At 34.4% G+C, this 72089-nt stretch overlaps 1 protein-coding gene across 8 annotated transcripts; it reads right to left on the reverse strand.

The window, feature by feature from the left end:
- Positions 1 to 35837: 35837 nt before the first annotated feature.
- Positions 35838 to 44025, reverse strand: LOC110632600 (uncharacterized). Of its 8 annotated transcripts, none has more exons than XM_021780874.2 (14): positions 43805 to 44025; positions 43386 to 43496; positions 43096 to 43226; positions 42765 to 42803; positions 42509 to 42601; positions 42283 to 42399; positions 40872 to 40967; positions 39410 to 39523; positions 38768 to 38821; positions 38033 to 38080; positions 37471 to 37621; positions 36892 to 37057; positions 36593 to 36662; positions 35838 to 36268 (listed from the first exon to the last, which is right to left on the reverse strand). In XM_021780874.2, the coding sequence occupies exons 2-14, from the start codon at positions 43438 to 43440 to the stop codon at positions 36011 to 36013; spliced, it is 1392 nt and encodes a 463-aa protein (XP_021636566.2). In that variant the 5' UTR covers positions 43441 to 43496; positions 43805 to 44025; the 3' UTR covers positions 35838 to 36010. The 8 variants fall into 8 exon arrangements, with proteins under 8 accessions (XP_021636566.2, XP_021636565.2, XP_058006030.1 ...); XM_021780873.2 differs by having other exon boundaries at positions 43359 to 43496; XM_058150047.1 differs by lacking the exon at positions 43805 to 44025 and adding an exon at positions 43606 to 43745.
- Positions 44026 to 72089: the final 28064 nt, after the last annotated feature.

Below are 72089 nucleotides of genomic sequence, written 5' to 3' on the forward strand. Positions count from 1 at the left end.
AACCTCTTTTTCTACTGAAAATACACAAGTAGAATGTCTCAATATTCATCTTAACTATTGTCAAAAACTCATTTCATAAATGTCAAATGCCTCCCTAAGTTAGATTGGCAAATTTCAAAGAGTTTGAAAGTTTGGATAGTTTGGTTTCCAAATCTTTGAACCAAATTTTTACCTAGTTCCAATCATAATTTAGTGAAGTATTCTTCATAAAAATTGTTCCTCTAGGTCTTAAATTTATTTTCTTTTAGAATCACCAAATTTAAAGCTGTGTAGCTCAATTTATGACCAAAATAGTAGTTACTGTTTACATGGGCATATTCTGGCAGATTTGGTGACTTAACTTTGCCCAGCAATTTGATTGAGTTAAGTTCATAATTTGGCCTTAGTTCCTCATATGAAATGTTCTACTATGTTTTGGATTTCCATCGGTTCAAAAATCACCTAAATTGGAGTATTCTAGAGAGAGTTATGACAATCTAAAGTTTGCTGTTTATGTGATTCAAATTCTGCAGATTTAGGTTCTGGCAGATTCATTGACTTAACTTTGCTCAGAAATTTGATTGAGTTAAGTCCACAATTTGGCCTAAAGTTCTTCATATGAAATGTTCTAATGTGTTTTAGGTTTTCATCGGTTTAAGAATCACCAAAATTGAAGTTTTCTAGAGAGAGTTATGACCTTGCAAAATTTACTGTTCATATGGTCATTCTGCTAGTGTCCAGATTCTGACAGATTTATTGACCCAATTTTGCTCAGTAATTTGATCGAGTTAAGTTTATAATTTGTGTAACACCCCTATTGGTATAGCCTGGTATATTTCACTGTTTCGGTGACCGGTGTCGATCCGGACAATTAATGGGATTAGGGCCACACTTAAGACAATAAGAGAAGCCATAAAAACAAATAATTAGTAATGTTCAATTAGTTAACTATAAATAAGAAAAACAGAACATAAGAGGTTAAACGAGCCGAGAGTCACAGCGATGAGTGACCTCCTCGGGAACGATTGTGAAGTCGTTTTAAACTCAAATTTCGAATCGTAAAAAGTGACGCTGCGGTCCTTAAGACCCTTATGAACACAGTGGAAAAGAGAAAATCACAAAAAAGAACTGTTAAGTCAGTCAAATAATTAGGTTAGGGAACCGAAAGAAATATGGAATTATTTGCAAACCGGATGAACCGGCGAGGGGCAATTTGGTCAATTGACCCCGAGAGCTGACTCCTGACCTAACTGTCCAATAAAATCGGAGAAATAAAAATTTTTGAATCAAGGATTAGATTAAAGAACTAATGAAAAATTTAAGAAAATTGAAAAAGAAAAGAAAAAGGTTTATTGCATCATGTGGATGACATCATTGTGATGTCAAAAATCAATTTTAATTTCCCAACTTTTTTTGACCAAGTCAAATACATAAAATTTCACTTAAAGTACTTAAAAAATTAGAAGAAAAAGTCATTTCTTCTTCCCTAAAAAAATTCAGCTGGCTCCCATTCCTTTCTCTTTCTTTTTTCTTTTCAATTTCCTCCATTAATGGTCATTTAAGCTTCTTAAACCCTATTATTTCTTCACAAATTTCATACTCACCAAAGTAAGGTCTTGCTCTTTGGCTTTGATAGAGAGATTTGAAATAAGAAGGATAAAAAAGAAGTGAAGATTTGGAATTACAAATTCTTCTCAACAAGTAAGTCCCTCTTTCTAACTTAATTTGAGTAAAATGCATAGAAGTGAGCTTGAATAAGTAGCAAATTACATAGAAACTCAAGAAATCACTCATGTATGAAGCTTTATGAAAGTTTGCCAGCATGAAATTAATTAGGGTTTGATAGAAATTGTTAGAATTAAAGAGGTACTCATGCTTGATTGAGTAAGTAAGTGAGACTTACACACTTAGAATTCATGAATTGAGGAAATTGAGGAATTAGGGTTCTTGACCCTTAGGGTTTTGGGAGAAAATTTAAGAAATTAGTAAATGATGACTTTGGTCTATGGTGAGATGAAAAATGGTCAATAATGACCAAAAGAGATGTGTGGAAATTGTGAGAAGGAAAGTCAAATTCGTTGGGCAATTGGTCATGCTGCTGGCAGCATGACCAAACCCACTTTGAGGGACCAAAACTCAAATTTTACAAGTCCAATTGATATGCCACCAATTGGAGATGAAAATAGACATAAAAGAGCACAATTTTTATTAAGGAACCATGCCCAAAAACTGACCAAAACTAGGTGAACCAATTGACCAAAGTGAAATGAGAGCAGGCTGCCACTGCACCAAACTGACCAAATGAACAGTAACTGTTCATTTGGTCATAACTCGAGCTAGGAAGGTCAAATTGACCTGAAATTTTACCAGCAATTAGATAAGACATAGATCTAAAACTGTCATGAAGAACACCACCCCAAATTATGCCATTAACCCATTCAAATTATTGAGCAAAGTTGAGTTACCAAACCTGCAACTCTGCAGAATTTCCATTGAGCAGTAATGTTTGAAGGCTTATAACTCTCTCTACAAAACTCCGATTTAGGCGATTCTTGAACCGATGGAAACCTAAGACATAGTAGAACATTTCATATGAAGAATGTTAGACCAAATTATGAACTTAACTTAATCAAATTACTGACTAAAGTTGGATCAAAATCTGCCAGAACCCAAATCTCAGCATAAACAGTGCACGTGAACAGTAATTTTATTTTGGCCATAACTTGAGCTACAAAACTCCGATTGAGGTGATCCAAAAATGAGAATACACTTAAGACAATAAGGAACATTTTCTATGAAGGAAGTTTTGTCAAATTCCAACAGTAGATTGACCAATGGAAAGTGCAACTAAGTGCACCAAAACCGAAAATTGGCAATTTTGCCAAAATGACCTAAGCTTTGAGAAAATGACCAAAACCAACAAGTTTAATGACCAAAATATGGTATGTGGGTGAAGTTGGAGTTCTCATACCTATTAAGCCTTAGAAAGTCAACTATTTGACTTGAATAGTGCAGTAAATAGTAACCCGAAACACAAAATTTAAAGAACGTCGAATTTAGCACGTTAGAGCTAAGTAATTGTGAAGCTAAATTTATTTTGGATTTATGTTAAGTTCTAGTACTGAAACATTATAAAATTGTGTGTTTCAGTTGAAAAGAATACCGGGAAGGAACCCGAGGAACCGAGTCGAGGCCAAGAGGCGACTCGTTTGAGGTTTGTGCACAACGTATACTTTTTAATAATCATCTTTTGCATACTGTTTTGAATAATGTGAAATATTGGATTATGGCATTCTTATGATGTTTGATCTAATTTTTGAAATTTATTATGTATATTTGAAATGACAATGTTTAGCAAATTGTTAAGATAAGTTTTGAAACTACAGTATCATGACCACATATTTGAACACCTCACTAGCACGACTAGTGGGGGTAATTAGTTTCGAATTTTGATTCCTTCTCTGGAGAAGTGTTGAGGTGTGCCAGTAGAAGAGGATGTGAATGGATATCCATATATTTGAGCTAGCTAGCCTTGTGATGTGATTTCTCTTTAGCCTCTGGCTATTGAGATTCTATTTGTTTCAAATGGCATGATCTAACTGTGGGTTTTATGAAATGTGTTTTGATACTTTGAAATGAACCTGGTTTGCATTAAAATCTCATAATTTATGTTTTTATGTTTAATGCTCATGTTTAGTCAAATTTTTAAATAAATGTGATTTAAGTTTTGCATGAAGATTATTTTAGTATGTTTTGCACCACTGAGTCCTAGTACTCAGCGATAGCTTCTATTGCTGTCGCAGATACAGAGACTAGAGGAGCAGCAGATCGAGTCACGAGGATTGAGGATCGCTTACGCTGAAGCTATCGGGTATAATTTATACCCTGATCGTAAATATTTATTTTGATGTATGTAATGCACAGAAATGTATGGACATGTGAAGATGGGTTTTGAGCAGCTTGTACAAAATCTGTATAAAATTTGTAATAAACTTTAGTTTGGATTTTCTTAATGTAAATTTTTGTATGATGTATACATAAATTGTTTATCTTTAAAGAAATATGAATGTATGAAATTGATTGACTGTACCTTGAGGACTATTGAATTTTGAGCTTGAGAAATTTATTGAAATGATTGTGAAATTGATTGAGTTTGATTGTGAAATCGAAGCAGCTGTTGAGAAAAATTTTTAGAAGTGCTTTTTACAGGTATTTGAAGAACGGTTTTCTCAAAATATAGAGGAAACTCTGTCAAAATTTTTATAGAATTTGCGGAAAACTAAATGGACCAAAATTATTAACTAGTTTTAATTTTAACTAAATGTTTTAAGTACTTACTAGAAAATGCTCACCACTTGTCAAAAATAAGAAAATTGTTTTAAAATCCCTTGTAGGGTACCTAATGAGTTATCGGTAGGTGAAGTTCGGTAGTTCATTAGGTATTCTATGGGATCATGTTATGCCTTACAAAGGGGTAAGGTGTGACATGTTTTTGTGGTATCAGAGCAAATTTTTGAAGTATGTTTTAATATATAAATTTGTGTCTTTCTTGTTAAGTACAACTGCTCAATGTCCATAATTGTTACATACAGTGCATTACATCATGAATATGAACTAACGGAGGGAAATCTCCTTGTGTTACTTGTTTAGGAGATACCCTAACTTCAGCCTGAAATGGAAGAAGGGGATCGCTCAGTTGAGCAGTCTGTTGAAGCTGAGGCACAAGGGGAAGCCCCAGCTTTACCGAATGTTAGTGGGTCAGCAGCACCAGCCCCACAAATGCCGCAGTTCCCTGCCCAGTTTGCACAGCAGATGGCTACGATGTTTCAACAAATGGCTGGGGGTATGCCTGCTAAAGCTCCACCTCAGACACCTGTGGCACAACCACTGCCTCCAGCCAGACAATATGATAAATTACTGAAGTATGGGGCTGCAGAATTTAAGGGTACAGTGGACCCTTTAAAGGCAGAGCAATGGCTTGAAAGAATGGACAGAGTGTTTAAGAAATTGCACTGCCCAGATAAGCTGAAATTTGAATACTCTGTGTCGCTACTGCAAGGGGATGCGTATGACTAGTGGAAGACCATCCCCCACAGCTTGGCTGAACCACTAGTGATGACCTGGGATGACTTCATCAGAGAGTTCAGGCAGAAATACATCCCAGACGCATATGTTGATTAGAAGTTGCAAGAATTTTTGAGTTTGAAACAAGGAAATCGATCAGTGGCAGAGTATGAGAGGGAGTTCTCTCGCCTGAGTCACTATGCGGGGAGTCTCCTTACTACCAGCAAGGCAAGGTGTAAGAGATTTGAAATGGGTTTGAAGCCCAGTATACGGATGCAAGTTGTAGGATTTCGACACAGCAACTTCTCAGAGCTTATGTCTCAAGCACTTGAACTGGAGAGAATTGAATCAGAAGCAACCCCAAGGAAAGAAAAATCAGAAAAAGCTGAGAAATCAAAAAAAGACAAGGGGGAAAAATCAGTTGAACAGAGTTCTGGTGCTACCTCTGGAAAGAGAAAGAAGTTTAGTGGACCCAGCAGGGGTCGGGGTGGAAGATTTAGTAGAGGCAGATTTTCCGGACAGAGACCCCCTAGGTCTGGTCAGCAGTCAAGCAGGGGTTCACATTCTGCCCGCCCCTATGAGACTTGTGGCAAGATTCATGGGGGGGAGTGTTATTAGGCCACTGGAGCCTGCTTTAACTGCGGAGGCAAGGGCCATATGGCTAAAGATTGTACTAGTGCTCCGAGATATGGTCCAGCTCCTACTACTGTCGAGGGATCTATTCAGAGTCCTGCTCCCAGAGGTTCACAGTCATTTGGCAGAGGAAGAGGCAGAGGTAGAGGTACTACTTCAGGCAGTCAGGGTACAATTAGTCAATCAGCACAAGGAAGTGCTTCAGCCAGAGTCTACACAATGAGACAGCGAGAAGAGGCTGAGACTTCTGATGTGGTAGCTAGTACATTCTCTATCTCTGATCAAGAAGCATTTGTATTGTTTGATTCGGGTTCAACCCATTCATATGTTAGTGCTAGCATAGTCAGTTTACTTGCTGTTCCATGTGTGCAAATTGGTTTTGAAGTGCTAGTAACTAGTCCATTAGGACAAGAGGTCCGGGTCAACAGAATTTATAGAGACTGTCCTTTGCTGATCCAAGGACATGTTTTCCTGTCAGACTTGATTGAAATGCCCTTCAGAGAGTATGATATCATCTTGGGCATGGATTGGTTAGCCAGGCATCATGCAATGATTGATCAGAGATCAAGATACCACTTTTGGTCTCCCTCTGTACTGTGATGTGGTAATACATGGGGAGAGGCATTTACTACCATCAAACATCATTTCGGCTGCATTAGCCAGAAGAATGATCAGAAAATGGTGTGAAGCATATTTGGCACATGTGATAGACACCCAAGTGGGGAGTCCAGCACTAAGGGACATCCCTACTGTATGTGATTTTCCGGATGTATTTCCTGATGAATTGCCAGGATTACCTCCAGAACGAGAGGTGCAGTTTGAAATTGATGTTATGCCTGGTGTGGACCAAATCTCCATAACGCCATATAGAATGGCACCTGCAGAATTAAAAGAGTTGAAAGTACAGTTACAAGAATTGCTTGACAAGGGCTTTATCCGCCCTAGTGTGTCACCTTGGGGAGCGCCGGTATTGTTTGTAAAGAAGAAGGATGGCACTCTCCGGTTATGCATTGACTATCGGCAGTTGAATAAGGTGACAATAAAGAACAGATACCCATTGCCCCGTATTGATGACTTGTTTGATCAGTTGAGGGGTGCAGCTGTGTTCTCTAAAATTGACTTGAGATCAGGTTATTATCAGCTGAAAGTACAAAAGCAGAGTATTCCTAAAACTGCCTTCAGAACCCGCTATGTCCATTATGAATTCCTAGTCATGCCATTCGGGTTAACTAATGCTCCGGCTGCTTTTATGGATCTGATGAACACTATCTTCAGACCATACCTCGACCAGTTTGTTGTGGTATTCATAGATGATATATTGGTTTATTCGAGGAATGCATAAGAGCATGATAGACATCTGCGGATTGTACTGCAGACTTTGAGAGAGAAACAGCTATATGCCAAATTGTCGAAGTGTGAATTTTGGCTGAAGGAAATATCTTTCTTGGGGCATGTAGTGTCAGAAGAGGGCATTAAGGTAGATCCAAGTAAGATTGAAGCTGTCCTTAATTGGTGGCCACCCAGAAATGTCACAGAGATTCGTAGTTTTCTGGGTTTAGCTGGATACTACCGTAGATTTGTGAAGGGATTCTCCATGTTGGCATCTCCATTGACCAAGCTGCTTAGAAAAGATGTAAAATTTCAGTGGATGGACAAATGCCAACAAAGTTTTGATGAATTGAAGAGATGTTTGACAGAGGCTCCAGTCCTGACTTTACCTACCCCGGGTAAAGAATATACCGTTTATAGTGATGCTTCTCACAATAGGTTAGGCTGTGTATTGATGCAAGATTGAAATGTCATTGCCTATGCATCTCGCCAGCTAAAACCGCATGAGAGAAACTATCCAACACATGATTTGGAGCTTGCAGCTATTGTGTTTGCTCTTAAGATCTGGAGGCATTATTTGTATGGGGAGAAGTGCTACATATATACAGATCATAAGAGTTTGAAGTATTTGGGCACTCAGAAAGAGCTAAATTTGAGACAGAGGAGATGGTTAGAGTTGATAAAAGACTACGATTGTCTGATAGACTATCAGCCAGGGAAGGCTAATGTTGTGGCTGAAGCCTTAAGTCGCAAGACTATGGCAAGTCTACGAGTTACTCCTTTATCCTTGGTACACGAGTTGAGATCATTGCATGCCAGCTTAGAGATTAATGATGATGGGCAGACAGCAGTTGCATGGCATGTACAGCCAGTGTTGATTGATCGATCGTATGACCGCCGTAATGATCGAAATATCGAAGTCGATGGAAGAAGTCCGACAGGCAAGAAACCGTAATTCTCAATCGAGATGATGGCTCATCGCTACACCAGGCGTAATGTGTGTTCCTAATGATGTTAATTTGAGGCAGATTATTTTGAAGGAAGCACATGAGTCTCCTTTTGCCATGCACCCTGGTGGTACAAAAATGTATAGAGGGCTAAAGGAGCATTACTGGTGGATGGGTATGAAAAGGGATGTGGCGGAGTTTGTATCTAAATGCCTAACTTGTCAGCAAGTAAAGGCAGAGCATCAAGTACCCGCTGGGTTGTTACATCCACTACCGCACTGCAGTGGAAATGGGAGAGAATAACGATGGATTTTGTGATGGGACTTCCGAGGACACAGAAGAGTCATGATGCAGTTTGGGTCATTATTGACAGACTGACTAAATCTGCTCATTTTCTGCCAGTTCGGATGGACTACAGTTTAGAAAGATTGGCCAAGTTATACATTGATGAGATTATGAGACTACATGGAGTGCCAGTATCCATCGTGTCAGACAGAGATCCTAGGTTCACTTCTAGATTCTGGGGTAGTCTTCAGAGAGCCCTAGGAACTAGATTGAACTTCAGTACTGCATTCCACCCACGCATGCATAGCCACCGAGAGGGTAATTCAGATCTTGGAGGATATGCTACGGGCTTGTGTGATTGAGTTTGAGGGTAGTTGGGATACACACTTGCCTTTGATTGAGTTTGCTTACAACAATAGCTACCAATCAAGCATTGGGATGCCTCCATATGAAGCTTTGTATGGCAGAAAATGTAGAACCCCGTTGTGTTGGGATGACGTGGGTGAAAGAAAGATGATCGGACCCGAAATTCTTCAACAGACTGAGGAGAAGATCAGGGTGATCAGAGATATACTAAAGGCTGCATCAGACCGTCTGAAGTCCTACATTGATCTGAAGAGAAAGGATATTGAGTATGCAGTGGGTGAGAAAGTTTTCCTCAAAGTTTCTCCTTGGAAGAGAATTATGAGATTCAGCAGAAAGGGGAAACTGAGTCCTCGTTTCATTGGGCCATATGAGGTTCTGGAAAGAGTGGGTCCTTTGGCATATCAGTTGGTACTACCTCCAGAGTTGGAGAAGATACGTAATGTCTTCCATGTGTCTATGTTGAGGAGGTATCGATCAGACCCATCTCATATACTACCAGTAGAAGAAATTGAAGTAAATCCAGACCTCACAAATGAAGAAGAACCCATAGAGATTCTGGCTTATGAGGTGAAGCAGCTAAGAAACAAGCAGAAACCGTTGGTAAAAGTGTTGTGGAACCATCATTCGGGCCAGGAGGCTACTTGGGAACGAGAGGAGGACATGAGGAGACAGCACCCACAGCTGTTCAGAGATTGATACCAGGTAAAATTTCGAGACGAAATTTATTTAAGGGGGGGAGAATTGTAACACCCCTATTGGTATAGCCTGGTATATTTCACTGTTCCGGTGACCGGTGTCGGTCCGGACAATTAATGGGATTAGGGCCACACTTAAGACAATTAGAGAAGCCATAAAAACAAATAATTAGTAATGTTCAATTAGTTAACTATAAATAAGAAAAATAGAACATAAGAGGTTAAACGAGCCGAGAATACCTCCTCGGGAACGACTGCGAAGTCGTTTTAAACTCAAATTTCGAACCGTAAAAAGTGACGCTGCGGTCCTTAAGACCCTTATGGACACAGTGGAAAAGAGAAAATCACAAAAAAGAACTGTTAAGTCAGTCAAATAATTAGGTCAGGGAACCGAAAGAAATATGGAATTATTTGCAAACCGGGATGAACCGGCGAGGGGCAATTTGGTCAATTGACCCCGAGAGCTAACTCCTGACCTAACTGTCCAATAAAATCGGAGAAATAAAAATTTTTGAATCAAGGATTAGATTAAAGAACTAATGAAAAATTTAAGAAAATTGAAAAAGAAAAGAAAAAGGTTTATTGCATCATGTGGATGACATCATTGTGATGTCAAAAATCAATTTTAATTTCCCAACTTTTTTTGACTAAGTCAAATACATAAAATTTCACTTAAAATACTTAAAAAATTAGAAGAAAAAGTCATTTCTTCTTCCCTAAAAAAATTCAGCCGACTCCCATTCCTTTCTCTTTCTTTTTTCTTTTCAATTTCCTCCATTAATGGTCATTTAAGCTTCTTAAACCCTATTATTTCTTCACAAATTTCATACTCACCAAAGTAAGGTCTTGCTCTTTGGCTTTGATAGAGAGATTTGAAATAAGAAGGATAAAAAAGAAGTGAAGATTTGGAATTACGAATTCTTCTCAACAAGTAAGTCCCTCTTTCTAACTTAATTTGAGTAAAATGCATAGAAGTGAGCTTGAATAAGTAGCAAATTACATAGAAACTCAAGAAATCACTCATGTATGAAGCTTTATGAAAGTTTGTTAGCATGAAATTAATTAGGGTTTGATATAAATTGTTAGAATTAAAGGGGTACTCATGCTTGATTGAGTAAGTAAGTGAGACTTACACACTTAGAATTCATGAATTGAGGAAATTGAGGAATTAGGGTTCTTGACCCTTAGGGTTTTGGGAGAAAATTTAAGAAATTGGTAAATGATGACTTCTATGGTGAGATGAAAATTGGTCAATAATGACCAAAAGAGATGTGTGGAAATTGTGAGAAGGAAAGTCAAATTCGTAGGGCAATTGGTCATGCTGCTGGCAGCATGACCAAACCCAATTTGAGGGACCAAAACTCAAATTTTACAAGTCCAATTGATATGTCACCAATTGGAGATGAAAATAGACATAAAAGAGCACAATTTTTATTAAGGAACCATGCCCAAAAACTGACCAAAACTAGGTGAACCAATTGACCAAAGTGAAATGAGAGCAGGCCGCCACTGCACCAAACTGACCAAATGAACAGTAACTGTTCATTTGGTCATAACTCGAGCTAGGAAGGTCAAATTGACCTGAAATTTTACCAGCAATTAGATAAGACATAGATCTAAAACTGTCATGAAGAACACCACCCCAAATTATGCCATTAAACCATTCAAATTATTGAGCAAAGTTGAGTTACCAAACCTGCAACTCTGCAGAATTTCCATTGAGCAGTAATGTTTGAAGGCTTATAACTCTCTCTACAAAACTCCGATTTAGGCGATTCTTGAACTGATGAAAACCTAAGACATAGTAGAACATTTCATATGAAGAAAGTTAGACCAAATTATGAACTTAACTTAATCAAATTACTGACTAAAGTTGGATCAAAATCTGCCAGAACCCAAAATCTCAGCATGAACAGTGCACGTGAACAGTAATTTTATTTTGGCCGTAACTTGAGCTACAAAACTCCGATTGAGGTGATCCAAAAATGAGAATACACTTAAGACAATAAGGAACATTTTCTATGAAGGAAGTTTTGTCAAATTCCAACAGTAGATTGACCAATGGAAAGTGCAACTAAGTGCACCAAAACCGAAAATTGGCAATTTTGCCAAAATGACCTAAGCTTTGAGAAAATGACCAAAACCAACAAGTTTAATGACCAAAATATGGTATGTGGGTGAAGTTGGAGTTCCCATACCTATTAAGCCTTAGAAAGTCAACTATTTGACTTGAATAGTGCAGTGAATAGTAACCCGAAACACAAAATTTAAATAACGTCGAATTTAGCACGTTAGAGCTAAGTAATTGTGAAGCTAAATTTATTTTGGATTTATGTTAAGTTCTAGTACTGAAACATTATAAAATTGTGTGTTTCAGTTGAAAAGAATACCGGGAAGGAACCCGAGGAACCGAGTCGAGGCCAAGAGGCGACTCGTTTGAGGTTTGTGCACAACGTATACTTTTTAATAATCATCTTTTGCATACTGTTTTGAATAATGTGAAATATTGGATTATGGCATTCTTATGATGTTTGATCTAAATTGTTGAAATTTATTATGTATATTTGAAATGACAATGTTTAGCAAATTGTTAAGATAAGTTTTGAAACCACAGTATCATGACCACATATTTGAACACCTCACTAGCACGACTAGTGGGGGTAATTAGTTTCGAATTTTGATTCCTTCTCTGGAGAAGTGTTGAGGTGTGCCAGTAGAAGAGGATGTGAATGGATATCCATATATTTGAGCTAGCTAGCCTTGTGATGTGATTTCTCTTTAGCCTCTAGCTATTGAGATTCTATTTGTTTCGAATGGCATGATCTAACTGTGGGTTTTATGAAATGTGTTTTGATACTTTGAAATGAACCTGGTTTGCATTAAAATCTCATAATTTATGTTTTTGTGTTTAATGCTCATGTTTAGTCAAAATTTTGAATAAATGTGATTTAAGTTTTGCATGAAGATTATTTTAGTATGTTGTGCACCACTGAGTCCTAGTACTCAGCGGTAGCTTCTATTGCTGTCGCAGATACAGAGACTAGAGGAGCAGCAGACTGAGCTGCTGAGGATTGAGGATCGTTCTGCTTTGAAGCTATCGGGTATAATTTATACCCTGATCGTAAATATTTATTTTGATGTATGTAATGCACAGAAATGTATGGACATGTGAAGATGGGTTTTGAGCAGCTTGTACAAAATCTGTATAAAATTTGTAATAAACTTTAGTTTGGATTTTCTTAATGTAAATTTTTGTATAATGTATACATAAATTGTTTATCTTTAAAGAAATATGAATGTATGAAATTGATTGATTGTACCTTGAGGACTATTAAATTTTGAACTTGAGAAATTTATTGAAATGATTGTGAAATTGATTGGGTTTGATTGTGAAATCGAAGCAGTTGTTGAGAAAAATTTTTAGAAGTGTTTTTTACAGGTATTTGAAGAACGGTTTTCTCAAAATATAGAGGAAACTCTGTCAAAATTTTTATAGAATTTGCGGAAAACTAAATGGACCAAAAATATTAACTAGTTTTAATTTTAACTAAATATTTTAAGTACTTACTAGAAAATGCTCACCACTTGTCAAAAATAAGAAAATTGTTTTAAAATCCCTTGTAGGGTACCTAATGAGTTATCGGTAGGTGAAGTTCGGTAGTTCATTAGGTATTCTACGGGATCATGTTATGCCTTACAGAGGGGTAAGGTGTGACAATTTGGCCTTAAGTTCTTCTAATGAAATGTTCTAATATGTTTCAAGTTTCCATCAGTTCAAGAATCACCTAATTTGGAGTTTTCTAGAGAGAGATACAACAATGTAAAATTTACTGTTCACGTGTTCCAACTCTGCCAGGTCCAGAATTTCACTTCCAGATTCAAGGTTCATTTAGGGCAGCTTATGGTCATTTCCTGGGTAGGGTATCTTCATGAAAATTCTAGCTCTATGTCTTAAGTTTCATTTCCAATTAGTTTCATACCAATTGGAGTTGTGTAGCTCAACTTATGAGCTGCCAAACACACTAGACTTAGTGTATAACATTTCTACCCTAAGGTTCAATTGTTAATTCCTTCAGTTACTCCCACTAACCAACATCAATTCACATTTAATTCATCCTAAATGACCATAATTTAATATTAATATATCCATAGCACTTCATAGCATAAAAACCCCCAATTTTTCAAATATCTAGTTTGCAATTTCCCTAATCCATACCATTTCATTACTTCCATTTATCATATAAATGTCAATTCAAACTAAAGGAACTTCAAATGACCATAATTAGGTTTTATAACCCTCAATTGCATAACACAACACAAAAGCCCTAATTTCTCATGAATCCTAATTTTTCCATTTTCTAATTCATGCAAATTTCATGCAATTTCCCTTCACAAATCTTACATACTACCTCATTTAAGTTAGGGTTCATGTTAAATTTTAATCAAACCCATCAAAACCCTAGATTACCCAAGCTAGCCAAAAATCCCTTTTAAGATTTGATTGCATCAAATTATATTGACACTTAAGGTTAACATGCATTGCATTTTATTAGCATTTAGCATCCTTTTATGTTTATTTTATATGTTTTCATTATTATTTTAGAAAACATGTTCATCCAACTCAATTCATTGATTTTTATATTTCATCAGGTGTTTTTATGTGGTTCTAGAATCAAAGACGAGTTTGAAAGAGATTTGAAGGTCAAAACGAGAAGAATACAGTGCCAAAAACATTACACGGGCCGTGTAACTTGCCCCGTGTAACTTCCTGGACCCCCTGTAACTCTCTGGACTGAAGAAAATGTGAAAAATGAAGTGGCAGAAATTTACATGGGGCAGGTATCACTACACGGCCCATGTAAAGTCCTCTAACAACAATTCTGATGCGACTTTTCTTCGCTCCAACTCGACCAAGATGGACTACTAATGCTTCTAGGACTCTGAAATTAGGGTTTTTACATCAGATATAAATAGAATAAGTCAGGCATTGAGGGGGAAGGAGAGAATTTACATCCAAGAATAGAATTTACATTCAAGGGGAGCCGATTTACATTCAAGGATGCACATCAACTTCAAGGGAGGCAAGGGAGAAAACAAGATTTGCAAGATTTCTCTAAGGGATTTTCAGCTGAAGTTCCAAAAGTCCAAGGCTACAACTCTCTTTCTGGGTTCTTTCACTCTATTTTCTACTCATGTCTTCTCTTTATCTTTTTATAAACTTGATTATAAAACTCACCATGGGTGATTAGGTTCTATATTCTAGGGTTAAGGTGTAGCACTCAATTTCATTATGGATCTGGTTTGATTTTATTTGATACATTGGGTATTTTATTCTTTGGTTCAATCTCTTGTGATCTTAATGCATGCTATGTGTTGGTGCCTACTTAGTATTGATTACAGATATTAATTGAATGACTGAAAGGTGAAGATTAATATTAAAAAATTGAGATTTTGAACTTAGGAAACCTGACCTAGAGATAGGCTGATGACCTTTGTGGAGTTCCAAAATTAAACAAAGATCTTAATGGATTTTAATTAATTTAATCACCACGAAAGTAGGGTTTATGTTAATTAAAATACACCTTGAGTGCCTTGAGAGAGGACTTAAGATAACTTAAGATTAATTTCCATCAAAGTAATAATCTCCCATTTATTGAATGAATCAGATTAATTCTATAATTGATTGAAGTGTGAACCCCTAGCTCTAGAATGCCTTTGTCCATTAGTATTTTATTTTAGTTAATTATTTAGATTTTATTTCTTTCAATTTAGATATAATCATTATTTTTCTACAATTCGATCTTCTAGATAATTAAAATCACTATAGTTTGGTACTTAACACGGTCCTTGTGGGAATAATACTCTACTCATCACTTTATTACTTGTTAGCGATCCGTGCACTTGCGGTGGTTGAAAAACCAGCGAAATAAGTTTTTGGCACCGTTGTCGAGGACCGGTGCTTGATATTGAATGATTAGTAATTTAATTACTCTAGACATTCTTATTTCTTTTATAGTTTATTTCTTGTCTAATTTTATTTTTACTTGTTTTTTCTTGTGAGGTACATTGAGATGTTTCATCAACAATTCTTCACAAGTTTTATTCAGCAACACAATGAACCATTTTACAATGCTTGGAGAAGATTCAATGAATTGGTAGAGCAATTTGCCAATTATAGTCTTTCAAATTATGAACTCACTCTCAATTTCTACAATGGTCTGGATGAAGTGATAAGGAATTGGGTAGATTATGGAGCTTGGGCTACCGGTGATCACGTCCTGTAAAGAAACCACGAGGATACCATTCACTTATTGAATGACATGGCAGATTTTGATTACCATTGGTATTGGGATCCTTCACTGCAGGGTTAGAGTCACCAATATCCCCCACACATTCATCAACCTAATATTTCACACTAACCATTTGAGCTATAATTAGAGAGGAGAGTGGGACTTGAAGAGGGGATAGCTCCATTCGAAAATTTTGACAAACTAATGTGAACAATGAGCTATCACTTTATGAAGAGGAATTATATGAACAAAGTTGGGAGAATGAAGAAGTTTCATGGGAATTTGAACATAGAGAAGAAGTTGAGCTTCAAGAACAAAATTCCTTTGAAGATGACTTACCAGTAGAATTCCCACAAGAGCAGGAGTTACTTAAAGAACAAGTGGAACCTAGAGCTGAAAGAAATAACTCCTTTATAGTTGGGGGATCATTAGAAGAGTGTTTCCATGAAGACAAATCAGAGATAAAGGTGGTGGATGAAGAAATTGATGATACTATCAATTTAAGTTCATTAATGATGCTTACACATACACCACCACAAGATCCTTTTCTATCATGGACACCTCCTACATCATCACATGTCCTCCATGAGCTAAAGTAGTCGTCTTCCCAAACAGATAACTCTAAACCATGCATTTTTTGTGCAATGTGCAATCTTATTCCAAATCTTGCCAATCTTGAGGGTACCGCAAATCAAGACCCATATGTGGTGTTACATGACAACTACTATGGGCAAAAACCACTTTTTGATTAGCAATTCTAAAAGGGGTCAAGCTAATGACCTTAAATTAGTGCTTCTTGGGAGGCAACCCAAGTTTTAAATTTAATCTTTGCATTTATCTATTTCTTTTGTTTTATCACCCTCCCAAACTTGATTTCGATGTTTGTTCACTTTATAGGTTCAAGAAGCACTTGAAAGGAGCAATGGAGATCAAACTCACAAATCTTCAAGGGAAGGCACGCTTCAAGGGGGAGTATTCTATATCCATTAGCTTTTCCTTGTTATTACATTTATGATGTTGCTCTTGACCTGATTATGATATCTTGATGACATTGAGGACAATGTCAAATTTGAGTTTGGGGGTGCATTTCATGCATTGCATTCATATATTGCATTTCATCGCCTTATTATGTCTATATTATATTTGTATATTAAAAATCCAGAAAATTTTTGCAAATTTTGAAAATTTTGGGCTTTTTCAAAAAGCTTTTAACTTAGAATTATAACTAAAACCTTGATGAGCTAATGATTGGACTCTCTGAGAAAGAGGAATGAATGTAACTGAATAGGCAAAAAGGTTTCAATATGTTGTTTGTGAAGAACTTAATCACCTAAGTGGAGTTAAACTAGTTAAACCCCTTCGTAGCCATTAATTTATCACATTGAACTTGTAAAATTAGGAGAAAATTTTTAAAATACAAGCAAACCTAAAAATGCCTCACCAGCTCTAGAACATGTCTCTTGGACCTATCAAGGTGAAATCCTAGTATATGCTTGATAAAGAGATGATTAAGGCATTCTTTGATATAACCTCACTAAGCCTTAGCCACCCTTAATTAAAATATATATCCCTTACAGCCAACTTGAAACCTATATTTATCCCTTAGAATTTATTGCTTACCCATATTATTTACCTAGCCCTTAGCCTAAACACCTATCCTACCCTTTTGAGGAGGCTAAATGCGTAAGCAAAAAGTATATTAAGTGTAATAAAAAAAATGGAGAGAGGATGTAGAACTCAAGAAAGAGTGCAAGTATGCAATTGAAATAAAAGAAAAATTTGTGTTTCCAACCCAGCAAAAGGAATGAGTTTGGGGGAGAGGACAAAAGGAACATAAATAAAATATAAAAAAAAGGGAAGAAGAAAAAGAAGTACCAAGATAAGTATCATAGAAGCATGCTTGGCACTATAAAAACCAAAAGCCCCTCTTCTCCATACAAAATCAATAGAATAAACTTAGTATACTTGGTATTTTATGTATACATGCTATCCTCATATTTGCATTCCCTAAAAACCTTTCATTGGCAACCAAGTCATTATCCCTTTAGCCCCATTACAACCCTTTTAAAGACCTTTTGATCTTTTGAAAAGTGTATGCTACATTAGTAGAGATAGAAAATTGAGATATGCCTATGGAGTTGGAATTAAATCAAAGTTACCACAATCATCCTCAATAGAGGCAACTTGGGGAAGTAAGTGTTTCTTAAGTCTATCCCGATAAAACAGGTTATTTATGACTTATTAATGGCCTTGTATAGAGGAATAATTAGTTAAAACACCATGAAGGGGGTGAGGTTCTAGTTGGCAACTGTTGAGGTCCCTATGCCTTGAAAGTGGGAATTGGCATAAAGGTTGAAGAGTGTCTAATTATGTGCAAGTTAAAGTTTTTTTGTTATGTTTCTAAGTACCCCAATGAGCTTTTATAAAGTTTTAATTTGCTTAAGGACAAGCAAGGATTTGATTTTGGGGGTATTTGATTGCATCAAATTATATACACATTTAAGGTTAACATGCATTGCATTTTATTAGCATTTAGCATCCTTTTATGTTTATTTTTATATGTTTTCATTATAATTTTAGAAAACATGTTAATCCAACTCAATTCATTGATTTTTATATTTTATCAGGTATTTTTATGTGGTTCTAGAATCAAAGATGAGTTTGGAAGAGATTTGGAGGTGAAAACGAGAAGAATACAGTGCCAAAAACATTACACGAGCCGTGTAACTTACCCCGTGTAACTTCCTGGACCCCGTGTAACTCTCTGGATTGAAGAAAACGTGAAAAATGAAGTTGCAGAAATTTACACGGGGCGTGTATCACTACACGGCCCATGTAAAGAGTCCCCTGATAGCAATTCTGATGCATCTTTTCTTCGCTCCAACTCGACCCGGATGGACTACTAATACTTCTAGAACTCTGAAATTAGGGTTTTTACACCAGATATAAATAGAATAAGTCAGGCATTGAGGGGAAAGGAGAGAATTTACATCCAATAACAGAATTTACATTCAAGGGGAGCCGAGTTACATTCAAGGATGCACATCAACTTCAAGGGAGGCAAGGGAGAAAAACAATATCTGCAAGATTTCTCTAAGGGATTTTCAGCTGAAGTTACAAAAGTCCAAGGTTGCAACTCTCTTTCTAGGTTCTTTCACTCTATTTTCTTCTCATGTCTTCTCTTTATCTTTTTATAAACTTGATTGTAAAACTCACCATGGGTGAGTAGGTTCTATATTCTAGGGTTAGGGTGTAGCACTCAATTTCATTATGGATCTGGTTTGATTTTATTTAATACATTGGGTATTTTATTCTTTGATTCAATCTCTTGTGATCTTAATGCAAGCTATGTGTTGGTACCTACTTAGTATTTATTACAGATATTAATTGAATGATTGAAAGGTGAAGATTAATATTAGAAAATCGAGATTTTGAAATTAGGAAATCTGACCTAGAGATAGGCTGATGACCTTTGTGGAGTTCCAAAATTAATCAAAGATCTTAATGGGTTTTAATTAATTTAATCACCATGAAAGTAGGATTTATGTTAATTAAAATACACCTTGAGTGCTTTGAGAGAGGACTTAAGATAACTTAGGATTAATTTCCATCAAAGTAATAATCTCCCATTTATTGAATGAATCAGATTGATTCTATAATTGATTGAAGTGTGAACCCCTAGCTCTAAAATGCCTTTGTCCATTAGTATTTTATTTTAGTTAATTATTTAGATTTTATTTCTTTCAATTTAGATATAATCATTATTTCTCTGCAATTCGATCATCTAGATAATTAAAATCACTATAGTTTGGTACTTAACACGGTCCTCGTGGGAACGATACTCTACTCATCACTTTATTACTTGTTAGCAATCCGTGCACTTGCGGTGGTTGAAAAACCAGCGAAACAAGTTTTTGCTCGTGTAAATTCATCACACTCAAACTTGATTCAAAGCATACTTAGTTAATCAAGCATGAAAGAGAACTCACCTCAATTGATGATTTTTTCCAACTTCAAATTTCTCCCAATTCCTTGTTCTTCTTATTTTAATCTCTTAATCAAAGTTTACTTTGGTGTTTACTACTAATTAGATGGGAAAACTCATGGAAGGAAAGTGAGGAAACCAAGATTTGAGAAGGTTTATCAAGAGTGGAAGAAGGAAGAAGAAGAAGAGAGAAAAAGAAAGGGAGAGAGAAGGTGGGGCGGCACATAAGGGAGGGGAAAAGGGTTTTTAGTTCCTTTTTATATTTATCTCAATTTTCACTTTATTTAATCAATTTTAATTGAGTTGTCCAAAGCTCATTGTCCTAAAATTTTAATTTTGTCATAAGGGTAATTAAACTTAAATTTTTATTTCTATTCTTTTCTTTTTACATTTACACTTAATTTTCCTCAAAAAATTTTTTCATAAATCAATACATTGTTTTCATTTAATTTAATTGATATTTTGGTCAAAAATCAACTCTTGAAGTGAATTGACCAAAATGCCCCTCTTTAGATCATAATCCTTCTTTTTCATAATATCTAATGAGTCCTTAGGTCTTTGGTTCACTTGAATTTTTATTGCGTCTATCTCAATCAATTTTCTTTTTATTTTTGATCCTCAAAGTGTCTTTGAATAGTACTAGTCACAGACCAAAAAAAGTACTATTCAGAGCAAGGAGGTTCGGACTGTTAGAAATCTGGTGAAGTGATCTTAATGAAAGTTATTCCTTTATGTGTTAAGTTTTGTTTCCAATTTAAATCACTTAATTTGGAGTTGTGTAGCTCTAGTTATGGTCAATTTACCAAGTGCTGGTCCAGTGACCACTACTATTCTAGAATAAGACAAATTCTAGAACTCAACTTGGTCAAGCTAATTGAACTAGCTATCGTCATAATTTGGCTTGGTGTTCTTCCTATGAGTTGTTTCCCTATGTCTCATGGTTACACAAGGTCAAAAATTTCAAAATTTGAGATTGTATAGGGTGAGTTAGGGTAATTTAATCAACCTGGACTCATAACCCTACAACTCCATAATTCCAGGTTCCATATCAGGTTTTGCAATTCACATTTGAGGTCCTTACTCTCAGAATTTGAGTAAGGTTTCTAAACCAAAGTTGTAGCCCTAAGTCTTAAGTTTTCAAATCATTTTGGCTCATCCCATTTAGAATTTTCTAGTGAAAGTTATGGTCTAATTACTATTTAGGGGTCAAATGGCTAAATTGGTTCCAATGCAGGATTTCCAAATTAGGAAGTCCTTATTTGTCAAAACAATTTTCCTAAGTTCCTTTAGGATTTGGGTGCTAGCCAAAACATCAAAGTTGTAGTTTTGGATCTTGTAAAGATTTTGGTTTTTGAATCACTTATTTTCAGTTTTGTAACCCAAGTTCTAGCATTTTTGCCAAAACTGATCGGATGGCCATTTGTCCAGGATTTCTAGGTTAGGTGTGGTTCTAGCAGATTTAAGGGACTAATTTGGCCTAGCAATTTGACCAACATAAGGTCATTGTTCTGCTATGTCTAAGCTTTTCATAGGTTCAAGAATCAGATCATTTGGAGCTTTCTACACAGAGTTATGCCTATTTGAATATTTACTGTTCATTTGGTCAATTCTGGTCAGGTCCATAACACCAATTTCAGATTCAAGCAAATTTTAGACCAACTTATTATCAGTTTTTTAGCAAGGTTTCTTCATGAAAATTGTGGCATTTGGTCTTAAGTTTCATCTTCAATTGGCCTCACACCAATTGGAGCTGTCTAGCTCTACTTATAATCATGAAAGCACACTGGACTTAGAGGTCCAGAATTTCTAGCAACCCAACACCCCTCATCCATCAATTCCATTCCATAATTCACATCAATTCTCATTCCAAAACATACCAAATGAACACAATTAAGCATGATAAACATCAATTGGTCAACATTTCATAAAACCCTAATTCTCACTAAACCCTAATTTTCCCCCAATTTCACAATTCATGCAACTCATGAAATCTCAACTCATAAACCTTATATACAACTTTAACTAAGGTAGAATTTGTGTTCAAATTAAATTAAACACATTAAACCCTAAGGTCCCATGGCTAGCCAAAATTCACACATCAATAATCAAGCATAATTTTTCCATTTTTCATCTTATTTTCTACTTAACCACCCTTAGTTCTATGCCTACATACTTAATCAACTAGAGGGATGGCATACCTCAATTGAAGCTCTTTCAAACTTGAATTTCCTTCACTCTTTCTTATCTTTCTTTCTTCAAATCTTCACATCAAGGTTTAATTTGGGATTTTCTACTAATTTGGTGGGAGGTTTATGGAGGGAAAATGAAGATTCAAGCTTGAGCTTAGGTGGGAATGGAGCAAATTTGAGAGAATTAGAGACAGAGGGAGCCGGTTGGATGTTTAGGGAAGAAAATAATTTGTTTCTTTTTAATTTTTGTCTTATTTTATGTTATAATTATCCCCACATTTTCATAATTTAAAATTATAAATTTAATTAGGTCGTGCTTACCTCATGCTTATGTCATAAGCATTAAAAATTAACATTTTTCATATCCTAATTTTCTTTTCTATACTCATGTCTTTATATTTTTAAGTATTTTTCATTATTTTAATCTCATACATTTTAATGGACATTTGGGTTAAAAGTCACATCTTGGAGTGAATTGACCAAAATGCCCCTCATCGATTATACTCCATCTTTTTAATATTGCCCGATGAGTCTTTAAGCTCTGATTCACTTATTTGAACTTGTTCTCTTTTCTTTTCTATGGTTTTCTAGTTCCCAATAGTTTCGCAATAATCCCTTGACTTAGGATGTCATGGGGTCCCACACGAATTTAGGGTAGCAACTGAGCTCACAATCGCTTCCCGAGTCAGTCACCCAATCGCCGGGACCTCGGCTTATTTAACCTCTTTGTGCTTCATTCCTTTTATTTTTATCCATCTTCATTTGATCTTTATCAATGTTATTTATGACTTCTCTATATAATTTAAGTTTAGTTCTAGACATTCTAACTATCTGGACAGACCTTAGTCATTGGAACAGTAGAATGTACTACTTAACATGAGGGTGTTATATTTAATATCCATTTGGTCACCCACTATTTTATTCAAATTAATAGCCTTCAATATTAATTAGGGAAATTTGGCGCATTAATTTTCTTAGTGGATTAGGACCCCATTTAATTTTATTTGACCTTGAGTGTGCTTAACAAATCAAAATAAAATTTAATTAGGTAGATAATTATTTATCAATCACATATCTATGTGACTCCTAGATCAGTTAGGAGACAACTATTTGTCTATACATAATTTTATATTTCTCCTAACTATGCCTCTAATTCTATATGAACATGAGTATGCTCATCCAAATCATGTAGGTCAATTAAGTAGAACCCGTTATTCAGAAATATCCAATATTTCATAGCCATAAACATGTTTGAGAAAAAAACAACCTTGAGTATACTCAACAAGTTAATTTAAATACGGAACTCAGGTGTCTGCTATAACAATGGAAGGCATCTTGATCATGTTCATAACATATACTTAATATTTGATTGAGGGATTTTAGGTCTATGCCAATTTTAGGTCTCATTAATTAGCATGCTAGTAATATCATACATCACATATATAAAACATACACCCGTAGCATGCATTTCTAATTGAATGATTACAGACTTTACTAAATAATTCTTTCAAGCCATTGGAGAGAATTATAGGGTCAAAAGCCTAGGTAGTAGCACTGCAGGACTTCATAAGTCTTCCAAGCAGCTCTTTGAAGTATATTCACTAGCTTCTCTTTCTGCTTCTACTCATTCTAAAACTATATAATAATTACATATTTTAGAAATAGAAACCTCAAGTTACATTTGAGGGAAGTAAGATGAGAAAAGAATTTACAACACAAATATAAAAGAAGACATGGAACACAGTCCCTATTTGTGAATATACAGACATTCAACCATATAAAGAGTAATCACTTTGGTCTTTAGTCCATAATCATACATCATGCATTATAATAAAATTAAAATTTATAAATAAATATAATTATTCTCATTGTTTTCATTGGTTTTTATGTGTAATTGAAATAATATTTCTAACAATTAAAAATATTAAATCAAAAAATATATATAATGTTCCTCTCACTGAATAATTCTATTTAATTATCTTGGAAACATTTCCAATAATTAATAAGGAATTTAATCATAATTAAATACCCATAATTTAACAAAACAATTAAATTAAATTATTATGCTAACCAATGCCATACATAATTTAGAAATAATTTTCTAATATTATATATATGAATTAAATAATTTAATTCAATATCTAATCTAATTAGATAAATAAAATTTAAAATAATTTTAGATGCCCCGTAATATGCCATTTAATTTTAAAAAATGCATTTTTAAAATTTAATATTGAATTAAACAATTTAATTCAATAAATTTCCTTATTCAAATGCTCTAAATTAATTTTGAAAATTAATTTCTAAAATTAATATTAATTTAGACAATTTTAATTTATGTTTCAATTGAATAAAAAATTAAAATTACAATTTTATTTATTTGAAAATAAAATTAAATTTAATATTTAACAAAAACAAATTATGTATTTTTTTTCAATTTTATTAAATGGAAGACCAAGGGCATTTTCGGAATAAGGAATTTATAGTGGCAAAATTGCAATTTTTAAATAAAGTAGGGGCAGCAATATCAAGCAAATTGCCTCAATAAGTTTTGAGAATTTGCCAACCACCATACCAATTTGTAGTAAATCACTCGCCATCTAATTGTTTGGTTTCTGGTACTATTCACACAGACCAATTATTAGTAAGACTCTCTTAAAGAAAATGTAATTTTAAGTGCTAGCTCAAGTGAAAATAAAAGCTCTCTTATGGGAAAGAGAAGACAAAGCTCCCTTTATATATGAACAAAAGTTTATAATTAATAATTTAACTCGTTAAATTGATTAACTATAAATTGACCCTTATAGAAATTAAAAATCACATAATTAATTCTTGCAATTCTTGAAACTTCAAATTAAGTCCACGCTTAATTATTTTACTTTATTTTAATCAAGTCTAACTTGATAACTCATTTTTAATTCCTCACTTATAATATAAATGTGGGTGATCTATTTTTTTTTTTTTTTGAACTGCAACAAAATTGCATTACAAGGCCTTTTGGGCATCCTGATACAAGATAGCATACAAATTATCTGGCATAGCAGTCAACCAATTGCTAGAAACATTCCCAGTATAAAAAAGTTTTCCTAGACAATCTGCAGCTTTATTGGCAGACCTTCTGACCAAAGAGAAAAGGACATGTGGAATCTTACAAACCAAAAATTTTATAGCCATAATAATAGCATGAATTTTCCACATTGAAGCCCGTTGCTCTGAGGACAGTGTAGAGTAAAGGATGGAGGAATCCGTTTCAAGAACCATCTTAGGCACACCCATAGTGATGGCCATTTGAATCGCCTCTTGCATGGCTAAAACTTCTTCAACCAGAGGGGATGAAGCCTCAACAAATTTAACTAATCCATCAATCAGCTGGCCATAATGATTTCTAACCACAACAGTTACAACCGCCTTAGAATCTTGATGTTTCCACACACATCAGAGTTGAATTTTAGATAACCCACCAAGGGAGGGAACCAGTCATTACTAACAAGGTTTTGACCATAATCTGGCCTTTGATTAGGGGGTTTATTTTCCTCTAACATCTGTACTTCAGTAATGCTGTTATTGATTTATTGAGCGATAAAATAAGGATTAGGATTAGAATTATTAAAGGTTACCTTATTCCTTTCCTTCCAGATAATCCAACAAGCTGTGACACCCCTTACCCGTCTACAGTATATCCGAGTAAGTTATGTCACACGGTGTACCGGAACACTCTATTTTTTCTCAATTAATTTTTATCATAGTTTTGAATATAACTTGTGGAATATAATTTATTTAAGTCATTTATTGAAATCATAATTTATTTGAGGTTCCGAAAGTTTTATAGAAATTCCGGCAGAGTACCGGCTAAAAATGGAGAAAACAGTTCTTCGGAACCTGTGAAAAACACTTCCAATAACTATATTCAATCATTCTCAAACTCCAATATCATCAAAATCTCAATATTTTTCAACAACATTTCTCAATCATTCATTTCTCATGGTACTCATATATAAGCAATAAATAAATACTCAAATTTTTCCATTCATAACCACAATTTTCATTATTTACATGAACATCAAAATACATTACATAAGTTTCATTTACACAAAGGAAGATAAAAGTTAATTACAAAATACCAAAATGAAACCTAGTGTCCTACGAATGCACTGTAGATGGTGAGGTGACACGGACACTATGCAGAGTTGCAGGAGGTCTCACCCAGTCTGTGGTCTACTGGGCTCTCGGTCAGTATCTCCAAAACCTACGCGTGGCAAAAGCAACGCACTAAGCAATAATGCTTAGTGGTGCAAATAATAAAATAGAAAGAAATAACAGAAATAAATATGCATTGAATGTATTGATGTCTTACTTGTTTTGTACTTGTTATATTCATTATTTCGTTAAATTTATCCACTTTCATTCGTTTGGTTGCCCAAGTAACCTATACTGGACGACTGGACTGGATAAACGGGTAAACTGGCACTGGGTATCTAGTACCTCGGGCCATCATACCATCGGTCACATATGCATCTCCCGGTGTGCAACAGAACAGCTAATAAGCTGTAATGACAATAGGCACAAGGCCAAATATCAACACAATGTAAGAATGGCCAAAAGCCATGAAATCACAAAATGGCATAATGCCATGTGCAGTACTGCTAACTGAACCCTATTGGCATGCCAAACTATCCAAACCAATCTTGTTAGGTATACTAGGGCATTTGATACTTTTGAATTTTGTAATTTTTGAATTTCAAGCTTTGGTGTTACTATTCACTTCATTAGTCAACAAAAATGTTGACTTTTGCATAGAAAATAGGTACATTGGTTTTAACACTCCCAACATACCACATTTTGCATTCAAAACTTATTGGCATTAATCACCAATACCATTTCTAAGCTTAAAACTAAAGGAGCAGAATTTTCAGTTTTTATACCCTAAATTTACTGTTCCATTAGTTACTGTTGCAGTAAGAATTTGAGAAAATGATAAACATAAAAGTTGTTCCTTATTTTGTCTAGTTGAATTTCTTTTTTTGAATCACTCCATTTGGAGTTTTGTAGCTCAAGTTATGGTCCAAAAACCACAACTGGCCGGATTGAAAATTTTCAGAGCTGACCATATCTACAGTGCAGTGAATAGTGACTGCAACTGCCTTGTTGGATAGGTTCTTGTCATAATTTGGGGTAGGTTTCTTCATGAAAGTTGTTGGTCTATATCTTAACTTGTTGCTGTAAAAATTTCAGGTCAATTGGGCCATTCTACAATGAGTTATGGCTAAATGAACAATCACTGTTCATTTGGTCATTCTGCAGAATCTGGTTGCAGGACATCCGGATTGGGGCAAGTTTTTTGACCACTTGCTTTGGTCTTTTGGGCATAGTTTCTTCACCAAAATTGTGCCATTATGTGTCTAGTTTCATTTCCAATTGGCCAAACACCAATTAAACCTACACATCCCAAGTTATGGCTGTCCAAACAGGCTGGAATCACAGCCACACCTGCTACTCTCACTAGGCAGCATACCAATTCAGTTTGTCATGCTATACTTCACTCCAATTTATGGTCAACTTACCTCAAATGGTCACTAATTGACCATTAGAATGTTCATTCACCATTACATAAGCAAAGTCCAAGTTTCTCTCCAAAACCCTAATTCCCATTTCAATTTCACACAAGTTACCTTAGTTAAACTAACTAATTCATTATCCATATATATATATAAACTTTAAACATCATCTCTAGTCCACTCTAAGTCCATCAAAACAATCAATCTTATCCTTTCCTTAGGGCTGCCGAATTCCATGGTGTACATACACATAAATTTTATTCATTTAATTTACAAATTCTTTCTCATTTTAAGTCTCTAACATGGAATAAGAGAGATATATGTATAAATAGGCACTAACCTTAGTAGGGCAGAATTTTCCCAAGCTTGAACTTCACTTTCTTTCTTTTTCTAGGCTGCCAAACACTCTAGCAAGGTTGGGTGACCAATTTTAGTGAAGGGACCTAAGGGTTTTGGGGTAAGATTAGAGAGATATTCAAGCTAGAAGGAAGAAGAGAAATGGAGGACTTTCATGGCTATGTGGTGCGGCTGGTTTGATGGGAGAAGATGGCTGATAGCTTTTAGTTATTTCTTTCATTTTTATCTTCTTTTAAGTGGTGTTTAATAGCTTGTTGAAACTTGATTGGTTGGGAATATGTAAATGACATCATGTGATGTCATTATCCCTAATTTCCTTCATTTTTCTTTTCTTTTCTTTCCTACCAAATTTCAATTTAATTTTTAGCAATATTTATTCATATTTTAGATCATAATAATTATTTACTTAACTTGACAAGTCGGCCAAAAATCGCCTCTGAAGGCGAAATGACCAAAATGCCCTTCGTTTGGCTTAACGGGTCAAAATTGTTTGTACCGATTGAAAAATTTTTCTAAATATTTTCTTGGCATTCTAATGCCATAGGAACCTCAATGACCCTTCTCTGGAGTCCCAAAAATTATTTTATAATTTTTCCCCCGGGTCTAGGGCTCCTAGTTGCGAGAACCGCAACTTCTCACTAGGTTACCCATCGCTAGGGCACCGGCTCATTTAACTTGGTTGTATTTTATTTCTAAAATTTTTTACTAAATTTTTCTTATTAATATTTGAGTTAATTTTGGTTCCTCACTTTAGTTTAAATATTTTTCCGGACGTTCTAGCTGTCCGGACCGACACTGGTCACCGGAACAGTAGAATGTACGGAGTTGCTACAGGGAGGGTGTTACACAAGCAGTGGCTATTGTGTTGATACTTTCCTATTCCCCTTGGAAATGTTGGACAATAGACATCCACCATTATGCAAAGAAAGAGAAGCCTATCCGGTTTGGTTTGTAATTGCAGGAACTCGCAAACCAGGCTGCTTTTGCATGAGAACACCAAAACAACATATGCTCAACAGTTTCAGCTTCAGACTTACACACTGGGCAAGAAGGATCAACAGGAATACCCCTCATTGCCAAGTTGCTTTTCACTGGCAATGCATTAAGAATGGTCTTCTAGATGAAAACTTTTATTTTTGGCTGAATGGATAAACTCCATGTCTTCTTCCATACAAGATCAGAAATTGAGAGTGATTGAGAGGGTATTTGAGGATTATTAACTCTTTGCTTTTCAACCAAGAATCGATATCCTGATTTAACAGAATAATTACCCGAATAGTCAAAATGCCATACATAAGTATCACCAGATCCCATGGGAGCAACTGGAATAAGCTTAATAGCCTGAGCTACTTCCTCCTCAAATAAATTGTCAATTAAATCCATCTTCCATTTAAGAGAAGTGTGATCAATGAGGTCAGCAACCTTATTAATATTTATCGAACAATGAGCTGGACGATTCACTCTAAACTTTGGAATATGAGGAATCCATAGATCAAACCAAGCAAGAGTATCACTCCCATCTCCTATATTATGCCTGAACCCTTCTTTAAGAACATCTTTACCAGCTAATAAGCTTTGCCAAACCCAGGATTTATTCTTTTTAGAGGCTGAAGCATTCCAAAAAGATGAATTTGGAAAATAAAGCCCTTTTATCGCTCTAGCCCATAAGCTATTTGGGTGATTAATCAATCACCAACTCTACTAAGCTAAACACGCTAAGTTAAACAATTCAAAATCTTTAAAGCCCATTCCCCCTTTAGACTTCAGCTTTGAAGCAGAGTTCCAGCTAATCCAGTGCATCTTCCTCTCCTGGTCCAATTTTCCCCACCAGAAATTAGCTACCAAACTATTGAGCTAAGAACAGGAATTCTTGGGCAGCTTCAAGATAGACATTGTGTTCATAGGAATGGCCCATAACACTGTTTTAATAAGAGTTTCATGGCTTGCTTGGGATAGAAGCTTTCGCTTTCAAGACTGAGTTTTTGCCTTAATTTTTTCCTTTAAGAAATTTAGAGCTTGGGTTTTGGATCGACCCCAAAAGGAAGGAAGACCCAAATATTTGTCTTCTAGCTTCATTTCATGCATGTTAAACATAGAAAGGATCTCATGTTTCAATTAGACAGGAGTTCTCTTACTGAAGAATATGCTTGACTTATGAACGTTAACTTGTTGTCCTGAAGCAGCAGAGTACTTAGAAATTATATCCATAGTAGCCATAGCTTCTGCTCTGATAGCTCTACCAAATAAAAGAGTGTCATTTGCAAAGAGAGAGTTAGTGAGAGCAGGTGTTCTTCTAGCTAGCTGAATCCCTTTTAGAAAACCATCTTGATGAGCTTTGGATATAAGACAAGATAGAGCCTGAGAAATGAAGAGGAACAAATAGGGGGACAATGGGTCACCCTGTCTAAGGCCCCTTGAAGAAAAAAATGGCTGAGATGGCCCCCCATTAATAAGAATAGAGTAACTCACTGTGGAAACACATTGCATAATTAGATTAACCCAAGCCGAATCAAAACCAAATTAAAGTAACACTCTTTCCAGAAAAGACCATTCAACTTGGTCATACGCCTTATGCATATCTAACTTCACAGCCATGAAGTGCTTTTTTTATTTTACAACTTTCAAATAATGAAACACTTCATGGGCAATAACAATATTATCTTGAATGGATCTATGAGGAATGAAAGCAGTTTGATTAACGAAAATGAGAGCATCCATCATAGGTTTCAGTCTATTAACAATGATTTTTGAGATAATGTTGTATGTGAAATTGCATAGGCTTATAGGCTTATATTGATTGATAGAAGAAGGGCTTTTACATTTGGGAATAAGAACAATATTTGTTCTATTGAACTCTTTTAGCATGAACCCATAAGCAAAAAAACTCCAAACTGCAATACATATATCATTTCCCACTACATCCCAACTCCTTTGGTAAAACAACCCCAAGAACCCATCAGGACCAGGAGATTTTAGCCCTCCTAAATCAAAAACTGCTCTTTCGATTTCTTCATCTAGAATAGGAGCAAGAAGCTATTGGTTCATTGCAGGAGAGACAATGAAAGGTATCAAGTTCAAAACTTCTTCCTGATTGCTTGTATGATTGCTCTTATAAATGACTTTAAAAAAATTTAGAATTTCTAATCAGATCTCTTATTCAGTTTCAATCCAAGTACCATTAGCCTTCTGGAGCTTCACTATAGAATTTTGATGTCGCCTTTGAATTGTAGAAACATGGAAGAACCTTGTATTTCTGTTCCCTTCTGTCAACCATTGAATGCGAGATCTCTACTTCCAATAAGATTCTTCTCTATTCCACAGATCTTTCAAGCGATTTAAGATGAATTGCTCATTTTGGCAATTCTCCTTAATCTGAGGATTCTCATAAATTTCTTCTAATTTAATTTTGAGCTACTGGATCTCACGATGATTTCCTTGAAATTGATCCCTGTTCCAATGAAAAAGGGATGCACAACATAATTTCAGTTTCTGAGCCATCGAGAACATCGGGGAGCCTCTCACAGGATTACTCCAAGCTGTAGAAATAACAATTGGGCACTGACTACTCAGAAACCATTTGGATTCAAATCTGAACAAGAATCGCTTTTGGCCTCTTATACCATTAAGGCAAAGCATTAGCAGACGATAATCAGATCCAACCAGCACTTTGTGTAACAGACAAGCATTTGGAAAAGCCATTCTCCAATCCACAGAGACTAACACTCGATCTAACCTTTCAAGAATAGCTGAATCTCCAAACTGTCTATTAAACCAAGTATGGTGAGGGCCTTTATATTCTAAGTCCATAAGAGTAGCACTATTAACAAAATCATTAAGATCCTGTATCTGAGAACTTCTAACTTCATTTCCACCCTTTTTTTCTTCAGAAGACATAACTGAGTTAAAAATCACCCAAACACATCCATGGGTCATTGATCAGAAGCTTCAATGAATTAATTTCAGCCCAAAACTCATTTCTGCCCTCACGGGACGGATTAGCATATACAAACGCGGCATGCCACGTACAAGAGTTGTTTTCAAAAGTCACAACAGAATCAATGAAATGAGAAGACATTGATAGAATAGAAATCGTAACCTCATTAGTCCACCACAGAGAAAGTCCACCTGACTGTCCCACTGGATCAACATACACTCCAAACTCAAAACCCATTCTTCTCCTTAGTGTATCCATGTAATTCTGATTATTTTTGGATTCCATCAGAAACACTATGGAGAGGCGATGTTTTGCAATGAGCTCCCGCAGAGCTCGAACTGTCCGGGGTTGCCCAATCCCCTGACAGTTCCATGATAAGACCATCATAGCGCTTCTGGTGGCTTTTAGCCAGCCACCGAGGCCTCAGAAGATTGAGATAACAAATTTGATTCCAAAGCTTCATCTGTAGTTATATTTTCTTGACTTGGTTTATTTTCTACATTCTCCTGATCCTGAGATGTATCAACACTCCTGTTAGCAACTATAGCCCTTGCTCTCCTTTTCCATTTCTTGCCAACTCCAGTATTCCTTGTCAGAATGTTACTTAGTGAGGATTTACCCAAAGGCTGAGCATCACCCTCTTTAAAGGCTTACAGGGTAGATATTTAGCCAGGGAGAGAGGTTGGGTGGGCTGTATCTGGAAGTTTAAAATTTAGAATAGATGCTATTTGGGTTGGGGATGGGCCCACTGTAATACTCTCTGGTTTAAAAAGGCTATAAGCTAGATGGACTAAACAGTCCAAAGGTTTAGGGTCCACTATATTCGGATCAAACACTTTGGGCTTTTTAATTTGCAAATGGGTTAGAGATGTTTGAAACTCTCTCTTTCGGGTGAGCCTTTTGCAATCAACAAATGGACTAGAGTGAGAAGGCCCAGAAGATTTCATTAAGCCTAGAACACTTTTGGAGGAGGATGTATGAAATAGGGTCCCACTAGCTTATTAGGGTTAAAGAGATTCAACAAGAAGGGAAGCCGTCAATTTTGAGATGTTTGAGGTACAAAGAGAAGGTTCATTAATAAGAGTATCAGAACCACAGGATTTCCAGAATCTAGATATTTAATGTGGGTAGGTGGTTTTGGAGTAGAAGACCAAATTGCCTCTGTGGGTGAATGAGGTTTACGCGCTACCTCTAATGGTGGAGATATTAATGGGGAGGTTAAGATAGGGACCAGTGTTAAAGAAGATGGTTGTTCATCTTAGGGAAGCATTTTATATGTTGGATTGGGGATACTTCTGGGAAAAAAGGCAGCAAGATTGGGACCCTTAGCAAGCAACCACATGCCAAATTTGGGTTTTAGATCCATACCTGGTTGATCTCGCTCTTTCTTCAGTCGAACCTCACAACTTCGCATCATATGGCCTATCACTCCACAAAAGAAGCAGAAAAATGGCAATCACTCATATTTAAACATCACCCAAGTTTTCATACCTCGTTCATTTGTAGCATAAAATCCTATTAAAAGAGGCTTTTTAACATTTATCTAGACTTTGATCCTCAAGGAGGAGACCCAATCTTCATTATCGTTGCTTGAATCATCCCATTCAATTAACCCTTCAAACAGTTGCCCAATACAGTTTATACTAGCTTGATTCCAGAAATTTGGTAGCAAACCATGTATTTGGATCCAAAATCCATTTGTAGTGAAATTCACTGCTTGAATTGCAATGTCAGGAGCCCACTTTTTCAAAATCAACAAGTGAGTGTCTATGTTCCAGGGGCCCTCATTATATATTTTATCTCGATCTTCCACATCTTCAAAACAGAAAATGAAAATCCCATTTAGTCCTCTTTTGACCTGAAACTCTACATTTGTTTTTCACGCTTTGCTCAAAGTGGCTTTAATAACCCATGGAGAATATCTGCGATTTGCGATGATTTGAGCTACAAGCTTATTGTCAGTTAGGTTAATGCCAGAAGATTCAATGGACACTAACTTTACAGTTGGTTCCTCACAACTAAGTTCTTCTGTCATACTAATAATCTCTGCAATACCAATTTCTACGAATATCATAGTAATGAAGAGGATATAAAAGCTGTTGGAAAGCACAAAGAGCAAGGAGAGAAAGATTGGGAATATTAGGTGAAAAGGACTAACTGAAACAAGGGGAAAGATTAACTCACTCGGCGTGAGATCGAGAACCTCCACTAAAAGGAGAGAAAAAGCTTCTTGTGTGTGATCCATTAGATTTCTAATATGTTGACAACAAATATAATTAAATAAAATTAATACTTAATTTTATTATTAATTCATAATTGATTAATTATATTTGTAGATTATTATTAACATCTAGCAATGTGCAATGACCACCCAAATATTAAAACTTATCAAAGTGGTTTGACTAACTTTTCTGTGATCGATCTATCAGTGTAATTGATATCCCTTCATCATTTCGATTTATACACTGAAGCATGAAATGTGTCTACTATGTATAAATCATTTATAAATCATTTATGTTCTTCCAATGTGATTAATTAATTAAATAAGATTCTCAATCTTATTTTATTTTGTGCAAGGATTTAACAATCTACACTAACCAAGAACAGATGAAATATTTTCCCTAATTACCTAATGTAATGAATTTTATCTTGATAATTAAATATTTTCATATAGTTCATACTATATCCAAGAGCTACCACATTTGTTATCCTTATATAAAATGACATATGAGTAGTATCAAAACACAGTGATTCCAATATAAGATAATTTAGTATCTCAAGTTTAAGGATCACTTACACGACTGTCACGCGAGTCTTTTCATGTGCACAAGTAAACTTCCATATGGAATCCTCATGAGAGTTAGTTCAGTGAACTTGTTATCACAAGCACATACACGTTTGTTCTAGGTATCCTATATACATCAGCTTAATGAGAAATGATGCTTTCTTTCATAAAGGAAAAAATGTAATGTGTACTGGTTTCAACAGTTATATTAATGTCCAGTTTCGATATAACATTAATGAGAAACATTTTTCGAACAATGCTACAATACAGTCGGAGTCTCATAATTATGACCATATTATAATTTTTACTGTTATGTATATAAGTCTCATGGACTTTATTTTTATTAGTTAATATTCATTAAAATTAACATTAAATTAAAGATAAAGCAGCCTTTATTAATTATATATATATATAAGTGATCACACCTGCAACTAATACATTGACTACAGTGCAGATGCACTAAGCATATACTTGGTGGTCTCACTCAATGAAATGCGTCCCAAGCCTAGTAAAGCCAGAGCTCATCTCATATAGCTCCTGGTTCAAGCCATCTACAAGCCAGTCATTACAAGCCACTAGCTTCTCTATCACAGTAGATAATTTGGTTAAGACTCTTGGTGTGATTTGCTCGGACTAACTTGACTCTAGCTGCCTGCTGCCGGCTGCAGTTGCCAATGAGCTCGACGATGGCTAACATTTAGAAGTCATTTTGCTCCATCAAATGTGAAGCATGGGAGAGAGCTTTTGAGTTTTAAGACTTTGAGATGGTTAGCAATGTCCGAATTCTGAGTGTGGAAGTATGGGAATCATGAAATGGGCTTTTGATACGTACATATCTGATCTATCAGTGGAAACTAAAACTCTACAAGATGATGAGATTTGAATTTGATATCATATTATGGAAGAAATGGTGGATATAGAGGTGTGGCTAAGGGGCGAAGAAACAACTTTCAAGCAATTTGATTGCAAAGGGTCCCAGGCAAGGATGACAATATGACGAGGATTATAACTGTTTGGACAATAACGATTCAAGAACCAAGTGGCGTATCTCGTCCGAACAAACCAAAAAATAAACCAATGACTGCTAAACCACATGATTTGGTAGTACTCGACAAATATAAAGACTTTCCAAAAAAAGAGTTGCTTGATGAGTTGATGCAACCTTTCAGCACATTTTCAGCTTCTGAAGCCTAAATACTTTTCGCAGAGATAGGAGAACATCCTTCAGCCTAGTTTGGCGCTCCAGGCTAGGACTTCGCACAGAAAAATGAGGCATTAAACAGCACTTATCTACAAAGCCTTGTTTCTTGGCTTTCTTTTCATAAGTTGTTTTACAGATAGAATGTCTGTCAGTTCTTCAGTCTATCAGTTCTTTAGGGCCTTAACCCTTTGTTTCAAGGATATGGTTTTGACAAAATGAACATCCTCTATATAGAAGCTCATCAGTACACTAAAACATAATTATGACAAGATGTATATCCAGTAGCTTTGTAAATGTTGAACAGTTCTTTCCTCCATGAATAAAAAAAAAATTATATAATTGAAAATAAAAAATGCAATGAATAAACCCTTTTCCGCAAAAATATGGAGGACATTGTTCAAAGCCTCCATAGTTGTCTATACATTATGGTCAGTGGAAGATAGTAACTTGGCTTCCTCAGTTGAGGTCTCATTCACTGAGAGCTGAATATTTGACTTGGAACTCATTTTGTTCCACTCATTTTCAACACGGAAGAAAACCCATTGAAAACGGCGGACCATCTCCAAGGCAGTGATTGTAAACACAGTGAGGTAATTATGACGGAGATGGGCAGACAGCTTGTACGTCCAAGTGCAACGCAGAATCAAATTGCTTACTATGACCCAAAAATATACCTGCAACTCCAAGTATATATAATTAATCCAGAGAAATGACAGAAATTAGGAAGGTTAAATTGATCATTAGGTTAGCCCACAACTATTTACACTTCAAAAATTAATGTTTATGCTAAAAGAAAATGGACAATCACGCAAAAACATCATTGGATCAAACAGAATTTGCTTGATTGCCCTGGCTTCATAGATGCATGGATTTAGGAGTCAAACCAACCATGCAAAAAGATTCTGTTCTAACTGGACAGGTTGGCTGTAATCCTAGAAACATAATTGTAAATCAAAGACTGCTGCCTAATAGGTGCAATAGTGAATATAAATCCTTACCCATTTCCGTCCATATAGCAGGTAAGAGAAGAGACTTGGTTTGTTAAATTTGAAAATTCGTGTTAAGCAGCTGGCAAAAGAAAAAGAGATTAATTAATAAATGTTGTTGAAGATGTAAGTGTTCAGAGCCTATAGGATTCAGTTCAAGAGTGTCAACATTGACGTGATTAGCAGCTTGCTTAATGCTTCAGTGGAACCAAACAAGGCAATGGCCCTTCTCTGGTTCAGAGATGAAGGGGAGTAACTAAGTGACAATTGTCACACTATAAATGTGAAACAGTACGAAAGCAACAACATACCTCAAGTCCCAATCCCGAGTCACATCCCAATAAAATGAGTACAATGAGTTCAAAACACTTGATAGAAGCCAGAAAGGCCGATAAAAATTTGTCCATCTATCAGGGAAGACATGATATTTAAGCGCTGAAAGAAAAATCACTGGCACTGCAGTTGAATATTTTAAAGCTGAAACGATAAGAAAATGAAGTTATTGAAAGTTTTAAGGCAACAAAAACCATCTGTGTGCAAAACCCAAAATAAAAAACAAGAAAAGGTTGTATCAGAATTCAGATAGTGACAGAATGAGAATCCATGGGAGGAGGTGGAGCAATGGTCATTATCAGAAACTTAACAAGTCATTCTCAGTGTAAAGTTAGCAATGGAACATTACAGGCCATTTCAGTCAGTGACTCAGTGCACCAAAGCTAAGTGATGAATAGCAATGGATCATGATATTATTTTTGGATAGAGGAAAATACATTTGAAAATAGGTAAAGGAAAAGAAAAAGAAGTTTAAAAATACATAAATGAAAGAAGAAGAAAAAAAAGGGAAGAGAGGGAGGGGGGGTGGTTAGGAAAGAATTTCATAACATATGTACCATTAAAGAGAGTTGTTTTCTCCCTAGTATCCTTGTATTGCCGAAGGCATTGGAACAATCGAAAAATGTAAGGTGAAACAAGGACTAAAGGAATTGCAACGGAGTGGCTGCCACAAACAGAATCAGCTTCAAACCATGCAATGGTGGCAACCTGCATGTATTCAGACAAAAATCTTCCGATAAGACAGAAGCATAGATCACCATTTGTAGCAAACTACATTCATACAAGTAGGAAGTTTAGTTTAATAGCCATTGTTTAAGAGGACAGAAATCAATACAGGTATGATATAACAAAATTAGCAGTCAAAGCCTTAAAGGACTAATGATTGGGATGCCATGCAACCACAGGTAAAGCATTTGCGTATCTTTAAGACAAAGATCATCCCTTTGTCTCTATGATTTCACATCAAGAATTCTTTGCAAATGAAAAGATGCCTAAGAGGCTTCTCACTTCCCAAATAATATAAATCCTCCCACATTTATATTTTACAAACACTGGTTCAAGAATATGCAAGAAATGCACTTTGAATGGCTTAACTTTGCACAACAACAGAATACTAACCTGTCGATGGACCATTCGACATGCTGAACGTTCCAAATCTGAAAATACCTGCACAGAATTGAAATTTATGAGAACATCATGCAAGTATAGTAGCAATTTAATATCTGAAAAATATCAGAACCAGTCCTGATTTCTCCCCTTGAATGCAATATTAGTAACTGTTAGATTACAATTAATAGTAAAGCTTATTTTATAATCTCTCCAATAAACCTTTGAAGTAATACAAGTAATGAAAGGTTAACTGTGATACAGCCAGAGATGAGGTGTTTGTAAAGCATATACTTGACTCAATGCAGAAAAAGGAATGAAACAATTTGTGTTCATCACAGATATCAGATCGAAACCTTATTTGAATGGTATCAGCCAGTTCAAAGGTTGATTTTCCAGCATTAAGGAGCTATGAATATAGAAGAGTTTTCAAACCTATAAAAATGGTTCAAAAACTAGAATCATTACCCAGTTGAAAATGCAGTGAAAAAAAACTTCCGTTTTGGACATCAGAAGGCAACAGCTAGAATTGTCTATATGTTTATAGAAGGAACCAAGTATTTTAATTTTTTATAGAAGGAACCAAGAATTTTAATTTTGAGTTACAGAAGAGTTAATGTTACTGTCACACAAGGTTTATATATTCAAAAAGGATAGGAGAATGATACACAATTGTATTTACAATTTCACATGCATGAGTATGCATTAACAAACAAAATGGTCACAGTTAGATAATAGGATGCATACCTTTGACATGGAGGTCAAAATATCAGCCAAAAAAAAGTCAGAAAATGTAATTGCCTGTAACAATGATATAAAAGTTAAATTAAATACATTACATAAAGCTCATAAAGATGACAAAATTATAAAAATAAAAAAGAAATTAAAAAAAAAGCTCATATTGGTATACTGGTGCACACGATAGCCCCTCTGCCTCATAGGGAAGTAATGGGAAAGAATAGCTTGCCGATTTGCAGCATAGACTACTGACCTTGTGGCTCAATAGTAAATTTTCTAAAGACCATTACAGGACACAAACATAATTAAGTGACATTCCTACCAAACTGTCACCCTCGTTTTTCAGGGCAACTTGGTTTGCAGCATTCTTGGCAGTGATTTGTTGCATATGTTTGTATGCATTATACATATATTGTTAAAATTATGTTTTCAAAAAAATTACCAATAGAAGCATCCATAGTAGTCAAAACCATCTAGAATCTATAAACAAGGAAGAGCCAAGGACAAATTTCTAAGCAATTTGATAGATGAAACATGAATTATATACTGCTTATTCACTTAGCTTTTCAGGTCTTGACTACTTATTCAACAACTAAGAAAGTTGACAAAGTGAATCGATTAACCACAACAGGAAAAAAAAAACAAACTTGCCTGTAGTGGAAAAACTATCCGCCAGAGAGTCCTTAACAAGTAGTAGCGGGATGACAAATAAAAAATATCGAAGGGGAATATCAAAAACATCAGAACAGCAAAGTATAAGAGGACCTGCAATAGAGAGAATGTTAACTGAATGAATTTCCAACATTATAATAGTGGTAGAAAGGGATGGAATGTACTTTTGTCCACAAGATAAATGATCATATAAAGTTATATAATCATGAAAGTTGGAATCCAACATCATACATTTCATGAAAAATTAACCCATATACATTATTTATATTTTTCCTATCCAAAGTTTAACCCATTTTCATAATCTCTCTGATTCTACTTAAGTTTATAATCATATCAGCTTCAAAATTAAGAACTCAAATATTATAGCACAGTTTAACATTATTAAAGTCCAAATATCTAATCTCAAAAAATCAAGATATATACTCAAAAAGGGGGAAAAAGATTATCTTTCACATTACAATATGGCAAAGTGAAGCACATAATAAGAAACTTATGGAAGATAATACTGAAATAAGAATTGTCTCAAATTATACTTCTCAAATCATGCACATATAATAATTCATCTCTTTCTCTATCATAAACTACCTAAGGCTGCATTTGGTACAAAGGACGTTACAAGATGGATAAATCCTCATTGTTTTGAGTTTGTTGTGCACTACGACAAGACAAGAAGATGATTTTGTCTTTGTCCCAACCGTAATTTCTTGTCCTTCCAAAAAGCGATGGACAAGCTTGTCCTAGCTTTACAAGAATACCTTTACATATTTAAATGAAGTTTAACTAGCATTTAAAAAAATATTGCAAATAACATATTAAAATAAAAATAAAATATAATAAAAAAATAAAATATTTTAAAATCTAAATAATACTAAATTAATATTTTTGCAGAAGGGTATAAAATTTTAAAAAATAATGAATAATTCTGAAAATATATATTTATATAAAGTAATTACTTATTATTTTCGCTATTTTCTTCGATAAATATTTTATACAAGAGAAAAATAGATAAGATAAAGGGTATAGTAGTCATTTTAACATTTTAGTTTGAACTCTGTCTTGCCTATTTTACACTAAACATTACACTGGACAACAATTTTCTTTGTCCCATCTTGTCCAAATTCAGCCAATGGATACAGCTTCTCCAAACCTTAACTTGTTTCTGAAACTCCCAATTCAACAAGTTAGTATTTTCAATGTTTTTGCAACTTTAAAGGGGCAATAGCAATATAGATTAAAATAGCATCATTGTATCATGAAACCAACCCTGAACTAAATAATTGATGAAAAAATTCTAATTTTTATTTTACTGGATAGCAAATAGCATAATTAAAATCCTAAACTTATGCAGGAAAAAAGCCAAAATAAAATCCTTAAAGCATTAAGAAGCTGTTGAACAGAACATTAGAACTTATCAGCAATTAAATAAGAGCATCTATTACACTGGTTGTGATGCAGCCAATGATAATTCTCCATGAGAATAAAGGTAGAGATATGCAGTCATGCTAGTTGGGACGATGATAGTCATCCATGTGGCAACCTGAAGATAATAAATTAGACAGTTACCCTCTGCAAGTATACAATAATAACAATGAATAAAAAGGTTCAACCGTAAAAGTAGACCGCAACAAAGAAAAGAGAATCATTCTACAACAAAAACAAAAATAGCTAATCTCTAGAAGTGGACATTCTGCTACATTATATCTTGTTAACAAATGTTCAAAACATTCACAATTTTACTAGGGTTTTTTTTTTTTTTTTTTTAAATCCATAGAGTTCAATATTATACATACTTCATCTAAACATTAAACCCTTTCCAGCAAGTCATTGAAAAATGCAGATTCATGTGCTAGAAACAATTATGATGCTTAACAATTACCATGCTCTTCCTATACAAGTGCCTTTCCCACCCAGTTGCCATAACAAGCATCACTAAAATTTTGATTAAAAGAATGTAAAGATTTCCATACTCATCCTTATTTTGGAGAACTTCCATTTCAATTTTCAAAAATGTATATTGTTACAAAAAAGTTTCCAACAAACCCATCATAAACAGAATATAAAATGGAACTCATTACGACATCACTCTGAAAACACGTGTAATGAACATTTGACAAGTTTAAATTGGATCTCCTTCATTTCAACTGATGCACATGAACCAATGATGAAATTACTTCATACAAGTTAGAACAAAATGAGGTAATAATACAGGATTTTCTAGGGATTATAGGACTACCTATTTTAGGAAGAAATATAGGAAATACAGTTTTCTTTCATTTATGTGATTCCTAGTTAGAATTTGCTTAATCGTCCCTTGTTTAGGATTCCAAATCCTAATACTAGTGGGATTAATAATGAACAAAGGTATTTATTAATCCTAAATACTAACAGAATTATTAATCCCACAAGTATTAGGATTTGGAATCCTAAATAAGAAAATATTAATGAATTTGCTTTGTAAAAATGGTCATCGGTATTTATAGTAGAATTACTAACCCCACTAGCATTGGGAAATCCTAGACAAGAAAATACCAAGAAAATTCTAATTAGGAATCTCAAACGAGCATAACTTCCTGAATAAAATAAAACAATACTTCCTACATTTATTCCTAAAATAGGTATTCCTAAAATCCCTAGAAAATTCTTCATCGGGCAATCAAGTAAAAAAAAAATACTCCAAAAAGTATCCAACAGGACTACATGCAGTGCAACCTCTATAGCATATTACCTAACCAACAGAAAAGGTTTAAAAACAGCCAGGGAGGATAGCATAACAGTAGTGTAACATTGGACAACAAGGGTGCACCATAGAGAACAAGTAAACTGTTTTATTGTAGTAGTTCTAATATACAAACCTTCCATACTTCTCTGTGGGTAAGATGATTTTGGTCAAGATCAAAAATTTTTGCATAACTAACTGTAGATTGAGCGAAAACCCATAAATTAACTCCCCAAAGCCAAACCATCATAGTCTGCAGTATGAAAACCAGAAGAAAACATTCTCACTACACAATGAAAATGAATACAACAATCAGATTAAAATGGTCTCATCCAGTCAGCCCAATAAAAACCAATACTAACCACAAGAAGAAGAGGATTGTAATATAAAAATGCTTCGTATAGAAAGAGGTCCCGCAAATCCACACTCATTCTCATGACAGAATCCCATCCAGTCTGAAATTTTCACAATCACACATTAAGGAGATACAAAGCAAGCAACACAATGAAATTACAATACAATGTCCTTCAAACATTGCCAATGCTGCCATCAAATCTAAAATATCCAATGCACAAGTAATCATAACCACACACAACAAATGTGTAAATATCTGCTTACCTTGCAGCAAATGAAACCCCATAGAAAGAATAATAGTACCTGGAAATTAAACTCCTTTAGTATGAGTAAATATGGATAACAAAGAAAAAGGTTAATGATAGCTGTAAAATTCAATCATAACCACACTACAGTGATTAATTCGTTCATTAGTAGAACCAATCTGTATTAAGAGAAGAAAATGGGAATAATGGAGTCACACCTAAAAAATGTCCTTGTCCTTAGTCAGATAAACCAGGTATTGGTATAAATTTAACAAATAAATCATTAAGCAAACTGAAAAAATAATATTAAGGAAGGAACATAGATATAAGTACTTCATTAACAACAAAACCTTGAATCTCCATAACAATATTGGAGATGGCATTATTGCAGCAGTGCTTAGAGGCGTAATCGTACTCTTCAAATCATTGGACTCCGTTGAATGCAAGAAACCTTCCTCTGCACCATTTACTTGCTCACCAGCTGACAAATAGTCCACAACGTTAGCTCCATAAGTAAACATCAACCAACACAAATATTAACAAATAAATAAATAAATGAAAGCAGACAATTGACACTTTATACATCTAAAAATAGCTTATAATCTTGTTCTACCAAGATCAAGGACAACAGGTCGGCTACCAGACTTCCTCAAATGCGGACTATTGCTCGGCGCTATCACTTGACCTCCAAACATAGATGTAATGGCAGATAGTATTCGTATGCTGCTGCAACGTAGCCTACAGTACGAACCTGCCACCAATTATGATTACAGACCACGATCACAACCCAAAAAAATTTCCTCTAACCCACATTATCATAGCAGCAATTAAGAGAAATTTTGTAAAACTACCCTACTTACATAATTAAAGGGGGAAAAAACAGATTCCAGAAAATTTGGAGATCTATTGCTCAAAATAACCAAAATTACAAATGCAGACAGGAAACAAATCAAATTAAGCGAAACCGATTAGAAGCGTCACGCTCAAATCATGTGATAGAGGAAAGTGGAACCAAATTGAACAAAGAAAATGAGATCAGAGAGAGAGAGAGAGACTTACAAAGAGATCTATTATTGGCTTTAAAATGGGTACTTAGATTGATTGATTCAACGTATGTTTATACACATTCGAACCTTTTTGAGAGTTCCCTGGATCTCTCTCACCCACATGATATGGTGAGATCTCTCTGTTGCACAATAAAAAATATTAGGAGTAATTTTGAGAGAGAGGGAAGCGAGGTGCTAGCCTGGGAAGATGCAAATGCCCATTTTCGGAAGGACCCGTATATAAAATTAATGGGAAGATTTTAATTTAGTACCTGAGTTTAACCACTATTAACACTTGATCCTATATTTTAAAAATTAAATTATTTAATCTTTTAATTGCACTTTCAACAAAATTGAGATCCTCGTTGTAATTTAGAAGCAAAATTTCATTATTTAAAAGTGAAAAGACTAAAATACCTTTTATTTACTTAGAATTAATAATTGAATAAATAAACTCAAAATCTTTATCTTATTTTCTATTCTAATTTTACAAAAATAAAATAGGGAAAATCAACTTACAATTCTTAAATTAGAAATTCGCATGGATTTTTTGCCAAAGCATATGGCCTTTGAGAGCCCAAAATTTAATCAAAGCTTGGCCTTCAGTTTAAGGCTTTCTTTTACTTTCAAGATCATCAATAATTTCATACTTGCTCATGGTAGTGCATCTAACCAACTTTTCAGCACTTCACAACACATTTAATGTTTTTTTATTTGCCATTATAACTTTATTTGGAGTCGATTGTATCTCCATAGCAAATAAAGAATCTGTTATTGAAATACTTTGTTACTTCTTGAGTTATTTTCTTTCTCCAAAATAAGTTTGGCATTTTGTAAGAAATCAAGAGTCAAAGCATCAACATTTTCAAGCTTTCATTTTTGTGTTTGGCTCCTATTCAAAACTCCATCAGATCCTTATTGTCAATACCTAGGTTCGGTACTTGAGTGTGGAGTTTAAGAGGGTTCAGTCTTTGGAAACATATGTGACTGAGGATTAATTAAAGTGCTAGGTTGTTTCAGGTATGTAATTGAATTCATGCTAGGGCCAAGACATGGGTCCCAATAATGGAAGAAGTTACAATGATGTTTGGTTGCAATCTATGTAGCACATACATAGAAACGCCTTATAAGTAATCGTCAGAGCCTAACTCTTAGATCATAAAATCATGCTTTAAAGAATTAACAACATAAGATATGTGCATAAGATTACTACTAGTAATGAGTATATCAACAACATCAACCAAACAAAAGACATGAGTGTTGCCACTATTGTATATGAACAGTGAATTATCCGCATTCAATGGTTGAAAATGGAGCTTGGTCATGGCCTCTTTTAACTTGTGATGTTTGTGACATACCTTACCCGTCTACAGTGTAACCGAGTAAGAAATGCCACACAGTCTGCTGGAGCACTGGATCTTATCTTAAATCAATTTACAGCTCTTAATTTGTTAATTAAAAAGCTTTTCAGTGAAACTCATAACATTTATATTATTTTATTGAAATATTGATTAATTTAGAATTTTTGAAAAATTTTACAGAAAATTCGGCAGAGTGCCGGCAAAAAATTGAGAAAACAATTTCTTCGGAACCTGTTAAAAACACTTCCAATATAATCATATCATCAATTTCAGTCAACCACCAACACACTTCCACAATTTCTCAATAATCTCAATATTTCAAAACTCAATTTATTTCTCATAATACTCAAGCTCAATTCAATAAGAAATATTCAGATTTTATTTATTAATAAAATTTACTATAATTACATCATCATATAATTACATGAGTTTCAAATGTATAGAACAAAAACTAATATTTATTATAAAATACAAAATACAAAATCCAAAAGATGCCTAAGAGTCCTACCAAGGATGCACTATAATGGAGGTGACTCTGGACTCTATGTAGATCTGACTCTCACCCAGTCTAGGGTTTGCTGGGTTCTCGCTCCGCTTCTCCAGTACCTACGCGTTGCAAACAGCGATGCGCTAAGCAATACTACTTGGTGGTACCAATATAAAATAAAAATAAGCTAAAATAAAATAAATATATAGAATGTATGCTGATATTTTATATAGACTAAGTTTTTGATAATTATTAGTGATATTATTAATTTGATACTTTTTATATTAATTATTTGATTATAATTTATTAAAACTTAATTTAGTTGTCCAAGTAACCTATACAAATTGACCAGACTAGATAAACGGGTAAACTTGCACTGTGTCACACCCTACCCTCAGTAAGATGTAATATGATCCCGTAGTACATCTAATGATTTACCATACTTCACCTACCGGTAACCCATTAAATATATTACAAGGGATTTTAAAACCATTTTCTTTCATTTTGGAAGTGGTGAGCATTTTGGTAGGAATTAAAAACATTTAATTGAAGTTTGAAAACTAGTTAAGATTTTTGTCTCATTTTATTTTTTCGCAAATTTTATAAAAATTTTGGCAGAGTGCCGTCTGTATTTTGAGAAAACAGTTCTTCAAAAACCTGTAAAAACACTTCCAATAATTCTTTTCGCAACTCCCAACCCAAATCAACTCAAATCAACACAATTCAATTTAATTTCACAACGCAACAAAAAATTTGTCATCTCAAAATACTTCACATTTCATTCACATTGCATAAAGTACTTAATTTACAAATACATATCTTAATTTACAAAAAGAAAATCTAAAATAATATTATTACAATTTATTGTACAACTACTCAACTTTACATTAATACAGATGACATTAAACTATTTACATCAAAATAAATTACAAGAGTATAACTAAATACCCATACAAAAGCCTCCGTGTAGTACCAAAAATCAGTAGCTCACTCTACTGCTCTTTCCTTGTCTCTATCTGCGACAGCAAAGAAAGCTATCGCTGAGTATAAAAATACTTAGTGGTGCACAATAAATATAAAATGCAAAATATAAAACATTTGTCATTAATTCATGGTTCAAATATTTCACAATCACATTTCACAATTTTTTTTTTTTTTCAAATCACATTTATAACCAATCACAATTTAAACATTTCACAAATTTCAAAACTTAATATAACACAAATTTGATCAAACAATTTAATAATCATAGTGTTGCCAATCAATAACACAACTTAGGCCATGACACAAAATTTCAAACATGCCGTATTGTACACCACGACAAGACAAACTCACCCCACTAATAGAAATCAATGAGGGAGGTGGTTAGCTAGCTAATGAGTACTCTTCCAAACTCACCCCTCAGACTGGAAAGCCAGAGAGGGAGGAAAGTGATCAAATATCAAACTCACCCCACAAGTGGATGAGGAACATATTAATATTGCCATGCCAAGTGTGAATTAAAAACAATTTAAATCAAGTTATTCAAATATTTTATGCAAAACACAATTGATTTCCAAAGTCAAATTTCCATTCCCAAAGTGGCAACACAATAGTTCTCAAAACCCATAATTAACACAATAATTTCACAATGCATAACTAAATAAATTTTCTATAAGAAAACGATAAATTAAGCTTTATTGTGTACAAACCTGACGTGAGTCGCCTCTAGGCCTTCACTCAGTCTCTTATACCTTCCTGATCTTTTTCAGCTGAAACACAAAATTTATAGTGTCTCAGTAACTTTGCCTCACAATAATTCCAATAACTAATCCATATATGTTCAATTCTAGCTCCAATATGCTTAAACTTACATTCTTGAAAATTTTCATTTCGGAGTTACTATTCACGATACTATTCAAGTCAAAATATTGACTTTCTTATGCTTAATAGGTATGGGAAATCCAATTATACCCACATACCACATTTTGGTTACCTAACTTATTGGTTTTGGTCATTTTCTCAAAACTTAAGTTTTTTTGGTAAACTTTCAAATTTTCAGTTTTGGTATCCTATTTTGCATTGTTCCATTGGTCATGTTGCTGTTAGAATTTGGCCAAGTTTTCTTCATAGAAATTGTTTCTTATTGTCTTAACTTTATTTTTCTTTTTGAATCACTCCATTTGGAGTTTTTTAGCTCAAGTTATAGCTATTTGAATCATGGCTGCCAGATTGGCCTAACCTAGATTTTCTGGGCACTAAAACTGGTTCTGGCAGTTTTAGGTCACCAACTTTGGGTGGCCAAATGACTTGGTTAAGGGCATAATTTGGGTTTGTGTTCTTGATGAAAGTTGTAAGTCTATATCTCAGCTTTCTACTGGTAAAATTTCAGGTCATTTGGACCTGCCTAGCCTAAGATATGGCCAAATGAATAAACACTATTTATTTGGTCATTTTTGTATAGGGCAGAACACTCAATTCTGGATTTGGCCAATTTGTTCACTATGCTATGATCACTTTTTGGTCATGATTCCTAAATGAAAAATGTGTCATTTTGTGTCTAGTTTCATTCCCAATCAGCCTCACACCAATTGGGTTCGTAAATTTTCAATTTTGGTCCCTAAAAAGGACCTTGGTCCTGTTGCCTGCATAATGGCCCTAAGCAATCCGAATTTAAACATAATTCTAAGACTTCCAACATACCACAATTGGTTATATATGGCCATTTTTCAGCTCAAACAAGGTCAAACACACCATTTGACCAATTCTCCAATTTTTGTCTTCCAAAACCCTAGGTTCAAACCCTAATTCACTTAATTTGTTACATTTAATTGATTCCAAGCATACCAACACCATTTCTCAACTCATTCAAGCTTACATACACTTTTAATTCAATAAAAACACATCATACTCTCATAAATCTATGGCTGGCCGAAATTCTTCCCTTTCCAACCATACAATTTTTTTTTTCAATTTTCTCAATTTAATTACTTCATTTCTAATGCTAACTAAACATAATTAAGCTAAATTTCAAGATATCTAAAGTAATTTAGCTTAAACATTAATTTACCTCAATTGATGAATTTCAATCTTCTATTTCCTTCAATTTCTCTCAATTTCTTATGCTCAACCTTCCATTCATAGGTGATTTAGAGGTTTTCTAAGGATTGAATCATGAAAATTTGTGGAAAATTCAAGGTTTAATGAGCTTGAAATATGCATCCATGGAAGAAAAGGAAGAGAGAATGAGAGAGAAGGAGTAGCGGCCACAATGAAGGAAGAAGAAGCAAAATTTTTTTTTGCTTTCTTTTAAATTTTAGCTAAATTAATACATAATTATCCCATAATTTTTAAATTCTTAATTATTAAGTTTATTGCATCATGCATGATGTCATGCATGATGTAATAAACCTTTTTCACTTTTTCAACTTTTTCTTTTTCCTATTTTTTTTTTTCATTTATTTTTCTTTAGTTCTTTAATTTAATTCTTGATCCCAAAATTTTCTTTTCTCCGATTTTATTTGATAGTCAGGTCAGGAGTTAGCTCAATGGGTCAATTGACCACATTGCCCCTCGCCAGTTCGACCCGGTTTGCAAATAATTTAATATTTCTTCCAGATCCCTGACCTAATTATTTGACCGGCTTTACAATTTTTTTCGTGATTTTCTCTTTTCCACTGTGTTCACAATAGTCCTAAGGACCGCGGCGTCACATTTTACGATTCGAAATTTGAGTTTAAATCGACCTCGCAGTCCTTCCCGAGAAGGTCACCCATCGATGTGACTCTCGGCTCATTTAACTTCTCGTGTTCTGTTTTTCTTCTTTACACTTAACTATTTGGCAATTACTAATTATTTGTATTCAAGGCTTCTCTAGGTGTCTTAAACATAGTTCTAATCCTCTTAATTGTCCGGACCGACACCGGTCTCCGGAATAGTGTAATTTACCAGGCTATGCAAATAGGGGTGTTACAATTCTCTCCCCCTTAAAATAAATTTCGTCCTCGAAATTGTGTTCATTATCTGTCCTCAAATAGTCATACGTGTTGTTTTTTCATATTTTTCTCACATTTCTACGTAGCTTCATAATCGGAATAATAGTCTATAGCACTTTAACCAACGCTATTGACTCATCGATTGCTTACCTCGTGTGCCCAGTTTCTTATGAACTTCTGTCATAAGTTAGATTCAAATTCATTTCAATTTTAGAGGTAAGCAAATATGTGTGCTAATGGATCTACTTTTTCTAGGACCTCGTATGATCTTATGGGTGAGAACTTAGTCTTTCTCCTTTTTATATCATCTTATAATCTTCATTCTTTTGAGTCTGTGTAAGACTTCTAACAATCTCATGTAACGTTTAATTTGTTTGTACAATCATAATCTTTTCTTACTGTTGCTTTAGCAATTATTTTCTTCTCTAATCTCTTCTTTTTTTTTTTTTCATTCCACAACTTAACTTTAATTATTTTATTCCTCAATCTTATCCTCTTCCTTAACTTGACTATCGAGTCCTAATTTAGCACTTTTTATCATCCCTAATAACTCCGCTATACTTCAATATTACTTTGATTTGGTCCTCAGACCATTCTAGTCAATACTTTAACTACTATTCATAATATTTGTTTATTACATTTGCACCAACTATTCTAATTTTTACTTCCATAATTTTTTTTTATATATCGATATTCTATAGCTTATTTTGCACTGATGTATAGTCATTACTTTCTTTTGTACTAAACTATAACCTTTCAATATTCTAACTTTAGAGTTTTAAGCCTCAGGTTAGGACTTTCAAACTCCTTTCCAATAAGAAAACTTTATCTTATCATAACTATATCAAAACAGATGCCGTTTGCAACTATTCTTATTTTTGTGTACTATTGGGTAGTATGTAGCTCTACACAATAAATCCCAAGTCAGTACTGTAATCTGCAGCTTACAGCACAACATCAAGAATATTGTATAGTTACTACGATACATCCCAATAGATCAAATTTTCTCTTATCTTATTTCTTTCAAATCCACTAATATCTTAAACATATTTTGATTATGGTACCCACTGACATCTATCAGCAGTAATACCTTTACCCGCATTTAAGGTAGTTATATTACTATAACTTACTTTTAGGTTCTCTTGCCTTACCTAATTAGGCTTACTAATTAACTTTACAAATTCTTGTGTGCTAGCAAATACTTTTCACTGACAAACTCTTCCAAAATTAATTTTAAAAAGACTAGTCACTAACATATCAAATTTTTTTTTTTTACACATACACATATCTTAGTTAAGAATTGAGAAAATACCAGCAACCATGTCAGAAGTCTCATCCTCATCCCTCTATCGCATAGTGTATACTCTCACTGGAGCATCACCTTGTCCTGGTTGATTCATAGTACTCTGATTTCCAGGTATACTACCCCTACCTCTGCCTCTGCCTCTACCAACTGCTGGTGAACTCTTCGGGGTAGAAACTTGGGCTGATCCTTCTGATGTGGTAAATGATCCATAACGGCGTGGACTTACACAATCCTTAACAAAATGACCAGTCCCTCCACAATTAAAACATGCTCCTATAGCTCTATAACATACTCCACTATGCCACAAGTTTCACAAAGTCAATCCGACAGCGTATTTCTGCGTGTCTGTTGAGTTTGCTGATCAGATCGGGATGGTTTTTGTCTAGAAGATCTACCTCTACCCGATTCGCGCGAGCTAGATCCTCCAAAATGTTTCCTCTTTCCCGAACTACTTTCTGTAGTTTGACCAGTAGCTTTTTCTGTTTTCTCTTTCTCTTCTGTACTCTTTTTCACTGCCCCTTCTAATTCTATCCTTTCCAGTTCCAGGGCTTGTGAAATCAATTCAAAAAAGTTCTGGTGTCGGAACCCCACCACTTGCATTCTTAAGTTAGGCCTCAACCCAGCCTTAAACCTCTTACACCGATCTCTGGGGGTGGTGACCAAACTTCCGACATAGTGGCTTAGTCGAGAGAAATCCTGCTCATACTTTGCTACAGTTCTGTCCCCTTGCTTCAGACTTAAAAACTCTTGCAACTTCATGTCTATATAAGTATCGGGAATCCACTTTTTCCCAAATTCTCTCAAAAAGTCTGCCCATGTGAGGACTGGTGGCTCTACCAGGCTATGGGGGATGGTCTTCCACCACTCATATGCATCCCCTTGCAGAAGTGATACTGAATATTCGAACTTCAACTCTTCTGCAGACTGCAGCTTTCTGAAAACTCGTTCTATTCTCTCTAACCACTATTCTGCCTCCAGTGGATCCACAGTACCCTTAAACTTGTTGGCTCTAAATTTCATTAATTTTTCATATTGTCGAGCAGAGGGCTGTGGTTGTGCTGTAGGTGCTTGCATCTGAGCTTGAGGTGGCACATTTCCCCCCATTTGTTGGAAAAACGCAACCATCTGCTGTGTAAACTGAGTAGGAAACTGCGGTGCGGGAGTAGGAGCTGGAGTGGCTAATCCACTCACGTTCTGGAGTGCTGGGGCTTCTCCTCAGGCCTCAGCCTCGACAAATTGCTCTACGAAATGATCATCCTCTTCCATTCTGTTTTCCAGAAATTTTTTACTCTCTGATAACAACCACAAGGAGGTTGACCTCCGTTAATGCATATTCATGATGTAAATATGTCATATGTATCAAATATTTGAGCAGTTGTATTTACCGACAAAATATTTCAAATTCACAGTTCAAAATTTATTTTAAAACCTTTGCTTTGATACCACTAAACATGTCACACCCTACCCCTCAGTAAGATGTAACATGATCCCGTAGTACATCTAATTATATACCGTACTTTGCCTACTAGTAACCCATTAAATATACTACAAGGGATTTTAAAACCAATTTCTTTCATTTTGGAAGCGGTAAGCATTTTGGTAGGAATTAAAAACATTTAATTGAAATTTGAGAACTTGTTAAGATTTTTGTCCCATTTTATTTTTTCGCAAATTTTATAAAAATTTCGACAAAGTGCCGTCGGTATTTTGAGAAAACAGTTCTTCAAAAACCTGTAAAAACACTTCCAATAATTCTTTTCGCAACTCCCAACCCAAATCAACTCAAATCAACACAATTCAATTTAATTTCACAACGCAACCAAAAATTTGTCGTCTCAAAATACTTCACAATTCATTCACATTGCATAAAGTACTTAATTTACAAATACATATCTTAATTTACAAAAAGAAAATCTAAAATAATATTATTACAATTTATTGTACAACTACTCAACTTTACATTAATACAGATGACATCAAACTATTTACATCAAAATAAATTACAAGGGTATAACTAAATATCCATACAAAAGCCTCCGTGTAGTACCAAAAATCAGTAGCTCACTCTACTGCTCTTTCCTTGTCTCTATTTGCGACAGCAAAGAAAGCTATCGCTGAGTATAAAAATACTTAGTGGTGCATAATAAATATAAAATGCAAAATATAAAACATTTTTCATTAATTCATAGTTCAAATATTTCACAATCACATTTCACAAATTTTTTTTTTTCAAATCACATTTATAACGAATCACAATTTAAACATTTCACAAATTTCAAAACTTAATATAACACAAATTTGATCAAACAATTTAATAATCATAGTGTTGCCAATCAATAACACAACTTAGGCCATGACATAAAATTTTCAAACATGCCGTGTTCTACACCACGACAAGGCAAACTCACCCCACTAATCAAAATCAATGAGGGAGGTGGCTAGCTAGCTAATGAGTACTCATCCAAACTCACCCCTCAGACTGGGAAGCCAGAGAGGGAGGAAAGTGACCAAATATCAAACTCACCCTACAAGTGGAGGAGGAACATATTAATATTGTCATGCCAAGTGTGAATTAAAAATAATTTAAATTAAGTTATTCAAATATTTTATGCAAAACACAATCGATTTCCAAAGTCAAATTTCCATTCCCAAAGTGGCAACACAATAGTTCTCAAAACCCATAATTAACACAATAATTTCACAATGCATAACTAAATAAATTTTTTATGAGAAAACTATAAATTAAGGTTTATTGTGCACAAACCTGACGTGAGTCGCCTCTAGGCCTAGACTCAGTCTCTTAGACCTTCTTGATCTTTTTCAGCTGAAACACGAAATTTATAGTATCTCAGTAACTTTGGCTCACAATAATTCTAATAACTAATCCATATATGTTCAATTCTAGCTCCAATATGCTTAAACTTACATTTTTGAAAATTTTCATTTCGGAGTTACTATTTACGATACTATTCAAGTCAAAATATTGACTTTCTTATGCTTAATAGGTATGGGAAATCCAATTATACCCTCATACCACATTTTGGTTACCTAACTTATTGGTTTTTGTCATTTTCTCAAAACTTAAGTCTTTTTGGTAAACTTTCAAATTTTCAGTTTTGGTATCCTATTTTGCATTGATCCATTGGTTATGTTGCTGTTAGAATTTGGCCAAGTTTTCTTCATAGAAATTGTTCCTTATTATCTTAACTTTATTTCTCTTTTTGAATCACTCCATTTGGAGTTTTGTAGCTCAAGTTATAGCTATTTGAATCATAGATGCCAGATTGGCCTAACCTAGATTTTCTGGGCACTAAAACTGATTCTGGCAGTTTTAGGTCACCAAATTTAGGTGGACAAATGACTTGGTTAAGGGCATAATTTGGGTTTATGTTCTTCATGAAAGTTGTAAGTCTATATCTCAGCTTTCTACTGGTAAAATTTCAGGTCATTTGGACTTGCCTAGCCCAAGATATGGCTGAATGAACAAACACTGTTCATTTGGTCATTTTTGTACAGGGCAGAACACTCACATCTAGATTTGGCCAATTTGTTCACTATGCTATGGTCACTTTTTGGTCATGATTCCTGAATGAAAAATGTGTCATTTTGTGTCTAGTTTCATTCCCAATTGGCCTCACACCAATTGGGCTGGTAAATTTTTAGTTTCGGTCCCTGAAAAGGACCTTGGTCCTGCTGCTTGCATAATGGCCCTAAGCAATCCGAATTTAAACCTAATTCTAACACTTCCAACATACCACAATTGGTCACATATGGCCATTTTTTAGCTCAAACAAGGTGAAACACACCATTTGACTAATTTGCCAATTTTTGTCTTTCAAAACCCTAGCTTCAAACCCTAATTCACTTGATATGTTACATTTAATTGATTCCAAGCATACCAACACCATTTCTCAACTCATTCAAGCTTACATACACTTTTAATTCAATCAAAACACATCATACTCTCATAAATCTATGGCTGGCTGAAATTCTTCCCTTTCCAATCATACAATTTTTTTTTTCAATTTTCTCAATTTAATTACTTCATTTCTAATGCTAACTAAACATAATTAAGCTAAATTTCAAGATATCTAAAGTAATCTAGCTTAAACATTAACTTACCTCAATTGATGATTTTCAATCTTCTATTTCCTTCAATTTCTCTCAATTACTTATGCTCAATCTTCCATTCATAGGTGATTTAGAGGTTTTCTAAGGATTGAATCATGAAAATTTGTGGAAAATTCAAGGTTTAATGAGCTTGAAATATGCATCCATGGAAGAAAAGGAAGAGAGAATGAGAGAGAAGGAGTGGCGGCCACAATGAAGGAAAAAGAAGCAAAAAAATTTTTTCTTTTAAATTTTAGCTAAATTAATACATAATTATCCCATAATTTTTAAATTCTTAATTATTAAGTTTATTGCATCATGCATGATGTCATGCATGATGTAATAAACCTTTTTCACTTTTTCAACTTTTTCTTTTTCTTTTTTTTTCATTTATTTTTCTTTAGTTCTTTAATTTAATTCTTGATCCCAAAATTTTCTTTTCTCCGATTTCATTTGATAGTCAGGTCAGGAGTCAGCTCTTGGGGTCAATTGACCAAATTGCCCCTCACCAGTTCGACCCGGTTTGTAAATAATTCAATATTTCTTTCGGATCCCTGACCTAATTATTTGACTGGCTTAACAATTCTTTTTCGTGATTTTCTCTTTTCCACTGTGTTCGCAATAGTCCTAAGGACCACAGCGTTATATTTTACGATTCGAAATTTGAGTTTAAATCAACCTCGCAGTCCTTTCCGAGAATGTCACCCATCGCTGTGACTCTCGGCTCATTTAACTTCTCGTATTCTATTTTTCTTCTTTATACTTAACTATTTTGCAATTACTAATTATTTGTGTTCAAGGCTTCTCTAGGTGTCTTAAACATAGTTCTAATCCTCTTAATTATCCAGACCAACACCAGTCTCTGGAACAGTATAATTTACCAGGCTATGCAAATAGGGGTGTTACACACTGGGTACCAAGTACCTCGGGCCATCACACCATCGGTCACAAAGTGTCTCCAGGTGTGCAACAGAACAGCTAACAAGTTATAATAAGTATCAAGCACAAGGCCGAGTGTATCAAGTGTATCAAAATGGCTAAAAGCCATAATATCACAAAATGGCCACAAGAGCCATAAATCACAGAATGGCATAATGCCATATGCAGTACTGCTATCGGAACCCTATTGGCATGCCAACCTATCCAAACCAATCACACGAGGCCTACTGGGGGGTATTACAAAGTTAATTATGTAAATTTTTTGCATTTGATATTTATTAGTTACTATTCACTTAGCTAGTCAACCAAAATATTAACTTTTTCATACACAATAGGTATGTTAGTTCTAATAATACCAACATACCACATTTTGTATTCTAAAATTGTTAGCATTAGTTACAATTTCCATTTCAAAGCTCATTACATGTTATTTCAAAATTTCAAATTTCATGACTTGTTTTCACTATTCCATTAAACATTGCTACGATAGGAATTTGCCTAAACTCTCTTCATCAAAGTTGTTCCTTATTGTGTCTTCTTTAATTCCCTTTTTGAATCACTCCATTTAGAGTTTTGTAGCTCAATTTATGCTAATTTAATTAAGGCTGGCCGGATTAATTTCTACCCAGAATTTCTAGGCAAAAATGGTTAGGGCAATTTTGATGCCCTGATTTTGGCTAGCATTTTGGATGGGTTAAAGTCAAAATTTGGGTTGGTGTTCTTCATAAAAGTTGTTCTAAATTGTCTAAGCTTTCCATTGATATAAAATTCAGGTCAATTGGACATTTTTACATTGAGTTATGACAATTTGAACAAATACTATTCATTTAGTTATTTTCCATGGATAGCTTGTATGTTACCCGGATTAAGTATTTAAACAACTTTTAAAAATTCAGATTTGAATCACATTCAAACAACTTTAAAAATTCATATTTGAATCATATTCAAACAACTTTTAAAATTCATATTTAAATCACATTCAAACAATTTTAAAAATTCAGATTTGAATCACATTCAAACAACTTTAAAAATTCAAATTTGAATTATATTCAAACAACTTTTAAAATTCATATTTAAATCACATTCAAACAATTTTAAAAATTCAGATTTGAATCACATTCAAACAACTTTAAAAATTCAAATTTGAATCATATTCAAACAATTTTTAAAATTCAGATCTGAATCACAATTTAATTGTGTGATTAAAACACCTAATTAAACATTTTAATTAGTCATAGGATGAACCTTAGATCATACAACAATTGTAGATTCAAAAACCAAACCTTGCGCACACCATTGGAGACCACAAAGTGTGCGCACCATTGGTGTTCATCACCTTGCCGCCACTTTTCCTTTGTAACCAGCAATGGATCTATCATCTCATGATCAAACCACACAATTAAATCATATAATCAACAATCTAAATGGCAAATATAGTGGCTCTGATACCAATTGAAGGAGCGGAAGCATGAAAAACACAAGTTTAGATCATTGAAATTCAAAATTTTTCATCTAGGGTCATATGCATCATGCAAGATTCATTTTTATCTATTTGACTTCAATGATAAACAGCATATTAAAACTCTTTTAATATATTTTTGGATCTACATTTGTCATTTAAGATTTTAAAATTAACAGATTAATTCATTAGAATCCTAGATTAGATCAAGAACAAGTGCACTAACCTTTTTGATGCACTGCAGTGTGTTTGGCACCTTTGGGATGCGCCTTAGGACACCAGGTGTTGTCCCTCTAGCTTGTCCACACCAAGATCACCTATGGCAGCCCTTGAACAGCTTCTAAAGCCTTTTCTATAAATTAGAAAATCAAGTTTTGCCTTTTGAGAGATTACAGATGTAAACAGGATACTAAAAACAATTTCTAGTATTTTTAATTCAAGAGATTGTTTGCTATTCTCTTTGAATTGATGAGAGATAAAGAAGAAGAAAAGGGAGAGCAGCCAAGGGTGGCGGCACAAAGAGATGAATGGCAGCTTGTTATTTTTTTTTCTTTTCATAACAACACGTTATATAACTAGGTCACCACTTAAAACCCTTGCCACATGTCACCTTCTGATTGGCTCTTAGTTCAATTGACCCAATCACATTGTGCCAAGTGTCAAACCTAGATTTAATCTTGACTTTGATCATCTTACATGATTAAAAGACAAATGGCAAGCTTATGTGTAGTGCCATGTATCACCATCTCATGGTGCCACATGTCACCCTGTGAAATGACCAAAATACCCTTGCGTCTTAATTTTGAGTTCTCAACCCAAAATAATTATTTCTCTTCTTCTAATCAATTTATATCAAATATAAATTAATTAATTAATCTCTATTAATTAATTTCTCATAATTAAATTCATATTTAAGCACTTTAAATATAAATTTAACTTATATTATACATCCAATAACCTAGATTTGGTTTCAAGCCATGCTAGGGACTTTGCAATCTAATTGAAAACTAAACCTATTTAATTAATCAATCAAACTCTTTAACTAATAAATTAAATAACATTTAACTTAGTGATTACTTGTGTATGTGTGTGACTCACTAGGCTTATCACTAATTGGCAATGAGATATGATATCAACTCTTAATATCATCAGAACTCTTTCTTACCACAAATGATTTCTCTAAATCATTTTATGCACCTCATAGACCATGGTTAACACCTAGCATAGCATGCTATGGCCACCCAATCAGTAATAAGGTTTACCTTAAATGAATCTATAATCATATGTTACCATACACTAGAATCTCTCTGTTACAAAATCTCAATTCGAGCTGGAGTCATGGTTTATGTTAAACCCCATTTGCTATGAATATTATGTTCTCATTTAATTCCAGTTCTTGATTAAAAAGATTTTCTCATCAGAAACTCTTTTCTGATTAAATCTATCTGTCCTGGCTAGGAACTTGAAACATCAAGAACAACTAAATAAACATAGGATTTTATCCCTATTTACTTAGGGTAACAGATTCCGTCTTGATCAACACCCCCTCCATATATAACTAGTAGGAGCCAACACATGCCCATATACCCATACACAGTACAAGTATGAAAACAGTATCAAACTCAAACCACCTATATACAAGATAACTGTGCTATCTCAGGTATAAAGATTATATGCACTGATATGATTTATGACAATGCATTGACAAGAGTAAACTCCATGTGCTTGTCATAAGTGTCACTGGTTCGACCTACTTATCATGTATAAGTGCCTATCATGTTTGTTATATGGCATGAGACTCACCATTCCATCTTATTTAAATCTCATATAAATAACTTGGGAACAAACATGATTACAATCTTTCTGGATAAGTCATGTCCTTATTATGAAGTATCCTCAACTGTGAACCTATTTATGATACTTTGTGTTAGAAATACTGTCACTCATATTCTTAACAACTTAAGAATATAATTTCTAACAAAATATCAATGGACCTTTTCTATTACACATAAATATATTATGTAAACGGAAAAGTGAAAATGCCTTTTATTAATAAAATATGTACAAGATACATACTAAATGATATGCTCTAGGGCATACTACTAACACATCGATCATGCAGAATGCTTGAACCTTATTGTTGTGATAAAAAAGCAAAGATGAATCTACATTAGAGGATTGAAAACCATGATTGTGTTGAGAATTTACCAGTTTCTTATACAATTAACGAAGGGTTTTGTAACACCCCTATGCTCGGTAGTGCGTTCTGCTGTCCCGGTGACCAGTGCTGTCCGGACAGCTAGGATGCCTAAAACCACACTTCAATATGAGTGAGGAGACATAAAATAATGAAATACAAGAAAAGGAAATACAAGAAAAACAAAGGAAAAATAATAGCAAAGAAATGTAACCAAGTTAAGTGAGCCGGGAAACCTAGCGATGGGTGATCATGACAGGAAGTCACTGGCGTGGACCGTTGACTAATACTCGGATCATGGAACCCTGAAAAATATTTTTAGGACTTAAATAGAATCTTATTGAAGTATAAATATCATTAGAAATAACAAAGAAAAATTAAATAATTAGTACAAAGAAAAGTGAGAAATCGAAAAATGGACAAAACCCGGTATTACCGAAAAATCGGGAATGCAACCCGAACAGGGGCATTATGGTCATTTGACATCCCGAATTGTCTTTTGACCTAAATGTCCACTAAAAATAAATAATATTACACTTAGAAAATAAAATGAAAAATTAAATTGGGGGTACCTAATACAAATAGCCAAAAATGGAGTGAAAAATGTGTAAATAACACATTTAAGCTTATTATATAATTAAATGGTGTGAGTGGGCCACTAATGAATAAACTAAACATGTAATGGGGCAGGTGTAAGTCCATAATGCCATCTGAATTCTTCATCTTCTCCAATTCTCCCAACATTGCCGAATTGAAGAAAAGAGAAACCACCATTGACGTTTTTCATTCAAGCTTCATCTAACCCTCCATTTCACCTTCAATCACTTAGGTTCCTTCATGAAAGTTTGTCTACACATCATAAGGAAGAGCTTGATACCAAATTTAAGAAGTTTAATCAAGGTTTGGCAAGTTCCAACCATAAGGTAAGTTTACATTTTTGAAGATTGCTTTGTTAAACTTTGTGTACATGTTATGGGTGTTGGTTTTATGAAGAAAATTTTTAGGTTTGAAGAGTTATTGAGATATCCATTTTTGGGCAGCCATGTAGTCATGTATTGATGAAGTATTTGTACATATATTTGATGAGAATTATGTTGATTATGGTGATGTAATATCCTAGTAAATTATTCCATATATATATGGTGATTTTTGCATTTGGATGGAAATTGATGAATTGTGGAATACTTTGGTGTTGAGGAAGTTTGCGGCAGCCTTGAGATTCTTGAATAAATATATATGTTCATGAAAGTATTGGCAGAATATTGACCTTGAGAGTTGATGTATATGTGTATAGATTGATTGTGTAAGTATATGTAAAAATTTGTAATGGTTAGGTGTGTATGTGATTGTACTTAGAACTTGTAAATGTGAGTTTTAATTGGTGTATTGAGGATAATTGCAATCTGCCCAAAGTGATGTTAATGTAAAGTGGAATATGGTTTTAGTAATGTGCCAAAACAGAAATGGTAAGGGAAGTGGACATATTGTAAGCTAAATGTGTCATTGATGTATGTTTAAACAAGGTAACTAAGGGCAGTATGCATTTTAGCCAATAACTTTAAATGTGTAACTTCAATGGGTATGAGACCAATTGGAGGTAAAACTAGGCACAAAATGTGCCAACTTTCATTGAGAAAGCATACCAAAATTCTGCTTGCAAGGTGACATAAGAAAATGACCAATTCGGATTAGGTACAATTGAGACCTAAAAATTTACCAATTGGGCAGCAGTGAGTGTTTAGGCCATAACTCACTCAAAACAGGTCCAATTGACCTGAAATTTTAACCATGAATAGTTAAGACCCATACCTACAAGTCTTATGAGACACCAAAGCCCAGAAATGACCATAAGCAAGTCAAAAAGCTTGCACAAGTTCGGGTCCAAAAACTGGCCGAACCAGAGTTGACCAAATTGACCTAAAAATGACCTAATTTGATGCCATTTGACCAGCAATAGTATAATGACCATAACTTGGTCTACTTAACTCGGAATGACCTAAAATTTTGCACCGCGGTCCATAAGACATAGATCTACAAGTTTGTAGTTTTGAGCGAAACCCGAAAACTGAGGGAACTAGGTCGTCCGGCTAGGTCAAACTAGTATCCCGGAATCCAGCAAGTTGCATTAAAATGCACTAAACAAGGAAATGAGTTTGGTAACACGTACCAACCCTAAAATACTATCGAATGTGACACATTAGTAACGTTAATACCTAATTTACCTAAAACGCATCGAGGGTCGGTATATTAGGTGATTAAGCAAATAAAGGTATTCAGTGAATAATAGCCTTCAGTGAATTGCTTACCGAACATTATCGTTAGAGACAATTTAATTTAGTACTGAAACACTTCAAATTGTGTTTCTCAGTTACTAAAGACTCAGGGAAAGGGAAGGAAACACTGAGTCGGACAGAGAGATCATCAGAGGTTTGTGCACAACAACTATTTCTCTTGAATTTTTCAATTGAAATAAATATTGACTATTTGTATATTATTGTTTTAAATTGTGGAAATGTGTTTGATGGACACTTATTGATTGAAAAACATTGTGAATGGTTTGAAACTGTGAAAAATTGTTTGAATGATATTGATGGATACTTATTGATTGAAAAGCACTGTAAATGGTTTTTGTGGAAATTGAAGTGAATTACGAATTGTGTTGCCATTTTGTGAATGAAATTATAACTTTGGAAATTTATTGGATTCTTACGGATCATTTGAATAAAATGTTTGGAATTGTTTTGACTCACAATTGGCATGACACTGATACTATGTTCCTCCTCCATTAATGGGGTGAGTGTGATTATTCCTCCCTCTTTGACTTATCAGTCTGGGGTGAGTATGATTATGTTCCTCCCTCTTTGACTTACCAGTCTGAGGTGAGTGTGGATGAGTACTCATTATTCAGCTAGCTTCCTCCCTCATTGATTTCGATTATTGGGGTGAGTGTGTCTTATCGTGGTGTACAACACGGCATGTGTGGAAAAATTGTGTCATGGCCTAAATTGTATTATCGATTGGCAACACTGTATTCTTCAGTTATTTGATCAAATGATATTATTGATTGGCAAAACTGTATTGTTTAGTTATTTGATCAAATTATGTATGAATTGGCAATACGGTATTCTTAAACTATTTGACTAAATTGTGTTATTATGAATTTTGATAATTTGTGAATTGGAGTTTAAATTCCTGATGACATTCATTGTCTTGAATTTAACTATGGTTTTACGTATCCACTATTTATATGGTTTATGAGTTGTGATTTAAAGTTGTGTTTGGTTAATGTTGTGCACCACTGAGACATTGTCTCAGCGATAGCTTTTTATTGCTGTCGCAGGTAGACAGACAGACAGGGCAGCAGACTAGGCTGCTAGTACCTCCAGCGAGAGATTTTTCGAGTATAACGGGTATACCGCTTTTTGCATTTTGTACTGTAATGTATGACCACTGTATGTACATATTGTTTTGGTTTGAGTAGTTGTAAATTCAAATTGTAACTTGAGGTTGTAAAATAATTATGAGTTATTTTGACTTGTAAAAATTGTATTATATTTTCTATATCTCAGCTTTTGAAAAATCACTGTGGATTTGAGTTGAGAAATATGTTGTATTGAGAAAAATGTTGGAGTTGAGATTTGGAAAATAATTGAAGTGCTTTTTACAGGTTTTCTGAAGAACTGTTTTATCCAAAATACATATGGCATTCTGCCAAAATTTTTACAGAAATTCCAAATAATTCAAATGTGTTAGTTCTATCACTTCAGATCAAAAAGGTTTTTAACACCTGTAAATAGTGCTCACCACTGTAAAAGAAGTAAGAAAAGTTTTTAAAATCCCTTGTAGTATATTTAATGGGTTATCAGTAGACGGAGTTGGTAATTCATTAGGTATACTACGGGATCATGTTATGCCTTACAGAGGGGTAGGGTGTGACAGGTTTGACGCAAGCCATAGAGAGAACATCTTAAGCGACAGACATGATTTGGTTTCTCACTGTCCAAATAGCCAGGCAGCTATTTCATGAAAACCACATAATCTATGTTTCCATGCAAGAAAATGTTTGAGACATCCAACTGATATGTCCCAATTTTGAGAGATAGCAATGGAGAAAATTAAACAAAGAGTAGCTAGTTTCACCACCGAAAAGAATGACTTAGAAAAATCAACCCCGGGTCACTGATTAAAACCTTTGGCCACCTGGAAAGCCTTATAATGCTCGACACTACCATCAGATTTTTGTTTGATGCGGAAGACCCATTTGCAACCAATTACATTAGTAACCTATGATTGGGGTACCAGTTCCCACATACCCGTTAGAATGAATGCTTTAATTTCATTATTCATGGCTTCACGCCATTGGGGATTCCTCGCAGCCATAGTATAACTCGTTAGAGGTGAGAGTGGAACCATGGTAGTAGCGATAGTGAATGTTCAAAGTTTGAACTTCCCTATTTTAAGACAATTTTGTGGTGTATGGGTTTTATGAGGATTGGGACTAGATGTGGTGGGTGGTTGAGGTTCCGTTTGGTGTTGGTCATTATCGGGTGGAGAGTTATCAAGAATAATGAATATACCATGTTTATCTTTTGGTGGGATTGTAGCTAATGGAATTGGGGAAGATGAATGTTAAGTGATTTTTGGAGATAAGACATATGGAAGGACAAGTGGAGATGAGGCAAATTTGGTCAGTGTTGTAGTGGGACTTGTATTTGGTGTTGAGCTAATAGTAGGACCCTTTGGAGGTGATGGTGACACCTAGGCAACATGTGGATATGGACCAAGGATACTTGGCAAGTTTGGGTAGGTCTGAACATTCGGTTAGATTGGTTCCAAACTGAAATTTCAAAATTATTTGGATTGAACCAAACTAATATTTTAAAAGTAATCAAACCGAACTAACTGACCAATAGTAGTTTAGTTCGGTTCAATTACCGAAAAACCAAATTTATTATTATTTTTTTTGAATTGCCAAACCTAAAATAGAATGTTATTGATGCCAAAAATCAGTTGTGTAACATATGCAACTTGATAGTATTTTGGATTACTAAACAACATTAGATCATGCCTTTGAACGTGCTAAAATTTGGCCATTATAGTAATAATCCAACATTGCAAATAGAGCACCAACTTGACCATCATAATAATAAAATCTAACATTCCAATTTACAGCACCAAATGTCAAAGTTCTAACCATAAAACATAATCCCTAACAATCCCAAATTCAAATTCAAAAAATAACCAACGACAGCCACAAAACTCAAAGCATAATCTGAATACAATACAATCCATATTAAAGTCCATAAAACAAATTTAGAAAATAGTCAACCACAGCCACAACGCTCAAACATAATTTGAATATAGTATAATCCATTTTAAAATCCATAAAACAACTATATGATACTAAAGAACCAAAATGACTAACCAAATACTGTCCATATTAAGAAAATAAAATCCATCAAATAACATAATCCATATAAAAACATTTGATTTTGAGCAATCCAACCCCAACCAAATCCACGAAGGCAGAAACCTCATCAAATGACTCATTTAGAACATGGCAACCTACATAGAGAAAATTAAAAAGAAAAAAAAATTAATGTTGCATCAAAGAGTTATTACATAATCAATGGAAGCATAAAGCAATATAAAATTTTAAACAATCAAACTTACATCTAAGAGTGAAGTGTAGGGTAGTAATAGAACTTGATCCCCGAAACCATGGGTTATTCTAACACTTGGTAGTACTGAAAATTGAATTATTAATGGAAAAAAAAATCAATCTATATTCAAATGAAAATATGAAAGAATAAAAATAATTTAAATACATGAATTTATTACATAACCTCTTCAAGCTTTTTGGAGGAATAACCTCTTCAAGCTTTTTAAGTTCCTCTAAATCTTCTTCAACGTTCATTATGCTATTTGAGGAATGTAACCAATCTTGAGCACAAATCAAAGCCTCCACAATTTAGGAGTCAAAGAACTCTTAAAGGGATCAAGTACTCTCCCACTAGTAAAAAAACACATCTCTGATGCAACTGGAACAACCAAGATATCTCTTGCCATTTTTCCAAGGATAGAAAATCTCTCGGAATTGATTTTCCACCATTTCAAGATATCAAAGAGTCTTCCTTATCCTCTTGAATGGCCTCACTCAAATACACTTCAAATTTAATTTTTGAATCTAAACCTCCATTTTCTTCCAACTTTTGCTTTTTATAGAGATGCTTCAAGAAGAATTTTGGCTTAAGATTTGTTGAACTCCCACTACCACTTAAGGGCTGTGAACTAGTGCTATCACTTGATTGCTCAAAATTAGGTTGGTACATTTCTTATACTCATTAAACATGTTAGTCCTAGATGTTTTCACTTTCTGGAACAACTGCTCACTTTTTTCTTTACTATGCATTTGGCAAAATAAAAACTCCATACACTCAAACTTATCACGAGGGTCAAGAATAACTGCAAAATAAATAATTTTGTTCATTTTATCTATATCCACACCAATACCTGTCAAATATTTTTTCTCATTCTTTCCCCCATAGTTTTCACCTCATTTTCATTACTACCCATCCATTGATTCAATATATAAGCCAAGTCACTTATCTCATTAAAGAACATGTTAGATGTGACATAACGGGAACCTGAAATATGTAAAGTAAGCTCGTAAAAATGAGTAGACACTTCAGCCATTTTTCTACACTAAGACCAATCATAAAAATCAAGTACCCCATTCTCTCCCAACTCAATCTTGAACATAGGTTCTTGTGACTCATACCTCTTGAATGCCCTTTCATATTTTTGATCTGCATTCAACATCATGTAAATTAAATTCCACTTAGTTGGAACATCTAAACACAAAAAAGACTTGGCTTCAATCTTTTTCATATTCAGCACACTTCTTAAACTTTTTCAACCTACCTAGAGAACTTCTAATGTATCTCATTACATCTCTTACCTTCAACACTGAATCCCTAAAATCTTTCAAGCCATCCATAACAACCAAATAAAAATATGTCTCATACATCTCATATGAAGGTAATTACAATTACTAACACTAACACCCCAATTAGCAAGCTTTTTTTTTTCAAGTAAGAAATGGCTACATCATTTAAACTAGCATTACCCATCGTAATAGTGAATATCTTATCTAACCCCCACTCTAACAAATAAGTTTCAATAGCCCTACCAATTGTATCATCTTTATGACTTATAATAGGATAGAAATTAAGAATTTTCTTATGCAACTTCCAATCATTATCAATGAAGTGTGCAGAAATATACATGTAATTAATTCTTTGTAAAATTGTCCATGTATCCATAGTAAGACTCACCCTTTGATAATTTTTCTTCAAATAAAACTTCAATTTTGACCTCTCTTCAATAAACACTATATAACAATCCCGTGAAATAGTCCAATGAGAGGAAATCCTAAACTTAGGACATATGGCTCTCATAAATTTTCAAAAACCCTCACCTTCAGCAAATTTAAATGTCAACTCATCAATGATAATCATGCATACTAGAGCCTCCCTAAATGCATTTTCATCATACTTCGAAGTAGATAGTGTGCCTAATTCACCCTCTGCATTAGTTGCATTTGGTTGCAAATTCAATAGTGTTTACCTAGTCTCAATGGATGTGGATGCTTTTGCAAACATTTATATGATTCCTAAGTGCAGTGGTTCCATTTTTTCTTAGTTCACAATAAAATTCTTTATCATAGTAATTACACTTCCCTTTTATTTCTCCATCATCATTTTTTAACTTGGTGAAGTGATCCCAAACTTTAGACCTTGGCTAATTGGCTTTATCTTCATTTTTTATGTTGCTGTAGTTACATTTTGACTTTGATTTGAATCAATTGTACTTGTTGGTTCATGATTCCCACTTGAAGAAACCATGTTCACCTATTACTTACAAGAGTAAACAATGAATTAAAATTAAATTAGAAGCAATTGTTAATTTATAACAACCATTGCATTTATCATATAAATCAATTAAGAAGGAAGCAATACTATAGTTGTCTAATTTGGACAGCTACCAACCAGACATAAATAGATATCCTCATATCCTAACATGCTAGATGCTACATTTTATAGAAATTTAAGTGAAAAAATAGGAGAATTCATTCTCTTACTCATCAAAATAAAGAGCATTCAACACATATTCCTTTAAATCCTTCACAAAAGAAATTAAATCATCTCATTATCATAAAGTCATTTTTCAAGCACTTGAACTGCAAAATCACAATAATATATTCTTTTTTCCTAATAAAATCAACCCATAATAATTGATGCTCATTGAAAAAGGGATAAGTGTCACTTGTTGAGTAATAAGATAATTCATCATTCATCAATCTATTTCTCTATTGTCCTCCCAAAATACATTAACATCCAAAAATTAAAAGAGGAAAACCATTCTCTAAAAAATTTTAATTCATTTAATATCAAATGAATTTACGCATAATAACAGCCAAGACAATATCAAAAGAGATTTTATTTATGTGAAACCCAAAATAACAAAAATGAGAAAGAAAATAACATGAGAAAGGGATTAATAGGAAAAGTTTCTCATAAAAGTTTTTCCATATACACTAGAGCAATAAACTAAACATTAAACAAATTAACGCAATAAACTAAACAATAAACAAATTAACGTGTAACGACCTAGCTTGGGGGCTATTACAAGCGCTAGATATCAAGTCAACTTAAGGCTGCTGGAACCTGTAGCAAGCCTAAAAACCTGTTATACATGAACATATTCCTATATCTCACAATCTAAGCATACTCCAAACCATTACACTTCAGTTTTCTCATTCGTAGATAACAAAGAATTGGCTCAGAATTTTAACCTTTACATACATAGAATCACTAAAGTGTAATTAATTCATACATACATTCTCACATGAGGAGTTAGCTTAGATTTAAAATATACATAATTACATCATTTGTGTTTAATCAAACTTGAATACCAGCACAGTAACTATTTCTTTATATATTACATGTCCACTAATCATACAACATGCATTTAAGCACTCTACAGTTACTCCTACTTCTCAAGCTCCAAAAGATTCTTCTATTCCTATACTCCTGCACCTGGGGTTAGGGGAAAAGGGTGAGCTTACACAAGCTTAGTGAGTAACTAACCACAAACATTTATTTATAACCTTCATTTTTATACATATGCAATGCATCATCCATATGAGTTTTCACATCATAAACATTTCACGTAAGATGAACTTGTCACTAGTGATTCCCAAATCCAATGTGCCCGACTCATAGAAAGGCTCCTCAGGACTTCCGCCTAATACATCCAATGTGCTTGGCTCATACAGAGACTCCTCAAAACTTTCGCTTAGAACATGACATGCATCATGCACTAAAGGGCATCATAAAGACCTCCCATTGGATTTTATGTATCCATAACATACATAACATAACATAACATAACATAACATAGTCATAACCATGGGGGGAGTCAGTGGGTCATCCATAATCCATCATGCACTAATAACAATTATGCAAATTTGCAACATACTCATACTCTAGAAATATACACCTTAAATAAATATATCATGATGCATGAGGATGATCATAAATTAAATTTAAAAGGTTTACACTTCTTAAGGTTAGAGTTGCTCACCTCTTGTAGCCTATCAATCACCTAACACCAATAGTAACTAGCCTTAGATCCTTAGCTTCCCGAATCCCTCAAGTCCAATCCTATAAATATTGAAACTTAATGAGTTATTCGAAGCTCTAGAACTCTATACTCCCATCAATCATATTATTCTAGGCCCTTAGAACTATAAAATCATGTTTTGGAGAGGAGAAATAAAGTTAGTATAACTAAGTTCAGTTGCTAAACCTTTAGACATCGGGTGCCCATTTCAGGCAGTAGCCACTATGGATACTGAAGGCTTCGATTTTGGGAATTTCTTTAGATTTTCTCGAGAAACTACATACTTCGACTATCGAAATAATGGTTTTTGGCATCCGAACCTGAGAATTTCTAGAATTCTGAAGTTGAAAACTAGCAGAAATTCTCTCTCAAAACCTCTAAAATATACCACAAGATTCTAAAACACAATTCAAACATCTATACACATTTCTAAAGCCTAAAACAACTTGAATCCATGCTCTAAGTTCACATGCAATAATTAAAAGCTACGATTCAAGTTTCCAACAAACTTCCATTATCACATAAATAAGAAATCCTTAGGTTTAACTAAGGTAACTAACCATTCAAGGTTTAAAAACACTTAGACTCTACAAAATGGAAGAATAACACTTCATTTAACAATCATGTATCAAAACACATCAAAGAAAAATCATGCTTTCATCCAAAACTTAACATGCAAATCTTTTCCCCAAAACAAAAACTTAAAGTCATACAAAAACCACATGCAATTCAAAACCCAATAATTTAAAACACTTAGGCACACCCAGATTCTTCTAAAAGATCAAAAGAAAAGAGAAATTACTTCTTTTCCTTGAAATGGAGAAGGAAGTGAATTAATGATTCCAACTTCAATCTACCTTCACCAAGCTTCCCCTTAGAAGAATCAAGTTTCAAAACATGTAATTGCCAAGAAAATCCCCTTGGAATACCCTTTGCATGTCCAAAAAGTTGAGAGAAAAAGAGGTGTGTGAGTTTAAGTTACTTTTTGGATAGAAAGCAAGTTGTTGTCCTTTTATATCCTCACTTGTCGTGGGACTTTCGGCTGCCAGAAGTTATAGTTTTGACTGTCGGAGTCTATTCTACCCAAATGAATTTGAACAATAAAAAGAACTTTGACTAACAAAAGCCCATCCTTTGGCTACTGAAGTTCCTTATGCCCAAAAAATCACTTAAACTTTTCTTTGGTCAAAACCATTATAACATTTTTATTTTTAAATATATTTTGAAATCATCATACATGCCACATACTTTTTAGCATCTTCCCCTTATCTGTGGGGTATCTGACTTCAATAGAATATTCCATCTTCGACAGAAATTTCGATGTTGGGAAAAGGTGAGTGTTACATTCTTCCCCCTTAAAAAATTCATCCTCGAATGTTTAAAAAAAATATAGTAAACATAAACACATATAGCATAACATAAACAAACATGGCCAAACGTACCTAGAACAGGCGAGGATATTTATGTAACATGGATTCATGGGTCTCCCACGTGCATTCTTCCATGTTATGGCATTTCTAAAGAACTTTGACCATAGGTATCTCTTTGTTTCTAAGCTTCCTTATCTGCATATCCATAATCCAAATAGATTGCTCAACATAAGAAAGATCCTTTAAAATTTTCATATCAAGTTCACTTATAACCTTCCAGGGTATGTGTGCTAGATGTGAACAATCTCAGGACTGAAATCATGAAAGAGGCGCACTATACACCCTATAATGTTCATCCAGGCTCTATAAAGATGTACCATGATGTGAAAGAAAGGTACTAGTAGAATGGCATGAAGAGAGATATAGCAGACTTTGTGTCCAAGTACTTAACATATCAGAAGGTAAAGTTTGAACATCAGAGGCCATTAAGGAAGTTACAGGAGATTCCCATTCCAGAGTAGAAGTGGAAAATGATTGCTATGGATTTCATAACTGGGTTGCCTTGTACCACACGGGGATATAACTCTATATGGGTGATTGTGGATCGTCTGACCAAGTCAACTTATTTCTTGCATGTACGGACCACCTACTCTGTTGCCCAATATGCCAGATTGTACATTCATGAAATAGTTAAATTGCATGGAGTTCCCACCTTCATAATATCTGACATAGAGCCCTAGTTCACTTCTCAATTTTAGAGGAAACTCTAGGAGGCACTTGGCACATAGTTGAACTTTGGTACAGCTTTCTACCCTCAGGCAGATGGGCAGTCTGAGAGAACAATTTAAACATTAAAGGATATGCTTCGTATGTGTGCCCTGAATTTTAAAAGACAGTGGGACGATCAGTTGCCATTAGTGGAATTTGCTTATAATAATAGCTATCATTTCAGCGTTGGAATGGCACCTTACGAGGTACTATATGGCAGAAAATGTAGGTCTCCTCTGTGTTAGACAGAAGTTGGAGAAGCAAGGGTACATGATGTAGACCTAGTGCGGTATACTTTAAAGATGGTTCCTTTAATCAGAGAACGTTCGAAAACGGCCTTCAACAGGTAAAAGAGCTATGCAGATCCTAGGCAAAAGGATGTAGAATTTGCAGTGGGTGACTATGTGTTCTTAAGGGTCTCCCCCATGAAAGGAGTCATGAGGTTTGGGAAGAAAAGCAAGCTGGCGCCCCAATACATAGGGCCTTTTGAGATCACGGACAGAATAAGAGCAATTGCTTGCCGGCCAAAGTTACCACCAAGCCTTTCTCTTTCCACATCTCCATGCTTAGAAAGTACATTTCTTATCCTTCTCATGTGCTGCAGCCAGATACAGTGGAGTTGAATGAGGACTTGACCTTT

The sequence above is a fragment of the Hevea brasiliensis genome, chromosome 7, assembly GCF_030052815.1.
Source record: "Hevea brasiliensis isolate MT/VB/25A 57/8 chromosome 7, ASM3005281v1, whole genome shotgun sequence".
In the NCBI taxonomy this organism is placed as follows: Eukaryota; Viridiplantae; Streptophyta; class Magnoliopsida; order Malpighiales; family Euphorbiaceae; genus Hevea; species Hevea brasiliensis.

Bases quoted from the DNA above. Each gene is read 5' to 3' on its own strand.
- LOC110632600 (XM_021780873.2), bottom strand. From the start codon at position 43,440: ATGTTTGGAGGTCAAGTGATAGCGCCGAGCAATAGTCCGCATTTGAGG. The intron at 42,804-43,095 runs GTTTTGTTGTTA...TTTAATTTCCAG, and splicing joins TATTGTTATGGAGATTCAAG to GTACTATTATTCTTTCTATG. The intron at 42,602-42,764 runs GTAAGCAGATAT...TGAAAATTTCAG, and splicing joins GGGGTTTCATTTGCTGCAAG to ACTGGATGGGATTCTGTCAT.